Genomic DNA, 52336 nt, shown 5'->3' with positions numbered 1-52336 from the left:
GCCTTCAATATATATTTTAACATTTTGCTGTATGGGATACGACCTGTTTTGATTTTTTTATGTTGTTCCTACGCCTAGAACGATTGTTCATCCAGTGACATGTAACTTCTGTGCGATTTGTATACCATCCGGAGAACTGAAGCACCATTCTCCTTGGCTCGGCTTTCCTGAGATGGCACATTCCGTCTATTCGGAAACCACTCTTTAACCATCATGAGGGCGCATCAAAGAGTATCTGGTAGACTTCATACACGTATTGAAGTTGTCACTGAACCCAATGCTAAGTTACATGACATTATGAACTTTATCAGTGTGCCCTTGTAGTGTTTGTAGTTCATTCTATAGAATCATTACACATATCATTTAATCAAAGATTTTGTTTCAGCTGATAAGCAATGGTTCAGTATTGCCATGATTTTGAGACTGTTTCTCAGTGAAACAAAGCAAGAAATGAAGAATAGAACAGAGAAGAGATTGAAAAGAAGAGACGTCCATATAAGCCATATTAGCTTATTTCAGGCCAATATCATAATAATATGCTTTCAGGTTTATCTGTGACCAGAATCTAATCAATAGTCGATGGTTATAGCACTGAAAGTAGAAAACTCAAACTCTATCAGCTTATGGGAACACATTGATAGGGAAAACATGTTATTTCCCAATAAATATGATATTTTAGAAACTTACAGATCCTGATTATATGAAAAGTGCCTCAATTCTGGCAGCCATTTTGAAATTTGGAGGCCATCTTGAAAATGGATGATTTTTAGGTGGCCCTCGATCATTTTTGAATCTGGGCCATATGATGAACATTTAGTGTAAATTTCATACTTGTATCATCAAGTGAAGTATTTCCTTAGATTTTCTCACTAAGCTGCTCCACTAACATATCAAAAATCATCAACATGAAATGAACAGTCTGTCTCTGGTAATAAACATTTCACAGTATTATTACTTTTGATGCTAAACAGTGTAACAGATAAAATAAGAAGCTTGCGGAACGCCCTGTTCTTACTAAAAAGAGTCAGAAAGGGTTGAACCAACACGTGCTTTAAAATTGCGACCAGATTAAAATTGTGAAATAAATGTAAGAAGACATTCATTCTTAAGCAGAACATACACATATAGTTCAAAACTGAACGGATTGAGGATTTAGAATGATTTTCAGTGCTCAACTATCATGATGTTATGTTCAGATATCTACAGCACTTACATTCATTCTTAAGCAGAACCTACACAATCATATTGGTTAAAACTGAACGGATTAAGGATTTGGAATGACGTTCAGTGCTCAACTATCATGATAAGTTTAAATTTCTACAACACTTATATTCATTCTACAGTAACATTTATTTGATTTACATACATATTTTTGAAAAAAAAAAAACAAGAATTAAGGCTTTACAATGAAGATTACTGCACAACTATCATAAAATTTTAACACTTTACATAAGTTTTAATTATTCCAAAGCAAAAAAAAATATTGTATTAACATATATATTTTTTGAAAAACTGAACGGACTAAAGGTTTAGAAGAACGAATTGTGTTCACAATTATCATGATTAGTTTCAACACTTACATATTTTCTACATTTTTGACAAACTGGACCGATTAAGGATTTAGTATTGAAGTTATATGATCAACTAGCGTGATACGTTTATATATTTCTTCAACACCCACATTCATTCTACAACAACATTGAATTTTATGGCACATACACACACTCACACACACACATAAACGCACGCACGCGCGCACGCACGCACACGAGCACGCACGCACGCGCGCATTTTGACATTATGATAGCAGAACTTGAATCAAAGTGTATGCTCAACTGTCATGATATGTTAAAATTTCTACATCATTAACATTCATTCTTTGTCAAAACAAATATTGCATTTACATACACATTTTGACCAAACTGAACGGACTAAGTAGTAAGAATGAATTTTGTGATAACCTTAATTTCCAGAGAACTTACAATCTTTCTACATTTCAACAAAACAGATTAAGGATTATGTGTCGAAGTTTTATGCACAGCTATCAGTAGTCTTCAGCAGTTACATTCATGTTAATGCTACGTCAAAATTAAATGAAAAAGTAAACGACTAATGATTAAGAATTAATTTTGTGCACAACCGTTATAATTAGTCTAAATTTCTTCAGCAAAGTGTTCTTGTCCTTCTTTGAGTTGTCAACAATGTTCTTTGCAACTACGAAGATTAATTGTTCAGTCTGTTTTAGGATAGAGCTGCTGTTTACTTCGGTGATTTACTCTTCTGCTATTAACTTCGGTGATTTTATCTTCGAGGAGCTTTCTCATTATGTTTATAAGACATTTTCTTATCCAGTGAAGTGCTCTTGTATCTCCATTTGTTCTTACACTATTCTGTTATTGTTGAAAGTAAATTATTTTACATTTCGTAAAAATATCAACGCTTTAATTTTTGTTCCGAGTTTCCTATGGAGATTAGTTCCTTTGATAATACAATTTATAATTTGTTTTGGCGATCGAATTGCATCATTATAAGTCTTTTTCATTATTAATTAATCTTTCTTTAGACACATTCCTTGCTTTGTCGCTGAATACATAAATTTCACCAGACTACTTTCATTCGATGGTGTAAATATACATATCTAATGATCGTTTGCATTTGTCGGTGCTTGAATGATATCTCCAGGCTGCTTGATTTCGATATTGGGTTGATTCACTAATGTTGATTTAATTTTACTTTAAAATAATTTTGCTGTTTACGTATGTTACTCGTTACTTACAAAGTGTCCGCCATTGCTCGATGATTTCACTGCTCTCGATCCATTATTAAGTTTTGACCTAAACAAAATAATTCAAGCACATCAGCTCTGAACAACGGCGCATTAAAAAAGTGCAGAAAAAAGTTAGCCGCTGCATTTATTTGAGATACCGTAGAAAACATGAGGAACGTGTGAAATCCCTCCTAATCAACTGGCGGAATCGGGTATATAATGTTGTAAATTCTGCTAGGTGCAAGGGTAATCAGAAAACGAGCATTTGTTGACAGTAAGGTCTTTGTAACAGAAGAAACCTTTCTGTCGTCTTTCATTGGAGTAGATATTGCTGGTCTCAACTTCATTATGATGATGATGGAGCACACAGCGATTACCACAAAGGGGACAGCAAATCCTAGACAGAAGTCAACCAAAGGATAGACGTGAACGATGGTGCTCAATAAAATGTCATTCGAAGAGTCAAAAGAGTTATCTCCGCCTGCGTCATAACTAACTATCAAGGCTGCATTCAGTCCAAAAACAACAATCGTTACTGTTGCCATTATAAGTTTAGCATTTCTTGTTGTCTACACGAATCTTGCTCTATGTGGAAACAGAACGTTGACAGCTCGCTCAATTGCAATAGTGGCTAAGATGCAAGAGGACAGCTGACCAGAGCTCAACAAGGTGAATGTAAATATCAAGTAACATGCGGACTGTAAATAAGTTGTATACACCTGTTATAAGTATGGTTATGTCCGAGATGGCGAGGAAGGAGAAAAATACCGCAGTGGATGACTTACGGTACTTTCTTTTCAATAGGACACACAGAACAAGAATATTTCCAATGACACCTATTGGCACCACACACAACGCCTCAAACCATTTCAAAAAAGTTTCAAGTACTGATTCTTCATAGGAGAAATAATAATCATAGTATGAAGCATTGCTTCCATTGTTCATCAAGGATAAATCGTGCCAGATGTCGTATTCTTCCATATTTTCAATACTGTAAAAGTATATTTTTTATAGTTTTACAAAAGATTTTCCCTCAATTATTTGTACAACGCTCCAATTAACTTCTAATATTCATAACACTTTTCATGCTGTTAAATCTGACACTTTTTACTATTACACTTTTCACAATAACACTTTTCACAATTTGAATATTTTCCAAAAAGAAAGTGTACGGAACTTTTGTAAATTATCAGGGTAGCAAAGAGCATTGCTTATACATGCAAGTACAACAAGTTTGATTTTGTCTATTACGTTGCTGAAAAGAGACTGTACTGTTGTTTGAACTCAGTTTGATTGTAACAAACGCCTTCGTTATCTTAAAACATAATAATCTTATCATCGCTGCATAAACAGAAAATGGATAATTGTTCTAAATTTTAATATTATGCTGACGAATTGAATATATACTCAATATAACATATATATTTAAGCAACCAATGCATCTTAAGCAAACTTATTCCAAACGTGTTTATTTAGCAGATTTAGACTGTCTACTTAAAATCATGTTCAATACAGTCAAAGATTTTCGAGCAAACAAAAGAACTTTAAAAATACTGTTGTATAAAGACTGCGCTACGTAGTAAATCAAACGGTTAAATTTCCCTGCAATAAGGTTACAAGCATCCGATTGCATCAAATGTAAATAATGGGCGGTTTGTTAAAAAAGGCTCGTTAAATTATACCATCTAAACTGTTAATCGGTAATATTGCCAATGTTTTAATTTAAGTTAAAATTCCACATAAAAAATGCAATCCAGCATTGATACTTTAAATTTTCAGTAAGTTCGAGTTACATATGCTGACTAAAAGAACAAAAAATCAAAGAGAAAATCATAGTTTGCCGTAAAACCAAACATGTTTTACCTTTTGCTTACAGTTAACAGGACATTTTTAATGATTTAGGGAGAAAGGAAAAAAAGGGCGTAAATTGAAGCCGCAAATTGCAATTTAGAAAGTTTATTATAAAAATGATTGAAATAGATTCAGGAATATGTCATGATAACTATTGGTTAAACACGTTGATGATGCATACACCGGATATCGCCATTTTGTGATAAGTATTTTCCGAAAACGTGATTACATTTTGTCTAAAAGGCAAATAAAATCCCCATTTACTACTCTATTTTACTACTATAGAGAAAGGGGATTTTATATTTAGTAACCGGGTACTGTTTATATGCTCTCGCAAGCGTAAAATAAGTCAATCCTACGTAGAAACGCTAAACTCTGTGATAAAATGTCAACTTTATCATTTGATAAATGCGGACCGGGGACATATTTCTCCTGATATCGTCACCTATTGCCTTTGATGCAAATTCTGAATCGTAAGATTTATTTAGTGACATACAAAGAAAACATGTGCAAAATTTCAGCTTTGCAAACGTTCAAATGACGGAAAAATCAGCCATAAATGAGCGCCGACGATGTACTGTGTATTGAAAATATATATACTGTGTATTGACCTGTATCACATTTTACTGTACTGTGTAATATTGACATTATCACCGAGTTTTCTTGCAAAATTTACATTACCATTTCCTTTTAAAAGTACAAAAGAGTAATGTCTTTAATCCTTTAGATACGGACTGTTTTTACATTGACATTTATAACGTTTACTTTGTTGTAATTTATGTAATAAGGTCGAAATCGTAACTCACAGTCATAATAGTGCAACAGAGGGCAATGATTTTTGTTAGCTTAGCAGAAAAAATACAGTTGATTCAGAAAATATTAAAATTCATGTTTCATAAAGGAACCCACTTACAAAAGGGACAAATTTCCAACAGAAAACCCCTACAAAAAGGTTGGTAAAGACAAATTTGATTTTGGCAAATTGTGAGATCTGGGGGATGAAACACAAAAAATGGAAAAACCAAAGGTCGTGGAAATGCATGCTAACATCCACAGGCTCTAGCAGAACTCAACATTTACACATGCTACTAGTACCAAAATTATAATTTAGAGACACCCACAGATGTAGTCATATACGGTGGTGTACATGAACCCTTCAATGGTACACATAGTGCAATTCCATGACAGACTAGGTTTTAAAAGGGTATACACAGTTATACAGTTTTTGACAAAATAGATAGGTAAATGCATAACTTTTAATCAGTTTATTTGCCAAGGAAAGTTTTCTTTAAACAAAGAGCTATAAAAATAAAGCGTCTGTTGATTTGATCACGATTGATCAAGTCGGCAAACGCTTTGAAATAAGATAACGCTTTAACACGAGATGACACGGGATTATCCCCAGTTGCCATTCTGTGTATTTTTAGTTCTTTGCTTTAAATGATATAGATTTCTGTATTTCTTGACGTCGCAAGATGTTTTCCACCGACAACTTTGTTAATATGGGTGAGATATAGTGAAGAATGTAAGTTGTTGTGAAAAACAGGGTTAAACTCTTCAGAGGATTTATCAATTATACAATTTCTTGCATAACAGAGACCACATTTCTGACGCTGAATTAAGAGGAAAGAGAAAAGCCAGACAGACGAAGACTTATTGACATTAAAAGAAGCAGGTAGTTATTGCATAAATGTGATGAGAGTACATTATTCCCACATACTTGTTTACTTGTGGCTGGGCCTGTGCTTGGCAATGGCTAGTCTGTAGACAGTTTCTATTGGCATGCCGCTGTAATTGTAAGTTGTATTTCAGTGTTCAAACTGCTTTTGTTATTTTTGCAGTGAAGTCTAATGCCATCTGCAAACAGAAAAAGACATTCCATCATTTGGGCCGATGCCATTACATGCCTTGTCTATTTAATGACGAACAATACTGAAAATATGCACGATTTTCAATATCAATACTCAGTACACGAAACTGCAATACACAGTTCAAATATTATTTTGAAAACACAATACACAGTACACAATCGACGCTCATTTATGACCAATTTTTCCGTCATTTGAACATTTACAAAGCTGAAATTTTGCACATTTTTTTCTTTGTATATAACTAAATAAATCATGTGATTCCGAATTTTCACTACAATGCAAATAGGTGATGGTATTGGGAGATATGTGTTCACGGCATGCATTTATCAAATGATAAGTTTTCATTTTATCACAAATTTTAGCGTTTCTACTTAAGATTGACTCATTTTACGCTTGTGAGAGCATATACACATTATCTGGTTATTAAAAGTAATGCTCTTTCCTTCTATAGTAGTACAATACAATAGTAAATTGGGAGTTTGCTTACCTTGTTGACGAAAAATAATTACGTTTTCAGAAAATACCTTATCACTAAGTGACAATATCCGGTGTACGCATCCTCACCGTGTTAAACAACAGCCAAATAGAATGGCCATTAGAGTGTTGTTAAGTAATGACCAAGAAATCTTGGTACGGATAATACGAGTAAAACGTAGATTATTTTCTATACCCGCCCTTAGAAATAATAAAGTTTTCTCGATATGTGCTTGAGATATATTTTCTAATATTTTCGAATGGAGTAAATTTTCTACCTATGGACATACCTGCAACGACCAACAAGCTTGCTTTTTTCCAACTCAAACAAATCTTTATAACAATATGTAAATATATCTGTTTAAGTTATGTCTTATTTGTCCAAAAATGTTTACAGTAGATAAAAATCAAAGTCGCGATTGAGATCCGGATTCCGGTGTAGATAATCAAGATGGCACACGGTAGCACAGTAGGGTATGAGCTTAGTTTTCTTGAATATCTTATTTTGACCACGTCAGACAGCATGTATTCGCTTAATATTTCAATCGTCTCATAAATAACAGTTAATTGACAGTGAAATTACATAAATAATATACTACAAAGCTTTTAGTTACGTTCCCTTTGATATTAAATAATGCAATACAAAGAACAATTATGTAATTTTAAATGTACAATGTAAGTCAATCCTATTATGACAGTTCTTTTCACAATACGTTATGTCATCACAATTAATATGTAGATCAAACTACCGCGGCTACAGTTAATATGAAATAAGGCCCTGCCTCGATCGGGAATCGATCCGACTTCAGCTCATCCCATAAGATTTGAAAAGAACTATCTAATGACAGCACGGAAGGACACATTTTTTAATTCGGTAGCAAATATCTCATTCGGTATCGAGGGATCGATTCACTATCAATTTAAAGGTAGATGTTGGAATAAAAAAAACACTGTTACACTGCCCATATTTGTACTGATGTGCAAGACCTCGCGTCGTTGTGTGTCGACCCTGCAAACGCGACGGCGACATTATCAAACGACATGCGATAATCACAAACGACGCTCGACAACGCGAAGCGACATTTTCCAAATGTATCGTATGTCGCGTGTCGCGGGTTTGGGTGAGGGTCGACGCGCGACAATTCCAAACGATACACGACAGGCGAAGTGACACTCGACAATACGAAGCGACATTTTCATAATGTCGTATTGCATGTCGCCCGTCTACCGGTGAAAGGGTAAGATAAAAATCTGTATTTCCGTACTTTTCCGTACGTGTTTTTCATTAACTTCAAATAATTGTAGAATGTTACAAACACAAGATATTTTAATGAAATAACTTTTATAAATTAAATTTAAATATTGTCTAAACGGATGTTTAACTTGTATAATTTACCGCCAACGGTTTCGTCGGAGGACCGTCTCAAAATGTATCATTCTTCGTGAAAATATGCATACTTTTTCATATATTAAATAGAGGGTTGGTCCTTGTCTGAGGAGCCATATCTTCATAACCTGATGTCCGATTTTAAAAATGATAACTTGTTGCAAAGAGCAAGCCAGTACCTAGAGAAATGAGGCCACGTCAGGTTCGAACCCGATCGGCTAGGGTTCAAGGTCAAATTCCGGTAATATTCTCAAAATGAACTTGTCAGAGCAGTCAAGACAGTCCTGAAAACCCAAGCACTATCTTCACTGAGTCCAATTGACACCATTGGAGCAATTCTCATGGCTCCCCGGTTCGGGTCAGCTTAGTCGTTGTCGAGCGTCGTTTGTGATTATCGCATGTCGTTTGATAATGTCGCCGTCGCGTTTGCAGGGTCGACACACAACGACGCGAAGTGGCATCGCGACATTACGAAGTGACATAGCGACAATACGATACGACGCTCGACAATGCGAAGTAACATCGCGATATATCGTGCTTCTGAAAGGCGACATTTAAAGTGGATATCGCGACACTGTCGTTTCGGATTGTCGCCGTCGTTTGCGATTGTCGGGTGTCACTTCGTAATGTCGCTATGTCACTCCGCGTTGTCGTGTGTCGACCCCACAAACGCGACGGCGACATTATAAATGGCCCCAACAGGATTCCGTATCAAACTGTTTTTGTTATTTTCGCAGTGAAGTCTAATGCCATCTGCAATCAGAAAAAGACATTCCATCATTTGGGCCGATGCCATTACATAAATTTTCTTCCTATGGACATGCCTGTAACGACCAACAAGCTAGCTTTTTCCCAACTCAAACACATCTATATAACAATATGTAAATATATCTCTTAAAGTTATGTCTTATTTGTCCAAAAATGTTTACAGTATATAAAAATCAAAGTCGCGATTGGGATCCGGATTCCGGTGTAGATAATCAAGATGGCGCACGGTAGCACAGTAAAAAGGTATGGGCTTAGTTTTCTTGAATATTTTATTTTAACTACACCAGAACCATAGTTTTTTGACAGTATGTATTCGCTAAATTTTTCAATAGTCTCATAAATAAAAGTTTTTAATTGCGTTCCCTTTGATATTGTTACCTTAAATAATGCGATACAAAGTACTATTATGTTCTTAATCATAGATGTACAATGTAAGTCAATCCTATTACGACAGTTCTTTTCCCAATACGTTATGTCATCACAATTAATATGTAGATTAAACTACCGCGTGGAGCTATTTTGCTAAATATTACAATCGTTATTCCGATTTGTTCTCAAACTATCGTAGCAAGCTGAAGACATTTTACCGAAGATGTAAGTCAAAATCAAGTATTGTATCATTATACACTGAAAAAGTTTTCACATTTAATTACGCACAAGTGCTTATAGATACGTACATTAGAATAGTAGTTATTGCAACTGTTCACAGCATTGTGTGACTTCAGCCATGTTTGATTCAAATATTGCCCTTTTTTATATATCACATATGTAAATATTATCTACATTCACGTACCCAGTATTGTGACGTTCAGATATGTAGCCAATTAATCTGATGAACTGGCCACTAAAAAGTTTTAATTATTCACTTTATGCGAAAAATGTCCATTGACAAGTCGTATGCTTAGTTGAATTTAAGGGGACGCATACTTTGAAATTAGAAAAAAGTGGGTGGGGTATGATAAAATTTACCTGCAAAAAAGTACAAGGTTTTGGTACATGAAATGGATACTGTTTCAACTGTTATAAGTACATAAAGGATTGCTCACTAAAATAAAAATGAGAAAACTGAAACAAGAAAGTTATTGTTGAATTACATAAGACTTATTGTGTACATTCAAAGTCAACAATTAAGACTTTTTGGTGCGAAAATAATAGTGCTTCACTTTGTCCAAACATTTATCAATGTCCTACAAATTCTAATTTAAAATTTAAAGAATGTGAAATATGGTCACTGTCTTGCTTTTCATTTTGCATATGTAAGCTAAAACACATTATTTAGTTTGTTTACAAAGTAGTGCATAAGAAAAGATACGGTGGTCAAGGAATGCCACATTCCAAAACTAAAAGAGTATATTCCCCTTAATACATTAAACATTTATCGTTACAGAAGTCTAGTGGCTTACAATAAGAGCCTAGAAATGTTGCCATTATTAATTTTTAACTTGGTATTCATGAACTACAATGCACTTAAATATCAAAACACATTCAACAAACTTTTGAAAATGTATTGTCTTAAAAATCCCTAAATTAAGGTATGAAATTTGTTTGAGAGGTCCAATCAATGTGTATATGTGCAAAAGTAACATTCTAATCTTGTTCACAAAAGTTACTAATACACAGCAGGCATGTCAATGATCAAAACTGGACGAATATACAGTTATCCTCACTTTAATGTCATTTATAATTTGTCCTTGAATTCTCCACCATACTTTTCATAACTCTGTTTGCACGAGTTGCACGAGAATGCTGTCATTCACGTAAAAATGGGGTCAAATAAGTTGTAAAAGCAATATCATCTAAACGTAATTAATGGATTATGCAGTTCAAGATAAACTTTATCTCATAACGTAACGAACATGTAAAATGTTGTAACAACAACTTTACTTACACTGATTTAAGTAGCAGTCGGTTTATAAGTGACTTTATTGATTCATTTTGTGTTTTGTTATTGTTGTCAAAAAGTATAACGGAAGTGCCTCACAACTGAAGCGGAAACCAGTTTGATGCGCAAAGTAGTCCAATGTAAGTAATATTTTTTGACAAATGTCCACAGAAATTATTAATTTTCTAATATTAAAGACGAATATCTGAATAGGATTCATTATTTGATAAGAAATTATAATCATCGACATGTTTTTTTTAAAAATCGTACACGTGCTGACACCTTAGTTGTCTGCCGTTGTTTATTAGAGTTACCTTTCGTCCGGCGCAGTAATACATTTGTAGTGAATCGCCGAGAAGTCGTGGGAAAATTAAAAACCATGTAAATAAACTAAAATTAACCACCTTTCCAAGATGAATTTCAAGTGATCGCCATTATGCATTTAACCCGCCTGACCTGTGTAGCATCTTAGATATCTGTTCTAAGGTATTCATTGTGTAGAATGTCATGTTATGCCCTTGCAATGCTAATCCCACTCTGATTTTTTTTTGTTTACATTTTTATCAATGAGAAATATGGCGTCCATCCCGACCTGAAATGACGTGGCGTTAAATTTTTACATGTTTAAGCAAACCTGGTGTGTTAGAAAGAAAATCTCATCCCTTCAACATTATTTGGAACACTGTTATTGTAAAAAACCTGTTTTTTCCTTATACAAAAGCTTAATATTTTGTGTTGAATGTACTTTCACAAAGACCTCTGTTTTCCTATTACATTCATAGTACCACATCCTTATCCACAAATTACTGAATATTACAGGTGTCCATCAGTATTATATCAGTTTAGGAATATGTTTTTTATTTTCCCACCGTCGATTTCTTGAATATGCACCCCTTTCGCATTTCTGTATGAACTGTGAATGTAGCAATATGCGTCCCCTTAAGGAAAGACTGTTTCATTTTTTCTCTCAATGGCTTAAAAATTCTTCGTATTACTTTTATTTTTCATAGCATTTATTAGTACGGTATCCTTATTTCAGTAATTTTTGTCCGACCTCTCAATCCTTTCTACTAGTTAACAATGATAATACTTTATTAATTTTTCTCATTCCTTTTTTTCTTTTCTATGATGCTCACACACTTTACCATCTCCCAACACAAATTTGCTACATTGTTTTGCTCAAACGTATGTTCTTACGCACTGAATGCTGTCAAAAGTGAAAGGTATCACCCACCATGACATTCATATCTGAGCGTGTTCTAGAATCTAGCAGAGCATTAGTGTACCATTCTTGTTTTTTTCTTACATTAAACTTTTTACATGATAGTTGTAACGTGATACACTTTGTTCTACGTGTTAATTGAAATATCTTGCCACACTGTTCAAGAACGCATTTTACAAGTCTTGTAATTCTATACATTTATTTATTGGAAAGGAATTTATAAAAGCTACTAGCTTATTTTCCAATTCATGTATTTGAACTGTAAAAATTTGCTGTACATGTTATCTCAAAATAAATATCGTTTAAACTAAATCCCACTCTTCAATCCTCGCAATTTTCTTACATAATACGACAAAACAGATAAGACAACTTCTTACATATTCTACAGAACACATCGTAAATCAAAACCAGTTAATTTCCTTATTTCGTACAGAAGACTGAAAGTTTAACGAAATTTTTCCACAAAATCACTGCTTGTACGTCACATTTAGTTTATCGTTATGTCATAGCGTAAACGTCATAGCGGGACGCTGGAAACAAACACAGCGCAAAACAGGCAAATAGATCTATCTGGTGGATGTCGGTAAGAACGTTGTTGCTAAAATCTTTGATATGGTGTCAGAAGCGAAATGATATATTTCAGCTATCGTCTCTTAAACGATATCATTGTTTGTCGTTCAGACGGGTACTATAACATCATATAATTCCTTCGCATCTTATATCCAAACAGTTTGTTTATTCAACTGCAAAAACACTTTTTAGAGTATATTATTTCTAAAATAACATACAGGGATTTCTATTAAAAATGCTTATTAGATTTGTATCGAGACTTATGCACTCGTTCTTTCGCGGACTAATATTGCGCTCCTAAAGTCGGGCAATATTTCCGCTGCAGACCTAAGCATATTTCTCGATACAACTTTAATAAACTATAAATATGTCTCCGTGATATTTCACCTCAGTGCTACATTTCCTTTGATCATACGTTCATCTTTAACACCGTGGTATCAATGCGTATAAATATGCTACTTTCTTAAAACTACATATAGTGCCATAAATAATTTTTTGTTTGTTTATTTTTCTTTTTTGTTTAAAAATACATACGTAATTGTATTATAAAATGTTTAAACTTTAATCTCTTAACTGGCACAGTTAATTAAACCAAACTAGAAAAAGTTTTCATTCCCTTGGCTATGCAATATTTAATTTCGCAACTGCTATAAACACTGGAGTTTTCGCGATGGTTTATTTTTTGCTATATTCGCGAGGCCCTGTATCTCGCGAAGATTGACCCTCGCGTAAATATTCACCATTAGTATAATTCAAATTCAAGTAGGGTACCATTTTTACAATTGCGGGAATATTAAACCTCGCGAACATACTCAGAATTTCAAAGTCGCGAAAATTTGACCCAGCGAAAATATGTGCTTTTACAGTATGATACAGTCAGCATAGAAAGACGAATATAACAAATATTGGCTGGGCATTAGTCGCAAGTGAATCAGAAGCAAGAGACAAACTATGTTAGGAAATGCTATCTTCTGCCAAGCCCTCTGGTACAACTTTTAAATCTGGCCGGAATTCAGCTCACAAGCATTTGACCCTGACAACAGATGTCACTGTGTAGGCCTCACAACACAAGCATCATGAAAAGCACTTTCTGTACTTGTTAAAGTTATTAATTTACACGAAGGAAATGACGATTCGTATGTTATAAAAATCCTGTTAACTTGTTATTATGATAACTATAAAAACTATTTAAAAATCTCACATTTATCTATAAAACTTGTTAAAATGAAAACTGTGAAACTATTCTAGGATGCAGCCACTGTTCAGGTAGTACTGCACGTTCGGATCGATATTTTTCCACAATGTAAAATTTGATTAAACACTGATTTTTCAAACTTCATAATATACTAAGAAAGTTCAGCAAAAAAAAAATAAATAGATAAAAAGAAATAGGGTCGTGTGCCTGTTTTTTTGCTAGACTGATTTGAAAACATTCAGACCTCACGCAAAATTTCATAATGTCATAATGGGAGTCTAAGAGAAAATCACAATTTTTATAAGATTTTCGCGAATAGATTGTTTTCTACAATGTAGATTTTAATGAAACTTCTCACAGTTATAAGTAAAAAATAGTAACAGTACCATTGTAATAAATTTAATCAAGGGTTGACATTAATGATTTTCATGATTTTCATTTCCGTACGCCAAATTCAGGCTTTATTCTACGTTTTTCTGATAAATGACGTTACGCCATCACTTCCGGTTTATCAAACGTGCAGAACAACCTAAATGATTTATACCCCGGTCACAAGAACGCTACGAGCTCCGTACGAGTGGATTTTCAGTCGAATTTTGGCAAACTCGTACGGCGTCCGTACAGACATCATTGACTCGTACGAGCGCCGTACGGATTTTGTGAACTTGTAAAGGACTCGGGAACTCGGTGAAAATGTTTCACCGAACTCCCGAGTTCTCTCCGAGCTCGTAGAGATTCTCTAAGTCGGGAGCCAGCTCGTAAGAACCCCAAGAACCCCGTACGGAATCGCACGGGTCCCAGAAGAGCTCTTACGGTCATCGCACGATGTCCGTGCAAATTTGGAAAACTGAGAGGCTTGCCTATGCTTGCACGACTATGGCAGGGGACTCGCACGGTCAACGTAGGATGTCCGTCCGAGATCCGAAAGGGCTCGCAAGGCGTTACGATCGCCGTACGGGCTCCGTACGATTTTCTTAGTGATTCAAGGTGGTACACCGTACGAGTGCCGTGTGAGCGCCGTACGAACCCACGAGCACCGTACGAGGTAAGACCGGGCTCCTTCCGAGCTCCGCACGTCTTGTCTGCGATGTCCGTACGGATATCCTAAGTACTGTGACCAGACGCTTCGATTGTTCCAGAAACCGTAAGGATTTTAAAATTAGTGGACTCGTAGGATTTTTTAAAACCGTACGGACATCGTACGGTTTTGTGACCGAGACATTAGAGGAAAATTATCGGCGTGAACGTTTTGTTTCTTTCACGGGTTATATCACGAATATCATACATTCCAAGTGTAAAATAAGCGAAGAATACGAGCTCAAACGTAGTCATGTAATATTCACCTTTGTTATAGTCTTGATAGAATATACAGTTATTAGATCTTGAGTGTTATATATTGTAACAGTTTTTGATCTGGCGTTAATGAATGAGACACCTTAAACCGTTGTTAAGCAGCAACGTGTTATATGCCTTTATCATATTTATGTAAAATCACTGCAACATGTACTTTCGGATTTATTTCCAGCATGCATTGACGATTTACAGAATTACTAAATATTTTTCTAAACATAAAAACATACAAACCAAGCGTTTACAGACATGTACATCATGTATTAATATTTCTCAAAATAAAGTTGTTTATAGCATTTTAACAAATATGTAAAGTTATCAAAGTTTGCTCATTAATCTTATTATATCTTCATAATCAAACAGAATGTAACTTTACGTGGATCTCTAGAACAGAAATATAGAAGAGACGTTCAGGTTTCGGAATTCATATATAGAAATAAATCGAAAGGATTACAAACTACACAGGGATCTATCACATGAGATGTTGAAAACTGGGAAATGTCGAAAAAGTATAAGTAAAATTCACTTGTGCAAAACAAAATTCTAAAATCTACATATAATTTTTAAATAATTGGACTCCTGAAAAGTTTGATCATTTGATGCACATTTTCATTGTATCTATTTTTCAATATTTACATTAACCCTATTCTTTTCTATTAAAAATTTTTGACGTTTTTTTTTTATGAACAACAAATGGAAAGGCGGCAAAGTTAAAATACCCCCAAAAAGTGACAAGAACAGTAGTTTTATGCTAAAATATATAAACAAGTCAATTTGACCAACGTTGCCTATACTACAAACGACGTCGACGTCAAAGCTTTATTACACTAGTGTATTATTATTTTTAAGTTATGGCTTTATTACACTCCCACGACGTCAAACATGTGATAACAAGCCTTAGTAACATTGGCCCACTTTGATTTATGAGCTTGTCGAACTATTAGAGAGAAAATATATCTCTGTAGTAAGTTTGTGAATTATAATTAGCAGTGTTCTGCATGAAAACCAGTTCGTTAGTTAGGGCAGGATGACGCTCTCAGTTTGGACAAAAATTCCAAATTTTATATAGCAGAAGTGAATATAAATGTACATGGCCAAGAAAGTTTGTTTGTCAGTGGTCGAATTGTTTCCGACTATTGCAGAAATCTTACAGCTCAATACATGTGAAAACAGTACACGATTATATAAGGCTTAGTAATATCTGGTCACTGTGACTTTATTGTTTTACTGTTTATGTGAATGAAAGTAGATATGTTTCATTATTCCTTTGAATTAAAATTGGAGAAGTTTAGCTGCCGAATATGATCAGTGGTTATGGCAGGATGGCAGTCTTAATTTTGAGAAAAATTAAAATATTACGTAGCAAAAGTTTATATGTACGGTATATGGAATATAACTTGTTGTTTAAATTCTTTCAGTCTTTGAAAAAAATCTTTCAGTCTTTGAAAAATCTCTTAATATAACAAGCCTTAGTAACATAAGCCAACAGTGACTAATGAGCTTGTGAGCACAGAACATGGTGTTAGTAATATCTGGTCACTGTGACTTTAGTTTTTGACTTTTAATTGGAATGAAAGTAGATCTGTGTCATTATTCCTTTGGATTAGAATTGGAGATGTATGGCTGCCGAATATGATCAGTGGTTATGGCAGGATGGCAGTCTCAATTTTAGCAAACGTTTATATGTATAGTCTATGAAGTATATCTCGCGTTGTTTGAATTTTTTAGTCTTTGAAAAATCTCCTTTTACTGGTCAATGAAAGTAAAACGCACTTAATATTACAAGTCTAAGTAACATCGGTCCTCCATGACTTATGAGCTTGTCGAACTATTTCTGTGTTAGTAAGTTTGTGAATTATAATAATTAGCGATGTTCCGATTGAAAACTGGTTCAGTGGTTATGAAAGGATGACGGTCTCAATTTGGAGAAACAGCTCAAATTTAACATAGCAAAAATGAGGAAATATGTTTTGCAGTGGTCGAATTGGTTCAGCCTGTTGCAGAAATCGTACTGCTAAATGCTTGTGAGAACAGTACACGATATAACAAGCCTTAGTAATATCTGGTCACTTTGAAATTAATTTTGAAGTGAAAGTAGATCTGTGTAACTATTCCTTTGAACTAAAATTGGTGATGTTTAGCTGCCGAATATGATCAGTGGTTTTGGCAGGATGGCAGTCTCAATTTTGAGAAAAAATTAACTTTTACATAGCAAAAGTTTATATGTATCGTATATGAAATATATCTCGCGGTGTTGGAATTCTTTCAGCCTTTGAAATATCGCTTCCTTATACGGGTGAATGCAAGTGAGAAACGCACTGAATATAGCAAGCCTTAGAAACGTCGGCCGGCTGTGTCTACACTGTGTGTTGAGCTTGTCGAACGATTGGAGAAAAAATATATCTGTGTAATAAACTTGTGATTTATATTTAGCGGTGTTCCGCTTGAAAACAGGTTCAGTGATGACGGTCGCAATTTTAACAAAAAGTTCCAATTTTATATAGTAAATGTGAGTATAAGAAAGTATGTTTATAAGTGTGTCGAAATGTTTCAGCCTGTTTCAGAAATTTTACTGCTCAACGCAAGTAAGCACAGTATACGATATTACAAAAAAAATCTGTAAAAAGATCCATTAGATGGAAAGAATTCAACCAAGAAGAATAATAGCAGACTCGGTTTGATTGAGTCTGTTCATAAAAGGTAATGGACCTCTCACGTCCCCTAGCACCGGCTTAAGCGGAACTCTATTACACATATGTTGAATGGACTCCATGATTCCAAAGGACCAAAAAATATAACAACACTTAATCCAAGTACGGGGAGACTTTTTACAGCCGCCACACGGTACTTAAAGATTGCTAGCCTTTGAAGAATCTGGTCACTGTGACTTCAGTTTTCGACTTTTAATCGGAATGAAAGTACATTGGTGTAATTATTCCTGTGAACTAAAATTGGAGATGTATGGCTGCCACATCTAATCAGTGGTTATGGCAGGATGGCAATCTCAGTTGTGAGACGAATTGAAATTTTACATAGCAAACGTTTATATGTATGGTATATGAAATATATCTCGCGTTGTTTGAATTCTTTCAGCCTTTCACAAATCCCTATTACGGCTCAATGCATGTGAGAAACGCAGTTAATGTTAAAATCACAAGCCTTAGTAACATCGGGCTACAAAATTAAAATTGTGCATGGCAATTTAAGTGAATATGGCCTAGAATATATTTCGCAGTGGTCGACTTGTTTCACTCTTTTGCTCAACGCAAGTGAGAACAACACACGATTTTACAAGCCTTTGAAATGGCTGGTCACTGTGACATTAGTTGTTGACTTTTAATTAGATTGGAAGTAGATCTGTGAAACTATTTCTTTGAACTAATAAAGGAAACGTTTTTCCGTGAAAATCTGTTTAGGTTAGTGGTTAGGACAGGATGGCTGTGTCAATTTTGAGAAAAATTGAGTTTTACATAGCAAAATTGTATATGTATCTTCTATGAAATATATCACGCGCTGTTTAAATTCTTTCAGTCTTTAAAAAAAACTCATCCTTATAGGACCCAATGCAAGTTAGCAACAGACTTAATATTACAAGCCTTAGTAACATCGGCCCACTGTGGCTTATGAGCTTTTCGAACTATTGGAGAGAAAACATATCTCTGTAGTAGGTTTGTGAATTATAATTAGCGGTGTTCCGCTTGAAAACCAGTTTGGTAGTTAGAGCAGGATGGTGCTCTCAGTTTGGACAAAAATGTCAAATTGTACATAGAAAAAGTGACTAAACATGCATTGGGAAATATGTTTCCTAATGGTCGAATTGTTTTAGCCTGTTGCAGAACTCATACTGTTCAATGCAAGTGATATTACAAGCCTAAGTAACATCTGCCCACTGTGACTCATGTGTTGTCGAACTACAGTAGTGAAAATGCATCTGTGTATAAAGCTTGTGGATTACAATTAGCGGTACTCCACCTGAAAACCAGTTTAGTTGTTTGGGAAAGGATGATATGGTATGAATTAGGAAAAGAAATGTTTAAATTCTAAATAGAAAAACCGAATATATATGGCCTATGGAATAGTTTCTCCATAGGTCGAAATGTTTCTTACTGCTTATAAACGAGAATAGTACACGATACTAAAGCCTTAATAATATCTGGTCACTGTGACTTTAGTATTTGACTTTTATTCGAATGAAGTAGATCTGTGTAAATATCCCTGTGAACTAAAATTGGAGATGTTTGGCTGCCGAATCTGTACAGAGGTTAGGGCAGAATGGCAGTCTCAATTTAATTTGACAAAAGTTGTAATTGTACACAGCAAAACAAAACTCATCCTTATACAGCTCAATGCAAGTGAGAAACGCAATCAATATTTCAAGCCTTAGTATCATCGTCTAACTCTGTCTTATGAGTTTCTTTGAACTATTTGAGAGAAAATATTATAAAGAGCAGTTTGCTAAAGAAGACCGCTTCAGTGGTTAGGGCAAATGGTACAAAATTCAAATATTACATAGCAAACCTTAATATATATGACCTATAATATATGTTATCCAGTGGTCGAAATGTTTCTGGCTGTTGCATAACTCATAATGATCAATGCAAATGAGAACAGCACACGATATACCAAGCCTCAGTGATATCTGACCACAGTGACTTTATTATATGACTTTTTATTGAAAGTAGATCTGTGTCATTATCCCCGTAAACTAAAATTGGAGATGTTCCGCTGCCGAATCTGTTCCTTATCCAGTTCAATCGAAGTGAGAAATGCAATCAATACTGGAATCTTTCGTTATATTCGCGGATTACTCTGACCTTTGATTTTGGCAAACTATGAAAGTGAAAAGATATCTGTGTAGTAAGGTAATGAGTTACAGTTAGCACTGTTCTGCTTGATTAACGGTTCAATGCTTAGGGAAGAGTGTGTGTCTCAATTTGGACAAAAAGTTCGAATTTTACATACCAAAAGAGAAAGTGCTTGGCCTATAAAATATGATTTCCAGTGGACAAAATGTTTTTTTACTTTGTAGATCTCATTCTACTAAACGTTAGTAATATCTGGTTGTTGTGATATTAGTATTTGACTTTTACTGTAAAGAAAGTAGATATTTGTCATTATCCCTGTAAACTAAAAATGGAAATGTTTCGCTCCCAAATCTGTTCAGTAGTTAGGGCAGGATATGAGTCTCTGTTTGTATAAAAGTTGTACTTTTACCTAGCAAATGTTTATGTGTTTGGCCTGCGAAATATATCTAGCGCTGCTTGAATCATTTCAGTCTTTGACAAAACACACCTTATTCGGCTCAGTCTAAGTGAAAACTGCAGTTAGTATAACTACAGCCATAGTCATATCGACGACTTATGAGTTGGTCGAATTATTGCAGTGAAAATATATCTGTGTAGTTAGTTTGTGAATTGCAACCAGCGGTGTTCCTCTTGAAAACCGGTTCAGTGCTTAGGACATGGAGACTGTAATTATATTACATTATCGTAGCATATATGGTTATGTCTTTATCCATTACTTGCCACAATCTAACTTGTTTGTGTTTCCTTTCATTGTGTTTCAAGATCATATATCTATTTTGCAGATTTATTTAAGCAAGTTTGTATATTCATTTAAATCAGCTACTAGTATCAGGAATGTAACATTTTGCATTTATACAAAGACATGCGATAGTAAAATGCCAACATAAAACACAAACACAGGAAATGTCCGAATTCTACCGAATTTTTGGTAAGGAAAATCCGTGCAGTCTGATTATGGTCTGTACTGTTCGCTATCCAGTCAGTAAATTTTCACTGAACACCCCTTCTAATGATAACTGACATTGTCCAAACTGAATGATGGACCAGTCCATTTTAGAAATTTAGCAGCCTAAGTGTTAGAGATTGTAACCCAAGGTATTAGCTGCATTTTTGACCGGTGCTTTTTAATTCAGTGCCATTTAGGATGTAGGGGAAATATATAGGTTCTTTCTCCTAGTTATTCGCAACACTTCACACTTATCAGAGTTGAATTCCATGGATTAGTCCTCCACCCACCAGAACGAAAAACACACAAAAACATGGTAACAAACTAATATAACAAACAAAAATGCAACTACTTTTATACAGTATAGTAAAAATATTCGCCTGCAAATGAGATAGTAGTATACTATCACATACTACTATCAAGATACTATTATCAAAGAAACCGTGTATTGATATGCAAACTTCTTATTATGCCAATAGTTGTGACTGATCAACATGAAAAAGATGCTTTAGTCAGGTATGCCATAATTGTTTTGACTTCTCAACATGTACAAAACAGGATACAACTATGCACTGTTCAAGAGCATGCATATCACTGACTGTGTAAGGTTTGGGAGTCTGATGAGGATATGACACGTGATATTATGATTCCTCTGTAAAACAACAGTAATATATTTCAAACAACCTATACCGAGTACCGTAAAAATGATTTTTGACAGCCAAACCTTCACTGTAAGTGAGATATCTTAAAATCTGCTTAGTCCAGTAAAGGAAATTGTTCCATGTTTTTATCAACTGTTTTAGGCACGATTTTTATTTGCAACAACACTATTATAGAAAGCACTCAAAACGTTAGCCATGCTGTTGACATAAGGAACTTATCACTCGCTTAAAGGCAAAAGATGTCTTTGATTAAAATGCGGCTACCACATTTTCAGTTATTAACATAAATTACATTAATTTCATGTTAAATCCTATTTCTGATAATTAATTTCTTTAACATTTTCAAAGGTTTGAATATTGCTGAATATATAAGAATGTTTTATTGATTCTATTGTTTCTATTACCTCCCTCTATGGCTCTAATAATAACATGCAATATTAAAGGTAGTGGTTTTTAATCCCCCGCCACAAGTGGTGGGGGTTATAGGAATGGTCTCCGTCCGTCCTTCCGTCCGTCCTTCTGTCCGTCCGTCCTTCCGTGCCCGCGAAATGATGGTTAAGTGACTGCATAACGGTACTTTCTCTTTGATGTCATTCATTCCGTTCTGTTTATGTGACTATTTTTCTTTTTATGTGACTGTTAGAACAATAGAGAGAACAATGGGGGAGTCACATAAAGACCGTTTCGTTAGAACGTCCGTCCGTCTGTCTGTAACACTTTCGTGTCCGCTCCATATCTCCTAAACCCCTTGAAGGATTTTTATGAAACTTGGATCAAATGATTACCTCATCAAGACGAAGTACAGAACTTATGAGTCAGCCATGCCAGCTCAGGGTCAAGGTCACATCTCAAGGTCAAATGTTTGAGCCTTCCATTTTGTGTCCACTCTGTATTTCCTAAACCCCTTGAAGGAATTTTATAAAACTTGGGTCAAATGATTACCTAGTCACGACAATGTGCAGAACTTATGAGTCAGCCATGCCGGCTCAAGGTCAAGGTCACAACTGAAGGTCAAAGGTTTGAGCCTTCCATTTTGTGTCCGCTCTATATCTCCTAAACACCTTGAAGGATTTTCATCAAACTTGGGTCAAATGATCACCTCATCAAGGCAATGTGCAGAACTCATGAGTCAGCCCTGCCGGCTCAAGGTCAAGGTCACAATTCAAGGTCAAAAGTTTTAGCCTTCTATTTCGTGTCACTCCTATATCTCCTAAACCCCTTCAAGGAATTTTATAAAACTTAGGTCAAATGATCACCTTATCAAAACGATGTGCAGAACTTACGAGTCAGCTATGCTGGCTCAAGGTCAATGTCACAGCTTAGGGTCAAAGGTTTGAGCCTTCCATTTTGTGTCCACTCTGTATCTCCTAAACCCCTTGAAGGATTTTCATCGAACTTGGGTCAAATGATCACCTCATCAAGAGCTCATGTGCCAGCCATGTCAACTGAAGGTCAAGGTCACAACTCAATGCTCTGTATCTCCTAAATCCCTTGAAAGATTTTCATGAAACTTGGGTCAAATGATCACCTCATCAAGACGTTGTGCAGAATTCATGAGTCAGCCATATCAATTCAAGGTCAAGGTCACAGCTAATGGTCAAAGGTTTACCTTTTCACTATCCGTAACAGTGGCGGAGGATTTAGCTGTCTTTCAGAATGCATTGTTAACGATGTAAGTACGCATAACATTTATTTGGAAAGTTGTTTCATCTGTTTTTAAGATATTAAGAATTTAAAGCATTATGAACCTTAAACGACACTAGATTACCATTTTAGATAATTAATTGGTTTTAAAATATGTTTCTAGTTACAGAACATGTCTGCTGTTACAGTAACATTTAAAAAAGTTGTATATACAAAATCTTAAAGCTATGTACACTATGTGCACTGTGTACACATGTATTGTGAAATAAATTGCACTGACTACATCTGTGATCAAATTACTGCTGAATGAAATTACCTGTGACAGAAAGGTGTTTAAGTTTGTAAAATGGGAAAATTAACTGGAAAAGTTGCCATTGTAACGGCTTCATCTCACGGGTATAATCATTTTATTCATTTTGTTTCATATCAGTTCGATGTGTCGTAAAATTTCATTAAGGAAAATCTTAAATGTTTTATTATATTTAGTATGGTGGTATATCTCTGCCACGAGATAGCTATCACGATGATATTGTAAACTTTCCATGAAAGTGTGCATTTTTCAGGAAATAAATCAGTCTATTGGGTTTCAACGCACCCAATGACCCCATCTACATTGTATATAAAGCCGCCATCTTGGATCGGTAGCAAATATTTATTTATAATATATATCTTAGCGTATGAATAGCGTTTAAACAGCAATGGATGTCGTAATCAATTAATCTTATAAATAAAGCATTGCTTAACAACGTACATATCAATATCCCTACCAGACTTATGTAATAGTTTTTAACTTTCTATATCATGCAATCAGGACTTTATACATTATATTATAGAGCTATTTAAGAAAGGTTAATAAATCGTGACAAATAGTGGAAATTCGATCCCCTGTGTAAATATAGTATCAACTGATTAAAAAACCCTATTCTAAATATTTAACAACTTAAAATATAATAATGCATCTAAAAGATATTGGCATTCCTTTAATGTAAAAACAATAACAACAAAATGGATGATTCTTCAAAAATGTTTCATTGATTTCTTCATCTTGCAATTAATTCAGCCTGTACTTTAAAGCAAAGTTCCTGTGTAATAACGTTTTGAAATTCGGAACACTTCTCCACTTTGCGTTCGATCATATGCTCGAGTAAACACATTTCTCAAATACGTAACCTTACATAGTTACCAATGTTATATTTGCTATTGTTTGACATATCAATGGCTTATAAAACTGGTAGAAATGTGTAATTGTCCTTGTAAGTTAAGAAGCCCATTATTCGCGATGTTTAAGACCCACCACAACCTATTGACCTACTTTTTCCGCCCACATGAACTTCGTGCAAATCAGTCTTATAGTACAGGTATAATGCAATTATTCTACAAGATGACAGGTGGACAAATTAGGCCCTCCCTGAATTAATGTTTTTTTCACAACTTTACCTGAAAACTTATTTAGTCAATCTCTTTTCAGCATAGTTTAAAAACATACAATAAGTATCTTACACTGCAGGAACAGAGTCATCTAAACTCACCTTAATACACCAAGTACTACGCATTATGCTACATTAATTTAATAATATATTTAGACATTAAACAGATTGTCTTGGCCTTATATATGCCCCTGTCACTGGATACTTGTATTTCTCAATTTTTCATTCAATTCGTGTATAATTACCATCATTGAAATACAAAAGAATACAGTTATTTTGTTGCGCACTTTCGCTAGTGCTCGCCTTTGTGTTGTATTTTTTTTTCATCATATCTTGTACCGATTTGGCTCTGATCTGCTTACCCGAAATTGTACAATTGTAGTTTATTCTTTAGAATAATTAAATATGTTTGAAAAACGCTGCTTTTACTTATGATTGTAAATAATGTACCTATGTAAGGAAATTTTAGAGAGTATGACATATACCTCTGTCAGTTATCAATCTCTTTGGCATACGGCCCGAACTTGTGAAGATGTCTTTAAATGCCTCTGTCACATCATTTCCAGTCTTCTGTTTGAGAGGTATTAGCCAGACGTACTTTCTGAATGTATTGATAACTAACAGTATGTATTTGTATCCTTTGTTCCATTTCTCAAATGTGATCATATCAAATGATTCTGCCAACCTAAAGGTCGTCCGTTCCTGTACTGATTACATGATTTCTTTTGAATCATTCTTTTCACAGGTTTATGTACACTGTTATCTAGGGAACTATCAAAGTATTATTCAGTTTCAGTTTTAGCAAAGCTACGAACAACATTGAAAACATAAATTTATTAAACCTAATATGTTTATTAACTTTGGTTGACTAGTTATTTATTTTGGGATATCTATTTCTGATATTGTATTTATCTTTAAGACGTGTAAAAAAAACATTGAATGCTGAAAGTTACCACGCTGTCATAAACATCCTACGGTTTAGCTAAGAGCAAGGACCAACACTTACATAATCATCATTTTCATTTCAATTGCAGCATTGGGCTATCAATAGCGGAGCGACTTGCTGAAGATGGCGCTAAGGTCATGATAAGCAGCCGAAAAAAACATAATGTTGACAAAGCCGTACAGACGTTGAAAAACAAAGGACTAACTGTGTCAGGAGTAGTATGTCACGTGGCGAAGAAGGAACACAGGAAGAAGTTGATTGAACAGGTTACTTTGAAAATTGGGGGCGTCCTTGTACGAGTGATTAAGTTCTCTGATTTTGGGTCAATTTCCTCTCACTATGAAAGGATCTTCTTATAGATTTATAAGGATATAGATTTCTTCACGCGAGGAAGCCATCCACATGGCATATGGAGTGTTGATACTTCAACACGCGCATGCCTGAAATAAATCTCGGTGGACTCCTGGAGTCTCCCCCCCCCCCCCCCCAACCCAAAAAATAAAACTGGCAAGTAAAAACTGATAAGTATTTCTTCAGAAAATTTTCAAAAAAAAAAAAAGAAGAAGAAAATGGAGCGAGCGATTTATTTTCTCAATTCCGACTTCTTGGGAAGCGGGTATATTTTTTGTTTCATGGAGCTAGCGGGCTATTTTTTCATATTTTCTATACTCACTTTTTTGGGACTTTCCTAAAAATGCCTCTGTGCAGCATATAGACGTCTATGGATAATCTGCAAATATCTATATATTTTCACATATTTTTCAATGTTTGATTTACAGACTTGTGTGTAAAGAATCTGCTAAAAATAATTTTGTCCTACAAACCACAGTTTTAAATGGTCTCGCTTATGGTATGCATAAGTAACTGTTATTTGTGATTTTCAGCCATTTTTCCTCCCTCTGATTTTTTGCATTTACAGGTGAAATCATTGTCAAAATATATATAGATATATAGACTAAAACTTACAAATGAAAATCATGGATTACTTTGTTACAGTAAAAATATGCGATTTTTGTCAATAAATAGATAAATAAAACAGATAAAAATATAAATAAATTTCTTTTTTTCTCAGTATATGCGAGCGAGTGAATTTAATTTTTTCTCAAAGATGAAATTGTTGATGAAGTCATTCCGAAGAACTGTAATCAATTTGGCAATGCTTAAATGCTGTGGTTGTGATTGAAAATCCAGCACACGTACTTCGAAATTGTTCTGCATAACAAGCTATTTGGTTTTACTTAAAGTCTGTGTTGTTTGTTTGATTACACACATCCTTTAATTGTTATTTCGTACATCGTACACAAACATCATAAACAGTGAATTCATTTAATTTCGATGCCATGAAGTTTCGTGGTTTTGGAAAAAGGACAATATTCGAAGGGTAAAAATCGCGAACAAGCGAGAGAACCTTTCTGTTTGGAAATATAATGTTTTCTTTTTCTTTTATAAAACGCGCTTAGAAACAAAGATAACACACTTTGTGCAAATATATATTGTATGTCCTCTGGAAAACTGTAAATTAGATGGCACCGTATGTACTACGGAAGGCAAAATATATATTTCCAAATACATCTGGTGTCCAATACAAGACCATTCGATTCATTTATTTTAAACACTCTCCGGAGAACAGACTTTCTGTCTATTATCTGCAGATTTTAACTATATCAGTTTCGAACATCAACCTCTTGCTCTGCCTGATACAAATGAAACCTGCTTAAAATGTTTGACAACAGGGGTCAAAAGTTAGGTTATTTGATCCGAAAAAAATGGGGAAAAAAAAACAAACGTTTCAACCCATCTGAGACCATATCTTATATCTGATATACACACTGCACATGTTGAGTATTTATATCTAGGTCGTAAAGTCAAATAATTTGCATACAAGAGGCCACATGCAAGAAAACCTGTTCTTAATGTTAGTACTTGAGGATTTTAAGGATAAAAAAATGGACAAGATCACGAGTTGAAATCTTTAAAACACGTTTTTACGTAACGAATATGGGTCACTTTTTCTGCCTAATATCTGATTTTGTCTTTGGGGAAATCTAGGTGAAGTTGAATCTAGGTCACGTGATCAAAAACCAAGTAGCTGTGTCACCATGTCATAAAGCACAACATCACAGTGATGATTAGCTAATTGCATTTTAACCTTACTTGTTTTACAAATTTCTCGGTGGGTCTACTCAGGTGACCACTTGTGATGAATTAATGCACAAAGGGGCACCTGGGATCTTCCCCCACTATCAAAGCAGGAAAGTCGCTATATGATCTTTAAATAAATTATGTCGATGCGACGTTAAACCAAACAAAAACAAAACAAACAAATTTCTCTTCCAGACGGTGAATGAGTTTGGAGGGATCGATCTTCTTGTTTCGAACGCAGCCGTCAACCCTATATTTGGTCCTATTCTAGATGTAAGTATGCCGATATTGACAAGTTAAGGAACTCTTTTGTAACTGGTATTTGTAAACTGCATAACCTTATAATATTATTTACTAAACTGGTGCGTGGAAATTTCAATATCTGCTTTTAAACGTTCTTTACTAAACATATGCTTGTCACGATTGATTCTACCTTTGCGACTAGCGCAGATCATGATCAGCCTGCACATCCGTGCAGTCTGATCATGACCTGCACTATTAACCATTCAGTCAGAATGGTTTTGGTAAGCAATGCTTTAACAGCTAATGGCATTGTTCAAATTGAAAGATGGACAAGTTCATTATAGAAATTTTGTAATGTAAGGGTAAAACACTCAAGGCCTATAATTGCATTATGAAATGAGACCCTTATAATCATATTATTTTTAATTTGACAAATAACTAAATTAGAGTAAGTTAAATGATGCTGTGTATAGTATAGTCTAGTTCCCGACAGACACACTATGTAGCAGTTAAGGGGCAGGTTATCCAGACTATGTATAATAATCCATTGTGTTTGCTTTTCTTTTCAAATGGAAGTACATTTATCCAGTGATTTTCTGAACCTTTGTGTTCATTGAATTCATCAAATAACTATGTATTAGGCTTGAACGAAAGTGCGTCTTGTATTACCTTTTCATGAAAAGACAGAATATAACCTTTTCTGCTTTTGTTTTGCTTTGTTGCGTTCTAAGCATCCAGATGTGGTCGAGATTAGATTAAGATATGTTTATTATACTCTAACTTTGCATGAAAGTATATAACATAGCAATAGCAATAATATACTGTAAACCTTGGCAAGAAATATGAAAGATTTACAAGGTACATTTGTTAAAATCATTTGTACATATGCATAGAATTACAAGAACTTCTAACTTGCTAAGAATCGTTAGTACCGGACCACGTACAGCTAAAATGCTGATTTAATATGTATATAGTCATAATTAAGACTGAGTTAAGTGTTAAACCTTTACTGAGTTAAACCTTTACATGTCTAATAAGAAAGAAACGTCCTACATTGTTTGTACATTGTAACAATTAAAATTGTAGTACTATGATACATTATATAATTACATTACCTAACTATATAAAACAATCTTCCTCTTATCTAAAATGTTATAACAGCTTTTGGCAGTTAAAAATCATATATCAGTGCGTGAAAGTAAAAAGACATTTTTTTTTCGTTATCATTGCAGTTGTTAAAATTTGTGCTTTGATGCATCTTCCAACAATTCTACATGTATGCGAAAAGAGATGTACAAAGAACAATGCAATAATACACGAATTTCCACCTCAACTGCTGAATAACAATGAAAACAGGTTCGGTCCTTTACTGGCACGTCATAGTATCTGCCTAGTTCTGTACCAATCAGGGCTGTGCCGTTTCTGAATTTCACAAGAGTACATCAATGGGACCTATTTAGAAGTATACATAGCTTAATTGGATATTACCAATTTGAAAGATGTATCCTGATCTATATATAGAAGGATCGCGAAAATGAATGATAGTAGATTTAAATGGGTTTACTATTATAACATTACAGGTACACTAAACATCTAATGTGATTATCAAACACTGTAAATTGTTCTTCGCGGCAGCTGTTAAAACAATCACATCACATCAATTAACATTTAAGCAAAATTCGGTATTTTTTTCATATTTGTATATTCTGCTATATATAAGGAACAGAATGGTTAAATTACTCAGAGTTAAACCCTTGTTAGAATGTTTAACGACTTTAGCATTTTTATCACCCCACCCCCGTTTACTATGAAACCATTGAAAAGCTTTTTATTTCTTTTGACATCAACATATTTTCTAGTTCTACATTTCCATTTAATATATATTTGGATACTTCAATTGTCTTGACCAAACGACACGTTTTAAAACTACATGTAGGTTCGGAGTTCATTCATTACCATTCTAATGAATATTGGCTTAACATGTTCATACAGTATTGTAAATGCTTTGAGAAATGTTATACTACCATTAAGAAAATAATACCATCCCTTGCACAAAGTATTCCATTATATGATCAAAATCTGACTGAGCACATTTTGGATTTTTAGCTCGACTATTCAAATAATTGTAGAGCTATTGGACTCGCCCACGCGTCGGCGTCTGCGTCGGCGTGGGCGTCTTGATTTGGTTAAGTTTTTGTATGTACGCTGGTATCTCAGTAACCACCTGTTGGAATTGATTAAAACTTCACACACTTATTCACTGTGATAAACTGACTTACACTGCACAGGTTCCATAAATCTATTTTGCTTTTTTACAAGTTATGCCCCTTTTTGGACTTCGAAATTTTTGGGTAAGATTTTGTATGTAAACTAGTATCTCAGAACCAACTGATGGGAATGGATTGAAACTTCATACATTTGTTCACTGTCATCTAGCAGGTCCCAAAACTCTTTTCGAAATTATGCCCCTTTTACGATATAGCAGTTTTTGGTTAAGTTTTTGTATGTAAGCTGATATCTCGGTACCCACTAACGGGAATGGATTGAAACTTCACACAATTGTCCATTGTCATTCACAGATAAGCATTTTACAGTTTCCATATCCATGTTTTACAATTTTACAAAATGATTCTCCTTTTCCAAATTTTGTTTTAATTCAACTGACGTTGCTGTCCTTCGACAGCTCTTGTTTTGTTTCACACTTCAATTGTTCTCACTTACATGATTGCTTACCAACGTTTTTATACCTTATTACAAACCTTTAACTATCGATTTTGAATGTGAACATTTCCAACAATTGATGTATACTTGTTGGTTCTGATTGAGTACAGTTATCTCTGATAGCACCAGTACGCTTCCATACAGTGCGTTAAAGGGTATCTAATTATAAGTTAGATTAAACAATGGTACAAAAAAAAAAGAAGTTTAAGTTATATCGAAACTAATCCTATTGGGTTAGTGGACTTGCTGCAGCATGTGCGTGTTCGTTTTTACTACTAGGCGCTTTGCCGTAATTGGTCTGGTATATTGTGGTGGTGATTTAGTTCGTATAAATTCTCTCTACTATATATGTATATATCAACCCAAAGTTATAAGCCTGCACTAAGATAAAATGACGCTTCACACAAGAATGCCACAGGTTTAAATGTTTATATTCATTCAAACATCGTTTATTCTCTTTTTTCATTTTCATTGTGCACAGACCACGGAAGAAGCCTGGGACAAAATATTCGAAGTTAATGTCAAATCAACATTTTTCCTTATCAAAGAAGTTGTGCCGTACATGGAAAAGGAAGGGTACGTCAGTCATGTTTTAGAACAGTACTGTGTTACAATATTTGCTATATATTTGATATTATTGGGTTAGGCAGTAAACTGGATGCCTTCATATTAATACAACTAAATGAAATATCTTCAGTACATTTTGAGTTATCTTCCTTTCGAAATAAATCTACAAAATGCATGTATTTTAAAGGCACTGACCTCCAGACTTTTTTCTTTTTATTTTATTGTTGTCGTAAATCTAGAGGCTAGCGCCTTTAATAAAAAAAAATTATATACACGTGTCATGAAATGTCTATATTTTGTATTACAAATGAAGGACCAAAAGAAGCTTGTTAAGAGGCCAGCTGCTGATTTATCATTGGCAAAATTCGAAGTTGTGCCCTTTTCAGACTTGATGACTACAAAGAAATATGTGTTTGTTTCAGGGGCGGATCAATAGTCATTGTTTCGTCGGGTGTAGGCTACATACCACTATTAGGATCTGAGGTATTCATGTTTGCAGTCTGTAATTCAATTACTTCGAAAATGCTAAATTCTGAAGTAATTAATTTATTACTGCAGCCCCTTTTTCAGTTCATGTATTTTGACTGTTCATTACAATGGGATGACCCAAGGAATTTGTAGCGGAAGTTCTTTCCTTTAATTGGCCTTTTGTTTATTACAGTGTGTAAATCCAAGGCATTTGATACAGAATAGTTTCATTAGATTTGCCTTTTGTTTCAAGCATTACCATGTGTGGATCCAATTCATTTGTTGTTGAAGGCCTTCCCTTGAATTTGCCTGCTATTATCACATGCATTTGTTGTGAAAGGCCTTTCCTTCAATTTGTTTTTTGTTTTTAAAAAGTGTAGGTCCAAGTTATTTGTTGTTGAAGGACTTCTTTAATTCATATAATATATATCTGCAAACGTACATGTGTGCGCGTGCGTTCATGCGCGCGTGTGTAACCGCGGATGTGTGCGGCCGTCTCGTGGCCCACTTCATTTGTAAATGTTACTGCATTAGAGTTACTGTAATTATATTTAATTTTTTTAACGTGGCTTTCCATGTTGGATTTAGTGAGGTTTGGTGCGCACCACTAACTGGTCTATTCCTCAATGTTGATTTTGCCAATGATCATTCAAAGCGATCTGATGGCTCGCCTTACTCCCTGATTGTTTAACTTTGTCATTTGTATAAATATCACTTACACATACATACGAACGCTATCATAGTGACTGTTCATTAAACCGCGGCTGTTTCTGTTTGATACTGTCCTTGCTTTGTTTGACGTTTTGTTTCGACTACACAGTTTATGGGCGCATACGCAACCAGTAAAACTTCATTGCTCGGAATGACGAAGGCCCTAGTCCGTCAACTAGCCCGGATGAACATACGTATAAACTGCCTAGCACCGGGGATTATCAAAACCAACTTCAGTGAAATTGTAAGTTTATAAAAAGTTACAAAAGACCTATTTATGTTGGCACATCGACCTTATTTTCAAGGCTATTTCACTTTTAATGCAGGCATAAATCTACCTGTGAAATAATGATTAAAAACACTTATAAGCACTGACTAAAATGAACCGATACTGTTTTTATGTTACAAAAATGACTGTATACTAGCTTCTTACTAAATAGGTTTGGCCTGTATATTGTCAAATGCACTTATTTATCCCCATTCTCTAGACAAAAAAATGTCAGGAAGTTTCATTACTAACATTCATGCACCTTAAATGTATATTGTCGATTCTTTTTCAGCTTGTGAATCAAGAAGGCGAAGGGATAATGAAACTAATCCCTTTAAACAGGTAATTAATCCCGCTGTAGACTTTTTGCACAGTCGTTTTTAGCTCGACTATTCATAGAATAGTAGAGCTATTGGACTCGCCCATGCGTCGGCGATTTGGTTAAGTTTTTGTATGTAAGCTGGTATCTCAGCAACCACTTGTGGGAATGGATTGAAACTTCACACACTTATTCACTGTGATAAACTGACCTGCATTGCACAGGTTCCATAACTCTATTATGCCTTTTTTACAAAATTATACACCTTTTTCGACTTAGAAATTTTTGGTTAAGGTTTTGTATGTAAGCTGGTATCTCAGTAACCACTTGTGGGAGGAATGGATTGAAACTTCACACACTTATTTACTGTGATAAACTGACTTACATTGCACAGGTTTCATAACTATATTTTGCTTTTTTACAAAATTATGCCCCTTTTTCGACTTAGAATTTTTTGGTTAAGATTTTGTATGTAAGCTGGTATCTCAGTACTCACTAATTGGAATGGATTAAAACTTCACACACTTATTCACTGTCATGATCTGACTTGCACAAAGCAGGTCCCATAACTTTATTTTGCTTTTCTTTTCAAAATTATGCCCCTTTTTCAACATAGAAATTTTTGGTTAAGTTTTTGTATGTAAGCTGGTATTTCAGTATCCACTAATGGGAAAGGATTGAAATTTCACACACTTGTTCACTGTCACGATATGACATGCAATGCAAAGGGTCAATAACTTCGCATTTTACAAAATTATGCCCCTTTTTCAACTTAGGAGTTTTTGGTTAAATTCCTAAATGTAAGCTGGTATCTCAGTACCCACTAATGGGAATGGATTGAAACTTCACACTCTTGTCCACTGTCATGAGCTGATAAGCACTATGCAGGTTCCATAACCCTATTTTGCTTTTTTACTAAATTATGTCCCTTTTTCGACTTCCGTATTCATTCAATCGACAAGGCTGTTGAATAGTCGAGCGTTGCTGTCCTCCAACAGCTCTTGTTTTTTCTGTAGTATTCTGGTGCCATTATTCATATCTTGTGTCCCGTTTCCTCTGGAATTCCAGTCACATTCACCTTTTCTATGTTATTACTGAATGGCTCAAACTTAAAATACTTTTTCCTCATTATCGCTTAATAGCATGTATGATTAGATGCGTACCTCCAGCTACAAATCAATTTTCCGTGTAAGGTTAGAAAGACAGATTTCTCTGTAAATTAACTTTCACTAACTAAAGGAATTTGAAAAAACTTTAATGAGTTGTTCCTCATATTCAGAAGAATTATGCATGACAATACGCATAATTCAAAATCTAACATTCGTGAATTAAGCCCCGTTTTACTAAGACAATAATCAGTTATGAATGTACATGTACCATAGTTTATGAACTTTCATTCTTACTAAAGTTACTGTATATGTCAAATCCACACAGTTTCTAGATTGACATATTTTCCACACGACATCCAATATTTGCTTTAAGAAAAGGAAAAAGAAAAAGAAAGAGATGTTGAATAGCAGGCATTGAAATGCAAATCAACTGACATCAGGTACTTTCAGAAAGCGCTTCTCAATAGAACACCCCCCACCCCCCCCATTCATTTGCATTTAAACATCTCAAAAACAATCGAATTTAAACAAGAAAAGTGTCTTACTTGATATGAAATACGAAATACATTCTACGAAGGGAATATTGCCTATTTGCTCGCACCCCGACCTCTCCATTCCGGTTTATGCACAAGTAAGATCAAAATGGAAAGATTAGGGTCCATTTATTTGGGGCTTTTTTTTCGACTATACCACGGATGCATACTACACAACGTAAATTTTGATTTTGACCGAATAACTGCTATAATGAATTACTTGCCCTTCTACGATGTGGTTTGCTTTATAGAATTATTCCAAGTGAGGAAGCTGGCTAACAGAAGGCCGTTGGTATACTAAGGTGCCCGCAAATGATGCAATAATGCCCGGCTGAAAGCTGGAAAGACATAAAACTTTGTCGGTGTGACAGTGCAGTCAACAAAAATAAAACAAAAGCTATAGTTAGACTTTGTGAACATTAACACTTTAAAAATTAAAATTGCTTATTTTAAAGGATAATAGATACAAAATAATTTTTGGTGCCAGACCAAGGGTACTCTGGATGGCATAATAATATGACAACTGATATTGTCGTATTTGGTAAAAGTGGTACCATATCTATGTAACAGTTTATATTTGGTGTCAATAGATGGATTGGTTGCTATGATAATTTACCGGATTTTTTTTTATTTAATGCGCATGCGCATTTTACGTGTGGCAAGAAGACCGCTCAGCAATAATTTAAGTAAACCTACATAAAATCATCATTGTATTAAGAATTGTTTTGCCACAATAAAAAGACTTTGATTAAACAATTTATTGCGTCGAAGGTATTGATTAAAGATAGATATGTTATTAAACATATTTTACCTGAGATGCTGGCTTTATGCTTATTTTTGTAAGAAAAGAACAAGAATTTCCAAGTCTAGATCCACTCACAAAATAAATATAAAACGTGTTCTTTACACTTGAAAAAGTCACAATTTCTTTTATTTTATCTGCCAAAGGAGTTTTTTTCTTCAAATTAACTGACATCTATTATAAATGCTTAAGGGACGCAGGGCTCATTGTCACTGAAGTTGCTGTTTTATCAAAGTAATATTCAGGAAGTGATTACTATTTTGAAACTGGCATGATAAAAAATAGGTCACCTTGGTAATCAAGACCAGTACATTGGACTTGCTTTTAATTTCGAAGATGTCACCTAATTTGAACGGATCATAAAAGTTACTGAAGCATATAAGATGCCTTTGATCAATGCGACTTACTTTAATGCCCTTCGGTCATTAATGCCATAATTAGTTCGCACTGGGTTTAACATATCGCGTGGCAGAACTGTTAAATAAATAACAAGAGCCATGTTAGACATGGCCAATCCCCCCGCCGGGCATATTATAATTGAAGGCTAAAGTTCCTGGCAAGTTAGTGTCTGAAAGTATTAATTTTGGGGAAAGCTTTGAAGAACCATTTAGTTGTTGTCCGCATCAGGGGTTTTAAAGATGTGGAAGAAAGAATAAGTCAGTGGTGAGGTGGTGTACTGCTAAATTTTATTAATTTTCATGAACAGTAAAGCTATGACGTTTTTCTATATGGCTACTGTAAAAAGAAGGAATGGAAAGCTAAAAGGGAACACTAGTGCCAGAATGTCACAATATATGCCCGTCACAGCAAATTTGTTTACTCTAGCAGCTGTATTTGCAAATGGAATTTTAATTTTGTGGTTGTTTAGTAATCATTGTAAGTCTTTTGTTTTTCTAAGTCCACAAAAAAACTCCTTACCAGGTAGAGATATCTTAAAATACACCTAAAATTGGAAATTAACATCCATGTTGTACCACAGAAAAGTGGTCTTGTTTTTTGCCTACGGTCAATTATAAAAATGTTACAATATAAGTTATTTATGGTAACAACTAAGGGAAGTTAGTCTTAAAAAAAAAAAAAAAAAAAAAAAAATTGTAAGTCCACACAAAAATCTTTACCAGGTAGAGATTGGTCAAAATACACCTCAAAATTTGATGTAGCATGCATGTTGTACTACAGAAAAGTGGTCTCGATTTTTCCCTACGACTAGTAATGAAAAAGTTACAATAAAAGCTATTTAAAGTAACAACAAAGGGAGGTAATTCTAAAGAAAGGAACTGCACATGACACTTCGTCTCATGATGGTGTATAATCATGCCAAGTTACATCAAAATCCCTCCATGCATGAAGAAGAAATGCTTCGGACAAAGTCATTCTTGTATCTGACCTTTGGCCTCTAAGTGTGACCTTGACCTTAGACCTAGGGGCCTGGATCTTGCGCATGACACTCGGTCTCGTGGTGGTGAACATTTGTGCCAAGTTATATCAAAATCCCTCTATGCATGAAGAAGAAATGCTCCGGACAAGGTTTTCATTCTTGTATCCTTTGACCTCTAAGTGTGACCTTGACCTTAGACCTAGGGACCTGGTTCTTGCGCACGACACTCCGCCTCGTGGTGGTGAACATTTATGCCAACATATATCAAAATCCCTCCATGCATGAAAAAGATATGCTCCGGACCAATTTTTTTAAGAAAATATGATAAAGGGGAATAACCCAAAAAATAGGCAAGGTAGAGTTATTGTTCTTGCACACTGCACTTCCTCCCAATGTGTTCTATCAGTGTATGAAGTTTGAAGAAAATCCCTCCAGTACTTTTGGAGTTATGCTCCGGACAAAATGTTTTAAGAAAATAAGATAAAGGGGAATAACTCAAAAAATAGGCAAGGTAGAGTTATTGTTCTTGCACACTGCACTTCCTCCCAATGTGTTCTATCAGTGTATAAAGTTTGAAGAAAATCCCTCCAGTACTTTTGGATTTATGCTCCGGACAAATTTTTTTTTAAGAAAATAAGATAAAGGGGAATATATCAAAAAATAGGCAAGGTAGAGTTATTGTTCTTGCACACTGCACTTCCTCCCAATGTGTTCTATCAGTGTGTGAAGTTTGAAGAAAATCCCTCCAGTACTTTTGGAGTTATGCTCTGGACAAAGATCGTTGCGGACGCACGCACGCACGCACGCACGGACGGAGAGCATTTCTAATATCCCCTTCGCCTTTGGCGGGGGGATAAAAAAAATAAACATACCATACCATATCTAAAATTTTAGATAAAATCTATAAGAATTCCTGTATAACTTTGATGGACATTTCCTTTTAAAACGATATTCATAAAAAAGCTCTAAATTCGTAAGATCTGGATCAAATCAAGGACTTAAACAAGTTAAAGCATAGCAAAATTTCCTTCTAGGGCACATCTACATGTATATAAATATATAGAGGATATTTGTTTGTTTTAAGTGAATATGGAATATATCTCACTGAGAAGTGAGAAAATTTCAAATATTTTCACGAGCACGTAAGCAAATAATTAAGCAAATAATTTAAAATTCATGCACAATGTATGAGGGGGCGGAGGTATATCTCTCACAGTGTGAAAATATAAATTTCATATTTTCACAGTGTGAGTAATGAGATATAAAAATATTTAACTGATAGAATACAGTATTTCATTAGATAGCATAAAATAAATAACGATCGTCTTGCAATGTCTGTTTAAAATATTGGTCCTCAGTGTGTGGAACCCAAGGATCGGATACAAGGACAAAACCATTCTACCTAATTGACATTCCGTATCCATCCGCTTAAGTATCCAAGGGTTTGGGGTGGGGGTGCGTTACATTTTGCACCAAGGATGCGTTTAATTCTCTACAAAAATATAAAATTTTGAAAAAGAATTATGTTGTTTTCTGCTGCCTAAAATGTCAAATCCGCTATTTCAAAAGTATATACGTTAACGTAAGTTGTCAAAACCAACAAAAATCTAATCCCGTTACCACTTTCAGTTGATATACGGTAATAAAGAAAACACTGGCTATACACTTTGACCCAGTCTGTCCATGCAGTGTACCATTTGATGCACGAATTTGTTACGCACAATTAGAGGGTCGCAATGGGGTTTGTTTTCACATATAGACCATGCATTCGAAGGTAACGCGTATGTTAACCTTTGTGACAAATAAGATTATTGGCACATTTCAACAAAGCCACTTTTCCATCCTTTGGTTTATAGTAATATTTAATCCGCAGAGCTTGTTCAGCCAGAAAGTCACCTCAATAAGGAAATAATAATATTTACGTCAGAGGTTATTTCTTAGGTCCCAGAATTTAATTGGCCAGCCTGTAATGACAACAGCTTTCGAGGTCAGTTGCTCAGTCAAGTGTTACTTACCGATTCTAAGTGTTCCTTACAATTCAAATTCATTTACTTGAGGGAAATACCTAGTCTATCTCTAATGTCCAAATATACACATAGGAGAAAATCAATCAACAGTTATTTTGCATTCTAACACGACCCGATTCATTTTCCTATTAAACAAAGAAGGCTGAAAACATTGAATTTTATTAGATTTCTATTATTATGCAACAATTCACTGTTCTGACGTCACAATTTTTACGTCATAGTGTCAAACGGCATAGCGGCGCGCTGGAAAAGAAAACGCTTAAGAACGAAAAACTCGGGTTATTCTACGATAAATCACACTTGGGAACTTATTATTTCGATTCTAACACGACATACTAGTATCAACAGTATTAGAAAAAATGGTTACTACTTTTTACAACCTAGCTACGCACATGAATCGGATGACGTCATTGCACGCGAGTGGTTTATTACAGAGTAACCCGAGATAGATTTTCCTCATAATGTATGTTGGTTATTTGCTGGTCGTATCTAGACAATTTGAACATGTTTGGCTAGAGTCACGAGTACCGGACCTTCGGATTCGGATATTTGTTTTACTATTACAGATTTGGGGAGCCGCATGAATGTGCGGGAATTGTTTCTTTCCTTCTGTCCGGAGACGCCTCGTTCATTACTGATGAGACAGTTAGTGTTACGGGAGGAGCTTCCTCAAGATTGTGAATGAAAAACAAAAATGAAGGCTGGCAAGAGATAGCATTTCAACATATGAAGGGAAAATGTTTCATTTTCATTATCAACACGGCCCAAGTTAAGCCTTACATGTAATTGCTGATCTTAATAGTCAGGTTCATTGAGGTAGTGTATTTCATGTTAGAAGTTGCATACAGTGTCATACATTTTAAATAGAATAATAAATTTTGTTTATTACATACATGTACTGATTTATAAACTCCATTCAATCACACTGGAACCTGAAAACAGGTTCTGTGCTTAGGGCAGGGAGATTGTCTCAATTTGGACAAAAAAATGCAAATTTTACAGAGCAAAAGAGAACGTATGCTGCCTCTAAAATATGTTTTCCAGTGGTCGAAATGTTTCAGCCTATCGCAGAATGCATACTATGAAACGCAAGTGAGAACAGCACACGATATTACAAGCCTTAGTAATATCTGGTCCCTGTGGCTTAAATATTAGTATTTGTTCTTTTATTGCAATGAAAGTAGATCTGTGTCATTATCCCTGTAAACTAAAATTCGAGATGTTTTCCTGCCGAGTTTGTTCATTGGATATGGCATTATATCAGTCTCAATTTGGAAAAAAGGTCTACTTTTACCTAGCAAATGTTTATATGCATGGCCTATGAAATGTCTGACGTTGCTTGAATTCTTTCAGTCTTTGACAGAGATCACTCATCCCCAGCTTTTATTATATTTGACTGGCTTATTATAGTAGGTTGTCCCCCTTGAAAATTATCCGATACTCAATATTGGTTTCCCTATTGACATTACTTTGAGCAATAGATTATATAGGAAATTCATTTGTAATGATTAATTTCTAATATGTCTTTTGGTTTGTGAATATTTTACCAGATATGACAGAAAACTTCAATTTCTTCTCTTCAATTTAATGTGAAAATATTTATTCTAACTGAACATCTTCTTGCTTCCAATTTTGTTTTAAAAGTATCACCGTCGCTTATATTGAACATATAGTGAAAAACAGTAAACTTTTCAATTTCTTCTACTTTAGGGGCAAATAAACCATATTTTCCAAAGCATGACAATTTATTATCACATATGTAGGTATTCTTGACTTTATAAACAATACAATAATATAATTTTAAGTGTAATATGGTAAAGGCTTCTTGCTTCCATTTTACTTCAAAGTGTACCAAGAAATAAAAAAATACGTGTGGATTTCTTAAAGTTCTGATGAAACTTAAACCGTGTTAATTTACGGAACTGCATATACCGACAACTGACGTACGATTCAATATAGTTTTTACAATAATAACATTCATAATTGTCTAATTAGTAAAAAAAATAGAAAGAAAGGAAAGAACAGAATAGAAAAGAGCTTTGATTTTTCACCAAACTTTTTATGGAAACAATACGAATCAACATAAATTACATTATTTCCGACTGAAAGCTAAATATCTTTGGAATATTGAAACATTCGACCACAGGAGAAAAACTACTTCAAAGAATAATTTTCTAATGAAATAGTGTAATTTGCAAGTTAGGCGCTCACTGAAAGCTGGTGAGATGGGGGGGGGGGGAGAGAATGTGTACATTTATTTAAACAAAAGACACAACATGATTTCCACGATGTGCAAAGACAGGGTGAAATTAACAGACGTGCAATGTCGTGTCTATTTTAGAAATGAAATCTAAGCTTGAAAAAAAAATTGCATGCTTTCCATGAGTTTGCACGGTAGGATTATCTCTTGAGTACGACCTACATTTTTTGCCACGGTTTTATTCGTGGGAAACATGAAAAACAGTCACCTTTACAGCTAAAGACTTCAGTTTACACGATAAATTTGATTTCATGATTGAATTGTATTGTATGTACAAACACATATCTGAATGGCATATTTGATTTATGTATAATCAAGTAACTTAGACACTATAAACAAGTAGACAGGATGAATCAGAGCTAATTGTTTAAAAAAAAAATGAGTTAGGATCTCTATGATACACATACACCAATGCTGATCAGAAAAAAATCAGAAACTTGATTCATAATTCAATAGATTCTTTCTTTCTTTGATTTCTATGGAAAACCTTGGATCAAGACCAGTTAATAAAACATGTGTTTGCGTGTTTTAGTAACATGTATGGTTTTTTTAAGTTTGTTAAATTGCTCGGGTTTTTCTTTGCCACTGTCTGTCAAATACAGTATTGTTTAGTTTATTAAAACTGGTAAACTTCTAGACATGAAAGTTAAACAAAAGTACCGTTATATTGACAAGAACAATCAGTCAAAATGGGAATAAATGTATCTTCACACAAGTTTCGTTTTTCTCGAGGAAAACTATTATGTATACATGTGTTTGTGGGAAAGCTCGTTGATGAAATAATTTTCGGATTTCAATGTTTGGCGGGATTCAAAGTTTCAAAAAAAAGAAATTTATTTAAATGTTTTCATTTTCTGTTACATGACAGCACGAATTTCGCAATATCTTAAGCTAACATAATGTTTTTTACAGAAATGTTTTATATCTTTACATGAAAAATCCTGTGTATGAATCTATAAAACAACATGATTTATATCAAAAACTGGCTAACTGTTTTGTTGCTTTTTATGGAGTAACACGCGAGCCTTATTTCCGTGTATTACCTAAAGCAAAATATTAGATCAATGCAAAATCCATGACAAAGAATTATTGACTTCGGTCATGAATGACACGGCTTGAGCTAATGTAAGGGAGGCAGTCCAATTTGAAGGGTATTGCTTTAACATAGTCAATAATTAAGGGAGATAATTCTTGCAAATTCTCGTTAAAAGCTGACCATGCTTATTCCGCTTGATCCAAGTGAGAACTGTACTGCAAGCCCGACTAATACCGGCGAACTGTAACTTACGATTTTGTCGAACTGTTGGAGTGAAAATATATCTGTGTAGTAATAATAAGCTTGTGAATCACAACAAGATGTGTTCCGCTCGAAATCCGGGACAGTGTTAGGAGCTAAGTTGCCTATGAATTGTATTCTCTCTCTTTTTTATATTTCTCAAAAGTAGGTTACAGCATATAGTATATAATATATGAATTAGTCTTTAAGTAAGTGGTTATAAAATAATTTTTTTGGACAATTAACATAAAACAACCTTTCTTAAAGCATCATAATTAAATCCTTTAAGTAATACCATAGTATAGTACTATTGTTGTGTTATACGCTAATCATAACAAATGAAACAACAACTTCAACGTGAAATGGAGTGATTCTTTAGCTCTACTTTCACTAGATAACTAACCTTTTTTCTGCACAGTTTGTTTCTAAATTTCCCCAGTGCTGCACCATCTAACCCTACTTTCTGTTGCCCCATTTAATTTCCCCTTTTTTCTAGCTTTCTATCATAGCCTCTCATGCCGATTTGGTATCATCATTTTTGTTTTTTCATTAAGGTTATAAGAAGTAGGTATCACAATTAAGAAAGATGAGTAACTGAAATGTGTTCTCTGGTGGTCGAAATTGTCCAGCCTGATGCTGAACTCGTAGTAAAAAACATCTGTAAACACTTTATTCCCCCACCCCACATGTTACATATTTTTTAAAAACTGTTCATAATCAAAGGTCTGAAGGACCGGAAGTTAGGCTACTGACTGTTGAGAAGTGAGAATCCCTTTAAGGTATACGGGGCAATAATAGTTCAGGATGTTGAAGTATATTTGGTTATTAAACTTTCTTGCTCTAATATATTTATAAAGCTGAAAATTCATTCTTATACATGTATTTTCAGCAATGTTTTGAAGAAAATGAATTATTCAAGTAAATGATTTCAAAGTCTAGAAATAGATTGTTTCTGTGTATATTAGGAAAACATAATGATTAATTTATTAACTTTCAAAGACTTCGAGCGACGAACTAATGGATTAACTTCCGGACATTTCATGTTTCTCTTCTGGCTCGTATGTGTTTGTTTTTACGTGTTTCAGAAGTAAGGGGATATTGTTGGAAATGTCAGCAATGTGACAAATGTCTGAATGGACCAAGCAAAGCTGATGCCAGAAACATCAATAGTATTCCAGTGTGCTTTGCAAAATGTTGATAAAATCTGGCATCATTGCTTGGAGGCAGATCATGCAATTGTCTTTACAATGGTCCTTCAGCTTTATGAAACAATTTCAACTTATTATCTGAGAATCGTCACACAGGAAAGGCCATCTTTTTTTTCAAACAATCGTTTTCGTTTACAAGATAGTAACAATGCGTCCCAAAAACACACGAGGCTTTTACTATCTATATAACATGAATAACGCATTTCTGTTTAACTTGATGGTATGAATTTTCCTGATACGGCACCTTTACTGTGTCTTTTACAAAAATATTATCAATATATGTTTTGAATTTGAAAGTTTACGGCTAGTATGATAATTTCGGCTTATTCCAAAATCAAACTGGTATGTCCATGATTTCTATTGTTATTTATTTGTATATTTTCAATTTTTTTTTTAATTCTGAAATTTATTTATTTTTATGTCTTAAGCCCTCTACAGACGGTAGGTTTTTGTTGTACAACACCAATTAATTCAAGATGTACAGCCAAATATTATCGTGTGTATGATGCTATTCCTTGATTTCGTAAATCTTAAGTCTTGACTTAAGCTTTACAGATTAGGACATGTTCTATTTCGTAAGTTTTGCCTTACGTACCACCCACGTTGACAAGCAACAAATTGGTAAATAATTAGTTGATAAGAGGCAAGTGAATGAAATTCCAGAAACAATTGCCCAAAAAATAAACACATATCTTAATATAAAATGGCTTCTAATGCATAATGGTAAAAGGATGACACTGGAAAGTTAAATGATTTGAGCCGCGCCATGAGAAAATCAACATAGTGCGTTTCCGACCAGCATCCGCAGAGTCTGGTCCATGCTGTTCGCTTACGGTTTCTCTAATTGCAATTGACTTTGAAAGCAAACATCACTGATCCTGACCAGACTGCGCGGATGCACAGGCTGGTCTGCATCCATGCTGGTCGCAAAGCCACTATGTTGGTTTTCTTATGTCATGGTACATTTGTGTCATGCGTAATAAATTCATGGGACATAAAAAGGTGAATATTATTTTTCATTACCTGATGCATTATATTTACTAGGTAAATCTCTGTGATTTATATGGGAATGGAATACTGTCCGTATATGAAAAATGTACAATTTCAAAATTGTACATTTTTGAGATAATTAGTGTTGTACAACAAAAACCTACCGTCTGTAGAGGGCTTTATTTATGTCTCTAGATTAAGATTTTAAAATCGGACATTTTGAAAACGCAGTTTATTTTACCTTTTGAGCTTTTTTATTTAATCTGTTGACATCATGAGGCAATTTTGACAAGTTTGTGTTTCTTTTCATATGTCTATAAAATGTTCCACGTGCTATTTTTCTCCCATGGACAGTTTTATATTCAATGACGACAAAAGATCATTATAGGTTATAATTGATTTCTATGGGGAAAACCCCAACTTTGATTACAACTGACTAAGTTTTAATATCGAAAATTAATTGAAACCAAACATTTTGAAATCTTTCCGCAGGAGGTGTCGTCTCACATAATACATTTCGTATTCTCCCAGTGGGAAATTATCCTGCAGTTTTTACTTCTGATTTTTTCACTACTTTTAAAAACGGGGTTTACTTGCCATTTCTAATAAGGGGCCCATTCTGTGAATTTTGCAACTAACTTTTTTCAATATTCGTTTTATTAAAATTATATTTTTGTTTTAATTTCTTGTATAGGTTTAAAATTTTACAAGCGCGAATATGAAAATATTTATACAACAGGTACTATCATCTTTTTTGTACAGGATTTTTATTTACGTTAAAAATAGGGTTTGATTTTTTTGTAAAGGCATATTTTCATGTTTCGATGTTCCGTTTGTACTGGTATCCTTTACTTATTTTTAATATTAACAAAAAGTGACCTAGGATTATCCACTTATTGACCAATAAATATCACTCGATATTTTGTTTTGAATATGCAAATTGTAAATTGGGTACACTAGTGCTGAAAAATAAAACAACAAACATCAATATACGATTTTATAACACTGTCAAATTATTTCAGGAATTGTGAATTTATATAAAAATACACTTTAATGAAAAAAACTGGAGTTAATATATATTTCATCTGATAATTGGATTCTTCGCGTAATTAGAGCTACTTTTCTTGATAAGATTACAATTATATTATAAGCTATTCTTTCAGTAAAATGTAAAGCTAGCAAACATCATGCTGTATGAAAGAAAAATGACTCTCCGAAGAATGTTAACTGTCCACTTTTCCTTGTCAAAGAAGTACTACATGTAGTATACGCATACTGTGATTCCAATTACAATCAATATGAAAACAAAGTATACATACACGGTGTTAGTTTGGTAATAATATGTACCTTAAAAAATTTAAGATACGATTTAGGTAATATAAAAACCAACGTTTCTAAAGATCAACATAAATATATACATGCACATGAATAAAGCTATAGAAATACTGAATTGATTGAAATATTACAAGTGCTCATGTAAGGATAAGTATTATTTTGCACCAAGATCATTGAAAAGAACACAGCGCTTTACATATTGTCATAATATAAATGAGCACCGCAGTCACTAAATTTATTTCGAGAAAGAGACATTGTTCTTCATGGACAATTCATGCATTTATGCCCAGTTAATTAAAGTCATTTTATTAAGATAAAAAGACATAACATCCTGTAAAATCCTATGCGGTATACCTCTCTGTAAGATAGTGCGATAATACAAAATGTATATCATAAGCAATCAGAATATAGCGAGCATGATACATAGATATAAATTGCTGCCAATTTTTAAAAAAGTAGTATTATTCTCTTCTAGTGTAATTTTCATGCTTTATAATCATATCCAAAACAAAATAAGGATTTTTTTACAGCCCTCCCGCTTAGGGAGAGCGTTGGTCTACGGATCGCGTGGTCGCGAGTTCGATTCCCGGACGGGGCGTATGTTCTCCGTGACGCTTTGATAAAAGACGTTGTGTCTGAAATCATTCGTCCTCCACCTCTGATCATTCATGTGGGAAAGTTGGCAGTTTCTTGCGGAGAACAGGTTTGTACTGGTGCAGAATCCAGGAACACTAGTTAGGTTAAATGCCGCAGTTACATGACTGAAATACTGTTGAAAAACGGCGTTACACCCTCCCCCCCCCCCCCCCCCCCCCCCCCAAAAAAAAACCCTTTCGTTTACAATGTAAGAGAAAAATCATAGCGAAAGGTAAATAATAGCGATTCTTTCATAGCAGAGAAATTCTACTGATGTTAATCCGCTATTTGACCCAAATGTCCTTTTTACCATTTCAAAGTCCATTAAGAAATAACGAAACCTGGAATCCAATCTACACCTAAAATAATTGACAGAAGCTTGTAAAACAAAAAGAATGGTCACTTGGGAAAGCCACCTGTAATTAAATCTGTATAGTTTACTTTATTTACATCAAGCAGTAAACAGATTTGATTTCAACGAGAGCTTTTCTTGGCAGCGCTTAAAAAACTTTAGAAAATTGATACAAGATGTCCCAAAATAGAGCCATCAGTTTCGACGGAGTAAATGATTTGTGAAAATAATTTAGATAATGCTTGAAATGATAGTTTCAACAATGTCATTTTTGTGTAGTTAATATAGGTTAATTCTATTTCATATTCTCAAGTTCATTCCTCCTTTTCTGCATGAACTCTGCTAACTTGGTTAGCACAGCAGCCTCTTTGTCTTCCAGAATGTTAACAGCTGGGTTAAAGTAATCGAGCAGTCTCTTGGAAGTCAGAGTATTTTCCAACTCCTTCATTGTGTTGATCAGACATATGTCCCTGTTCCCCCAATGCCAGTAGTCTGGACAATTGTGATGTTTCTCGCAAGACCATAAGATTTGTGTCTACAATAATGAAAACTACATATGAGCTAAATAGTATAGGAAAACTAGCGCGAACAAAATGATAGTCGCATAATGGCATATTCAAATAACTCTTAGTTTTTTGCTCTGTAGAGATATTCTCATTTTCATTGCAATATTTAACTGAAACATATGTCTGGTCTATGCTTGACATTAAAGTGGCATTTTCATCATGAAATAATAGCATTACAGAATTTGACAGGGAAACTTAGGTCATACATCACTTACATAATTTGGGGATTTTACAGCGTATTGGCTAAAAACATTATTCTTGCATCAAACATGACCCCTACTTTTCGTATGATTTTTATTTAACACCGACAGTATCGTAACATTTAGAAGACCAGCTACTTAAATTAGTGTGTTATTGCCAAATGTTAATGTCAGCGCAAAATTCATTCTTCAGTGTAAGATGTTTGCTCCTTCTTGATGTCACGAAAAGAGAAGATTGGGTGTAATATATACCTTTATTATATGTGACGAAATTCCCGGAAGGCCGTTCGATGACTGGGAGCTACATGTCATTACATGCTTCTTCATTATTTTAGCGACATATTTTCTACAGCCTTGATCTGCGTCTAATATAGATAGAAGTGCCCGCTCTGCTTTGGAGAAAGATATCGCCCAAAACAGGTCTTTTTTAGGTACAAGATGAATCCCAGCTTTCAAAACTTCGTTTATATGCTCCATGCTGAAAGCTCTCTTTGTTTCTTCCCTCGGCCATCCAAATGCTGTAATTGGTATATCACAGTGAAGAGAAACAGATATGTCAACATTTATGTCGTGCTGTACAGGCGAGCCTCGCCCTGGTTTAATAGTCATCTTTAATGCTGGTCCGTGACATGCTCTGCTTATGTTCACGTCTGAAGATATTAAAAATGACTAATGTGACATGTATACGGATATTTTTTTTTTAAACATTTTACAATGAAACGTGTCAAGATAAAGAAATTTGTCAGCAATTTGTGCCTAATGTTAGACTTCTACTCAGTGGTTGCTAGTATGTACATCCATCTCTTTAAAACAAAATATCTAAAAAAGAATGTACACAAAACACTCGTTTAACGTCATTAATACACGAAAAGAGGTTATGCGTCCGCGTAATAATTTCAAGCGGGCATAGCCCGAGTGAATTATTCTGCCGACGTATAACCGAGTTTGAGTATATTAATATAAGTAAAACAAACACGAATTTTATATACATTTTTCAATCTTAATAAATACTGCCCTTTATCTAAAACAGTAGAAAAAATATAGTAGCGCTCTCTCTTGGTTGCAACAAAAACATTGACGTCATTGCAGGTTAACGTGATATTCAAGCGTGTGTTTTAACAGAAACAAGCATATTAGAATGTTTGATAATATAACAGTTGAAAAAGATCTTCTTTTTATTACGTAAGTATGTTAAAACCAGTTTTAAGTAAAGCATCATTCTGGCTGACGCTAAGAAGGTAAAATAAATTTTCAGATAACTGACTTTTGTTCAGTTAGTTTGCATTCTATTTCATACAATGCGTATCTGATGTCTTCTTCATTTGGCCTTTGTTTCATGTCATTTATTTCATATTTCATGAGGATCAGATAAAATATGTATTGATGTTGTGGTTCAGAATGGCTCAAAGTCATAGTAACCTAACAAACCCGTTTTTTTGGCAAACTTTAAAAAGAAAAAAGTGAAGATGTTTGTACTAAACGGAATGGAAAGATATCTATTATGTTGTTTCCTTTGGTAGCTTCATTGAAAGTGTCGTGTTTATCATTTTCATAAATATTACTATAGCTCACTTTGGTTCCATATGCGGGATAATGCTACTGTCAGTTTCTCAAATAAATCTTTTTTCACATCTAATGGAATGAGCTCAACGCATCCAAGCTGCCTGATACTTTCGTTTGAACCCATCATTGTTGGATTGAATAATAACATCCCACACTGCCTGGCTGATCTGTATGTGTGAAAACGGTCTATGTTCGGACGAGGTGTCTGCAAATTGCTATGCAGGAACTTTCTAGGAAGGCTTTTTCTTTCTAGTATAAATTGTCGACAAAATCGATTACATCCCATTTCCACATCCACCACTGCATATCCAAGTGGAATGGCAATTCCTTCAGGATCATAAAAGAGTTGTTGATCTACCTTCAAGCTTGATACTCCCTGAAAATATTTTCTTAGTTTAAAAAACAAAACACACACACACACACACAAGAAAATGTAGTATACAATATATATAGACACTATTTTCCTACATGTTGGTACAGACAATAACAGGCTACACAAAACACAATTAAAAGATATACAAGTTACTTATTGTCAAGTATTATGCATTTCCAAGTCTATTTCCGCTATACATAACACGAAATTTGCAACGGGTCACAGTATTATAGTCAAAGCTTCGTAAGTAAATTTCATTTAACCAATTCTCAATATTAGCCACTGAGCAAATGTGAACAGCGTTTTGTTTGAAACGAATATAAATGTTCTTTCATCATATTTCTATGCATATGATCCTTGGATCCATACATCAAGCATGCAAATAGTCAATCACAGATGCTTAGTAAGCATTTCCTACTAACATATCACACAGTATTTTGACACCAATAAAAGCAAAAAATGCATAAATGACATTTTAAAGTTACGCATTGTATATACGTCAAAACATTCTTTGCGGCTTAATATACATGTACTTACATGTCTGGTCTGGTTGATGTTGCCGAAGCGGTAGCTCACTTTTCCATGAGTACGAACTGTTTTCGCGGTAATGTTTAGTGGAATATTGACGTCGAATTCATCTGCTTTGCTAATTTTCATTTTCACAGGGTAACTGCCTGCATCAATATATTGTCGACTGTATATTTGACCTCCGTTATAGCTGACTAGACGTGACACAGTTGCTTTCAGAATCTGATCAACTAGACGCTTGGAGCCTACTTTGTCCGCCTTTTCAAGGACGATGCTGTTAAAAAAGTCGTCCAGATGCTCCTTTCTCATGCTTTTGAGTGTTGGCACAGGATTAGTTTCTGTTCTTGAGAATGATCTTTTCCCACTTGCTGTTAAAGTTGTATCTGTTGACGGTCGTTTCCTTGCACTCACGTACTGTGCCATGCTGCGGTAACGGTACTGTGGCAACAATAATTATGTATACAAACATACTGTGAAATCATTAATATTCGTGGGGGACTAATTTTCGTGGATTTCGTGGTTGACTTAATCCACGAAATTTAATCCCAACGAACAAGTAAAATTTCCATTCATTTTATGTTCAAAAGTTGAAATCCACGAATTCATATCCTCATGAAATCGCCGTTTTTACCAAAACCACGAAATTTCATGCCCACGAAATTTAATGATTTTACAGTACTTCACAATGATTTTTTTTGTAAACATGTCTACATTTAAATACTTAGGTATCATATAACAATGTTCATACTGCTGCAAAGAAAGGGTAAAAAACAGAAGACTGGAATATATATCAAATGAAGATTCATACTTGATTTTTACTTAATTTTAAGCTTTTTTTCTGTCATTTCAACTAAAGTAAGATAAAAGTGCGAATGAAATCTAAGGCAAGTTATTTCAAGTACAACATACAGAGGACAAATGCGGATACTGGTCACCAAGCCATGTTAAGCGTGTGTTTTGTGACACAAACTCTTGATTTAATGATCTATGCAATCCTGCGTCGAATGTCTTGTTACAGGGTATGAAAACCGCCCTAGCGCCAGTTGTTTTTTCCCAATATCCTGTTGTTTCCATTATACTGTAAATAAAAAATATGATGTGACTGATAACAACTCTAATCTAACAGAATATAAGAACATAACGTGAGATATGAAAACGAATAGCGTGACATAAGTTATTCAAATAAATCTGTAGAGAAATCCTTTAGAATCTTCAAACGCAATTAAGCAAAATAATGCAAAAAATTTTAACAAACAAGAAAACAACAACAACAACAACAACAGCGAAACATTGCAATTAATATAAGGTGAGCTGTCTGCGCTCGGCTATTCGACAGCTCGTAAGTCCAATATAGGTCTAAACTTGTCAAGACAGACATGTAAGCAAGTTATTTCATTACAACTAATTACGATTATAATATTCATTATAACAATAATAACAACTTGCATGCAAAACTTCCACCAACTTTTCAAAGTTTGAAAGAGTCAGTTCAACCAAAGTCTATCTAATCCTGGTTGTTTCAGTAAGTCTGATGACTTGGATATTGAGATACTGTGTTACGGCTTGACAGTTACATGCAAAACTTTAACCGAATTTTCTAAACCGAAAAATTGTCATGCTTTGAATTAAATTAAACTAAGAATTATTTTCCGTTGTTATTTCAGTAGTTTGTAGACTAAGAAGTTGTATGTAAAATTTCAAGCCAATGCATCCAATGATTACCAAGATATGAACTTGCATGCAAAACTTTAACCATGGTATGACTCCGACGTTCTTTTTTATTAAGGCATTGTGCAATATAATTGTTACTTTTAAGAACTATTTCATGATATGATCATTGATGAACTCTTTTGTATATACACGCATGTGTGCATGTATGCTTTGTTCTTGTATGAGGACATAGTTATAGTCGCCATCGGTTACCCATATGGGAGACTTCTCGAGAGGATAATTGTTATATTAGGGGAGGACTGTGTGAGATAAAGAAGACGCTC

General features: G+C 34.5%; 2 protein-coding genes across 2 annotated transcripts; one reads left to right on the top strand and one right to left on the bottom strand.

Moving 5' to 3' along the window:
• The first annotated feature begins 23740 nt into the window (after positions 1 to 23740).
• On the top strand, positions 23741 to 39863 carry LOC123550552 (dehydrogenase/reductase SDR family member 4-like). Its single transcript, XM_045338983.2, has 8 exons — positions 23741 to 23790; positions 25856 to 26033; positions 28105 to 28182; positions 31355 to 31449; positions 31863 to 31923; positions 32729 to 32863; positions 33180 to 33229; positions 39622 to 39863. Exons 1-8 carry the CDS (start codon positions 23741 to 23743, stop codon positions 39734 to 39736), a joined length of 762 nt encoding a protein of 253 aa, XP_045194918.2. The 3' UTR covers positions 39737 to 39863.
• A 7199-nt stretch (positions 39864 to 47062) lies between these two features.
• LOC123549200 (protein mab-21-like 3) lies at positions 47063 to 49885 on the bottom strand. Its single transcript, XM_053546972.1, has 3 exons — positions 49451 to 49885; positions 48131 to 48528; positions 47063 to 47647 (listed from the first exon to the last, which is right to left on the bottom strand). Exons 1-3 carry the CDS (start codon positions 49725 to 49727, stop codon positions 47408 to 47410), a joined length of 915 nt encoding a protein of 304 aa, XP_053402947.1. The 5' UTR covers positions 49728 to 49885; the 3' UTR covers positions 47063 to 47407.
• Between the last annotated feature and the right edge of the window lie 2451 nt (positions 49886 to 52336).

The sequence above is a fragment of the Mercenaria mercenaria genome, chromosome 6 (genome assembly GCF_021730395.1).
Source record: "Mercenaria mercenaria strain notata chromosome 6, MADL_Memer_1, whole genome shotgun sequence".
NCBI lineage: Eukaryota > Metazoa > Mollusca > Bivalvia > Venerida > Veneridae > Mercenaria > Mercenaria mercenaria.
This window is presented reverse-complemented; position numbering and strand designations above follow the sequence as displayed.

Excerpts from the sequence above, each read along its gene's own strand:
- LOC123550552 (XM_045338983.2), top strand. The coding sequence starts at position 23,741 with ATGGGAAAATTAACTGGAAAAGTTGCCATTGTAACGGCTTCATCTCAC. Across the intron at positions 31,450-31,862 it reads CCGTACATGGAAAAGGAAGG|GGGCGGATCAATAGTCATTG; the intron begins GTACGTCAGTCA and ends TGTTTGTTTCAG. Across the intron at positions 33,230-39,621 it reads AAACTAATCCCTTTAAACAG|ATTTGGGGAGCCGCATGAAT; the intron begins GTAATTAATCCC and ends TTACTATTACAG.
- LOC123549200 (XM_053546972.1), bottom strand. The coding sequence starts at position 49,727 with ATGGGATGTAATCGATTTTGTCGACAATTTATACTAGAAAGAAAAAGC. Across the intron at positions 48,529-49,450 it reads ATCCCGCATATGGAACCAAA|ACGTGAACATAAGCAGAGCA; the intron begins GTGAGCTATAGT and ends TAATATCTTCAG. Across the intron at positions 47,648-48,130 it reads TTTCGTCACATATAATAAAG|ACACAAATCTTATGGTCTTG; the intron begins GTATATATTACA and ends TCATTATTGTAG.